General features: G+C 34.7%; 1 pseudogene; it reads left to right on the forward strand.

Moving 5' to 3' along the window:
• Positions 1 to 12916: 12916 nt before the first annotated feature.
• LOC104853283 lies at positions 12917 to 19729 on the forward strand (annotated as a pseudogene).
• The last annotated feature ends 37277 nt before the right edge of the window (positions 19730 to 57006 follow it).

Here is a 57006-nt window from a genome sequence, read left to right on the forward strand (position 1 = left end):
AGACTAATAATAGTATGTTATGCATCGATAGCAGCAACAGCTTTTCCAGGTTCTGCAGTCATCTGAACAAAATTATAGACATTCAGCACATTCCATTAAAAACAAAACAAAACAAAGAAAACAATAATATCCAGACAACAGCAAAGTTCTGCTGCTGTTGTAGTACCTGGCATCATCTTTTCTATTAGCCTCTTAATCATCATCTGGAAAGAGAACCTTCTAGAGTAATATCATTAAATGTAGCTCTGATAAAGCACGGTCCTTACTATGTATCATACAGCAGGTATAAGATATTTTACATTCATAGAGGTATGATACAGTACCGTGCTACATCACTTTAATCATCATCTGGAAAGAGAACCTTCTAGAGTAATATCATTAAATGTAGCTCTGATAAAGCACGGTCCCTACTATGTATCATAAAGCAGGTACTAGATATTTTACATTCATAGAGGTATGATACAGTACTGTCCTACATCAATAATACTAGATGCAGTTTTGGTTTGAAATTTACTTTGTCTGCAAATAAGATTGCTACCCCTGTTTTTTTCTGGGCTCCTGTCACATGGAGAATTTTTTTCTATCTCTTCACTTTCAGTCTATGGGCTTCTTTTTGCACTAGGTGTGTTTCTTCTATACAACATATTGTACAGTGTATTTCTTTTGATTGGTGAATTGAGACCATTAACATCAATGGTTATAACTGATATATATATATATATATATTGACTTATCCTTGTCATAACATTTTGTTTTTGTTGGAGTTTCCCTCTTTTCATTTAATTTCTTGACATCCCTGGTGCATTCATTCTGCTGGGCTTCCTGGGGTTGTTATCCTTTTTCAAATTTCCTAGGGTATTTTTACAAATGATGGTTTGGTATTCATGAAGTTCCTGGAGTGGTCTTTGTTATGAAAGTATCTCATTTATCCATTTTTTTTGAAAGATAATTTTGTAGCGTACATCAATCTGAGCTTGAAGCTGTTTGCTTTTAGGGTTTAAAATCCATCACTTCAAGCTCTTCTTGCCTTCATCCTTTGTACTGAGAAGTCTGCTGTAATTCTGATAGGATTTCCTTTGTATGTGATTTGTTTCTTTTCTATGACTGCTTATAGAATTTCTTCTTCTGTTGGGTTTCTGGAATCTTATCTATTATATGCCTATGTGTATATCTTTTCTGATTATGGCTAGTTGGAGCCCTATATACCCCATTTACCTGTATTTCAAATTGTTTTCTCCTACCTGGCTAGTTTTCTGACATTACTTCTGTGAACAGTTTTTTTAATGCTATCTGCACACTCATCTGTTTCTTCATTGACTCTGATCAGTCTTATTCTTCTTTGCATCATCTAGCAGCTGTTGAATTGATTTCTTATCGTCTCTTATATTTTAGAAATTTCTCCTTTTCTGTGCACTGATTGCAATACTGTCTTCTTCCTTTTTTAAATTGAGTTTGTTGGTACTTTTAAAGTATACAGTAAAGTTACATTTATCACTGGAATCTTGTACCTTTACATGACAGATCTTGGTTCTCATTTTTTCCCTATACCCCTCCCCTCCCTTCATCCCTCCACCTTCCCTATTTACTTTGTTTCCATTTTTTCCTTTTCTCATATTTTTTCTTTTTCCTTATTTCTTTTCTCCTACCTTTCCCACTTCCTCTACACCTTTAGCCCCTTTCTTCCTATTTCACATTGTCAGTTGTACAATTTGATCTTACTTACACTTTTAGTTTTCACCCAGATAAGCTATTCAGTATTTACATGTTTGTTTTATTGATTTCATACTATTTTTATGAGTATGGCCTCAATATTGAGGCATCAATTTTCCTATGAATGACTCTAGTTTCTCATTCTTTCCGGCTGAGTAATACTCCATTTTATAGAAAAACCATATCTTCTTTAAGCAGTCTCCAACTCACGGGCAATTGGGCTCCTTCCAAGTTTCAGCTATTACAAACTATGCTGCTATAAACATGGGTGTGCATATATTACTTTGGTGTGATTCTTTTAATTCTTTTAGAAAGATACCCAGCAGAGGGATAGCTGGTTCAAATGGAATCTCTAGACCTAGTTCTCTGAGGTGTCTCCATATTGATATCCACAGTGGTTGCACCTGTGTGCACTCCCACCAACAATGGAGAAGGGTTCTTTTCTCCCCAGAATCCTGCCAACATTTGTTATTGATTAGTTTCTTGACAACACCATTTTTTCTGGGGTAAGGTGAAATATCAGTGTTGTTTTCATCTGCATCTCTTGTATGACCAGTGATGTTGAACATTTTTTCATATGTCTGAAATTTTATCTTTGCCTTGCCTCATTCTGCTGTGTAAACTTTCAGTGGAGCTTTTAACCTCCTGGAAATCTGTTTACATCTATTTTATAGGTTCCTATGTTGTAATTCCATCTTGTTTCTCAGTTCCTCTGTTTTCTTTTTTTTAATCTGTCTGCTTCAGATTTATTAATCATGTCTTGTACTATGGGCACAATCTCTGTTGCTATCTGAAAATTTTTTTCTAACTTCATTTTTTCCAGATCCTCTTTGTTGCCAGTTCAATGAGTCAACATAGTTGAGAATCAGATTGTTCCATCTGTTTCCCGTTGAGGTTACCTTAGGTGATCTGGAAGTCTGTCTTGGGAACTTGTTTACATGTCTTCTCATTTTAACAGATGCAGTCTGCTGTGCTTTTATTGAGACAACATTTTGCTCACCCAGTGGTCTTCAATTCTCATCATACCACCAAGAGGACTTTTCTCTGCTGCTCATCAGTATACCAATTCCTGTGTTCAAACCTCCAGTGCTATAGGGTGGGCCTCTGACTGAAGCTTGTGCACCTCTGCAGCTTTTTCCTAAGTGTGCCTTGGCTGGAAAGTTTTGCACTAGCCTCTGGGGTCATGCTGGTTCGGTTCCCTGGGTGGGATCTGCATGCAGCTGCACTGGTCTGGACCACACCGCTGCTCCCCAGGATTTGCACACACTCACTGTTGCTATGAGGCAGACTTTTGAGTGAAGCTTTTGCCCCTGTGCGGCTCTTTGCTGGGTGGGCCTTGGCTGGGGGGATGTGCCCCAGCCTCTGGGGTCCAATCAAATCTCTAGCTGAGATCTGCCTGAAGTATTTGTGATCTGGACCACACCACTGCTCATTAGTATCTGCACACACACACCTATGCTACGGGGAGAGCCTCTGACTCTCCACTGGTTGTTCACATGGGTTGTTTGTATGCTTATGAAGCCTTTGGGTTTTTTTTTTGTTGTTATTGATTTCCAATTTTATTAAACTATCACCTGATAGATCTGATAATATTTATGGGAAAATTTCAATTTCTGACCATTTACTTAAGCATGTTCTATGAGGTAGTATGTGGTCCATTTTGGAGAATGTCCTGTGTGCAGCTTAGAAGGATGTGTATTCTGATGTTGTGTGGTGGAACAATCTATATAGATCTACCAATTTATTTAGCATTTAGTTTCACTTATTATATTTCTTTGAAAATTTGATCTATTTGTGACAGTGGGTTATTGAGGTCCTCCATTACAGTTGTGTCAGTGTTCCTTTGATTTTTCATTTTTGTTAATGTTTGTTTTATATAGTTGTCTGTTCTGGTCTTTGGTGCACATACATTTACTAATATTATTTCTTGAATTTTTCACTTTACAAGAATGTAATGACTTTGGTTTTCTCTCTTAATCAGGCTTAGCTTGAAATTCATTTTGTCTGTGCCCAAAATTGCTATGCCTGCTTATTTTCTGTGTTTCTGTCACATGGAGTATTGTTTTCCATCCTTTGACTTTCAGCTTATGAATTTCATTTTGAATTAAATGTGCTGCAATATATGGTGAGTTCTTGCTTCTTGATCCACTCTGCAGTTTGTCTTTTGATTTGTGAATTGAAACCATTTATATGGATAGTTATAACTGATATGTGTTGACTTATTCTTATTATGTTATTTTCCTATTATTGGTTGCCAATCACCTGCTTTCTCTGTTTAATTACTTGATTTACCTGGTGTTTGGGTTCATGATGTTTCAATCCACAATATCTCCTTCTAGAATGTCCTTCACAACATTTTCAAGTGCTATGTTAGTGGTTATGAATTTTTCAATTATCCTTTATAATGGAAGTATCATATTTCTTCAGCAAATTTGAAAGATAGTTTTGCAGGGTACATCAATTTGGGCTGAAATCTGTTTCCTTTTAGGGGTGGAAATACTTCACTATAAATTCTCCTTGACTAGAAGGTTTGTGCTAGAAGTCTGCTGTAATTCTGATGGGCATTCCATTTTAGCTAATTTGTTTATTTCTTAAATAGCTTTTAATACTCTGTTCTTGCGTTGATTTTCTAGAATCTTGACTATTATATGTTTTGGCATAGATATTTCTGATCATGGATAATTTGAATTCAATATGCCTCACTGATTTGAATGTAAAATTCTTTTTCCATGCTTAGGAAATTCCCTGCCATTATTTTTGTGAACAGAATTATGTGATGTGTTTTGTCTTCTGCTTTTTCATCAACTCTGATCAATCACGTTATTCTTTTTATTTTTTGTATTCTTCTTTGTTCACAATGATTTCATATATGTTGCAAGAGTTAGGAGAGAATTAGATAAATTTTTAAACAAATATAACAAATCAGTTCACAAATCCTTCAGTAATGCATACAAAATTAGTGTTTATGGCCAAGGAAACCATCAGGAGCATAAGAACATTACATGAAAATCAGGGAGGAGTCTTAATATAAGATGTTAGTAAATAACACTTTTAATCCATCTAATCCCTTCATGGCCCTATTTTCATTTCAAATCCCTTGATGACTCTAAGTGAATTCTGAGCCTCTGATGTCTCAGTTGGAATTTTGAGTACTTTGATGACTGTATTTAATGAGAATAGATTCAATTAGGAAAACTATCTCCTCCATTAACTCGTTTGAGATTTTGATGCCCATTGACTCATAGTAAACAGGTTAAGAGAAGGGATAGCTCTACTCTTGTATAATCTGTGTCTTAAAGTTTCAAATGCTGTTGATGTTTTCTGCTCAGTTCATCAGGCATAGGATTTTAAATTATCTACACTTAAATCAGGAAGAAATACAATCCCCAAGTGGAATTCAAGACAGAGAAGTATGGAGTCAACTTAATACTGCCTGCACAGGCCCTTCTGGCTATTGTCCCTTTGCAGAATATGCCTCAGTCTTTTCAAAATTTTGGAGCTTTGGTTATTCTATTACTCATAACCAGCTCAGTTCTTTTTGAATCTTTTTTTTTTTCAGTTCCAGAGATCCAAATAAGGACCTTGTGCTTATGAGGCAGGCAGCAGAGCCACTGAGCTAAATCCCTGGCAGGAATCTGTTTTTTTTTTTGAGCCCCCTTTTACCCATAAAGCATCAATTGTACGTGTAGACTCCCACCAAAATAGTACTGGTGTAGAAAGATATGTGGTGTCTCACCTATGATGGAGGGTTATTTGGCTCAAAACAAAGTGTATGTAAAAGTAATGTTGTATTCCATTTTATAGAAAAACCACATCTTCTTTATCCAGTCTCCAACTGATTTGCAAATAGGCTGTTTCCAAGTTTTAGCTATTACAAACTGTGCCGCTATAAACATGGGTGCACATATATCACTGTGGTATGATTATTTTAATTCTTTTTGGAAAGATAGCCAGCAGAGGGATGACTGGGTAAAATAGAACCTCTAATCCTAGTTCTTTGAGGTATCTCCATACAGATTTCCACAGTAGTTACACCAGTCTGCACTCCCATCAACAATGGAGAAGGGTTCCTATTTTCCCACATCCCCGCCAAGTAAATGTTTTGAATCCATTCAGGACATCAAGGCAGTTGTGATAGTGTAAATAAAGAAACACAAAAAAGTACTTCCAGAACTGCTTCAGAAATTGGCAAGCATGGTGGGTAAGTGAATGTGAAGCTAGTGGGAGTACTGTGAGGGGGATCGAAGACAATGTGTCTTACTCTAATACATTTTTTTCTATAAAACATTCACCATTTGATTACACTGCATATATAGCTCACTTTCACATTGTATTCCAAGCATAAACACAAAATAAATATACCAACAGAGAGGAGACAGGTGGAGAAGCAATGAGAGCAATTTTTGGTCATTTCATTAATTCATTGAGAGGTATTGGCTTACGCCAGGGCTATGGCAGCAAGGGATTAGCCAGTAGTGCTATTCTAGAGGTTTCCTGTAGACAGAGCTGAGAGGATTTACTCATGGATTAAGTGTGGGGCAATGAGAGAGACTATTGTTCTCCTAACTCTTCTCTCTGCTTCTGCCCTTGCCTGATTCTGAATAGCCAGATCTGGCATGTTAAAATTTAGGTCATAGCATGTTAGTCCTATTCTCAGAAACTCAAATGCCTTCTTATCATCTGTCATAAAACCCAAGTCATATGGTTCCTTATGTTTTTATCTCCTTCTCCCCCAAAGACACTATGCTCTACCATTACCACCTGCTTTATATTCTTTTAACATTTTTTTCTTTTTGTTTTTATTAAGTTTATTGATACATATTAGTTATACAATAGAGTTACATTCATCATTGGGATCACGTACCTTTACACGACTTATCAGGTTCTTATTTTTCCTGATTCTCCCCCACCATTATCCCCTCCACCCTTCCCTGTTTACAAAGACTTTGTGCCTATGTTTTTCCTTTTCTCATATTTTTTCTTTTCCCTTTTCCCTTTCCCCTACTCCTCCCACTTCCTCTACTCTTTTAGAATTTTCTTCCTATTACAAATTATCAATTATGTATTTTAATTCTTATTTATACTTTTACTTTTTCACACCAGAGAAACTATTCAGTATTTGCACATGTGTAACTTGTTAATTTCACTTAAGAGTATGGCCTCAATGTGTATCCATTTAGCTACAAATATCTCTAGTTTCTCATTCTTTATGACTTAAGTAGCATCCAATTTTATAAAAGAAAAAAACACACACACACATCTTTATCCAGTCTCCAGTTGATAGACAATTGTGCTACTTCCAAGTTTTAACTGTTACAAACTGTGCTGCTATAAACATAGGTGCACATATATCACTGTGATATGATTCTTTTAATTCTTTTGGAAAGATACTACTCAGCCACAAATAATGAGAAATTAGTCATTCATAGAAAAATGGATACATATTGAGGATATACTCCTAAGTGAAATAAATAAGTCACACATGTAAATACTGAATAGTTTCCCTGGTGTGAAAAACTATAATAGTACATAAGATCCTAATGAAATAATTGACAATGTGCAATAGGAAGAAAAGGGCTAAAGATGTAGGGAAAGTGGGAAGGGTGGGGAAAGGAAATAAGGGAAAAGAAAAAAAACATGAGAAAATGAAAAACTGGAAATAAAGTATTTGTAAATAGGGAAGGGAGGAGGGGGTTAAGGGAGGGCAGGGATAAGAGGAAAATATGAGAACCAAGATCCATAAAGGTACAAGATCCCAATGATCAATGTAACTGTACTGTATACCTAAATGTACCAATAAACTCAATGATAAAAAAATAAAAGTATTGCTGTTTCAATTGGCCAATCCCAATTTTTTGATCTCACTACCCATCACTGAAAATTATGATTCATTTAACTTTTCTTTTTATATATTGCAAAGCTTGTGGAGGAACCAGTGAGATTAATTGCCAGCCCATTTGTAATTCTTTATCTGCTAAATGTATGTTCATTTCAGATGCCCATTTTTTGGATTGGATCTTTAAATTTTGAAGGTCTTATTTTTCAGTTCTTTATATATTCTAAATATTGGACTTTGTCTGAGGTCTAAATTTGGGAGGTCTTGTGTTTTAAAAAGTGATTGGTATATTTTAGATATTAGACATTTGTCTGAGGAACAACTGTTAAACATACTTTCCTCACACTGTGGGTGATAACTTCTCACAATTGGGGGCTTCTCTTGCTGTAAAGAAGCTTTCTAATAGGATGAAATCTCAGTTATTGATTCTCTGTGATAGTTCACATGAGACTAATTTTTGTTTTATGAAATCTTCCCCTATGACAGTGTCCTGAAGAGTTGTCCCTAATCACCCTTCCAGCCTGTTTATTGTTTTTGTTCATTCACAAAACTTTTTCTACATCTATGTCTTCAAGAGTTCTACCTAAACTCTTCCAGCTGGTTTAGTGTTTTAGGTTTAGTATTTAAATCTTTAATCCATTTTGATTTTAGCTTACTGCATAATGCAAGACAGAGATCTAGTTTTACTCTTTGGTAAGTTGAAACCCAATTTTTCCAGGACCATTTATTAAAAAGTCTATCTGTCCTCCAGTGAGGATGTTTTGCTCCTTTGTCAAAGATAAAGTGGCTGAGTGTGTCTAGAGTTGTTTCTGCATCTTATAATCAGTTCCATGCATACTTGTGGCTGTTTCTGTGCCAGTACCATGCTGTTTTTTTTTTTTTTTTATCACGGTAGATTTGTACTATAGTTTCAAGTTGGAGATTGTGATACCCCAAAACTTGTGTTTGTGGCCTAGAATTGCTGTTGCTATTCAAGGTCTCTTCTTGTTCCAAATGAAGTTTTGATTTATTTTCTCAAGTTCTATGAAGCATGCTTCTGGAATTTCAACTTGCATCGCTTCTAGTCTATATAGCAGTTTGGAAGTGTGGTCATTTTCACTATATTGGTTCTTCCTACGCAGGAGCAGAGGTCTTTGTTTTATTTCATTAGGTTTATTCCTAGGTATTTCATTTTTTGGATGCTATTGTGTAGGGAGTTATTTCTCCAGTTCATTTTTCAGTGGGCCTGTTGTTTTTGTACATGAAAGTTATTGAATATTGTGTGCTGATCTTGTATCCAGCTACTCTACTGAATTGGGTTAAGTCAAGCAGAGTGATGGTAGAGTTCTTAATTTCTTCTATATAGAGTATTTTGTTGACTGCAAATAATGACAATTTGACTTTTTAGTTTTCTATCTTTATTCCTTTTATTTCTTTCTCTTCTCTAATTGCTAATGCTTCCAGAACTATATTAAACAGGAGTGGGACAGTAGACATATCTTATTCCTCCTACTTTTTTTTGTAGTACTGGGATTGAACTCAGGCTCTGGTGCTCACACAGAAGGCAGCAGAACCTCTGAGCCAAATCCCCCACCTTTCTCTTATTCCTAATTTTAGAGTGAAGAATTTCAGGGTTTTTGCTTGTTTGTTTGTTTGATTTTTTTTGAGACAGGATCTTATTATGTAGTCAAGACTGACCTGGAACTCACTATGTAGCCCAGGCTTGTCTTGAACTCAGTGATCTTCCTGCCTCAGTCACTCAAGTGCTGGGATTACAGGCATATGCCACCACACTCAGCTAAGACTTTCAGTTTTTGACCATTTAGTATGACATTAGCTATTGGTTTTTCATAAATGGCTTTTATCAGATTGAGGTAGAGACCATCCATTTCAGTTTTTGTGCATTTTTTATCATGAATGGGTGCTAGATTTTGTAGAATGCTTTTTCTGCATCCATTGAGATGATCATATAGTTTTTGTCTTTGGCTGTTTTAATAATGTATTATGTATAATGGTTTATGTCATGTTGAATTATCCCTCTGGGATGAATCCCACTTGGTCAGTGTGTATGATCTTGATGATCTTAATGCCAACACATATTAAGAATTTTTGCATCTAACTGGATAAAGAAGAAGTGCATCTAACTGGATAAAGAAGTGGTTTTTCTATAAAATGGAATATTACTCAGCCATAAAGAATGAGGAATTTAGGGGGCGAGTGGAGGGCAGGGACAAGGGGAAAAATGAGATCCAAGACTTGTTATGTAGAGGTACAAGATCCCAACAATGAATGTAACTGTATTGTATCCATAAAATGTACCAATAAACTCAATTAAAGCTGGAAAAAAAATGAGGAATTAGATTCATTCATAGGAAAATGGATACATATTGAGGATATACTCCTAAGTGAAATAAATAAGTCACACATTTGTAAATACAGAATAGTTTCTCTGGTGTGAATGAACCATAGTAGTACATGAGATCCTAATGATATAATGGACATTGTGAAATAGGAAGGAAGAGACAAAAGGTGTAGGGAAAGTGGGAAGGTAGGGAAAAGCTAATAAGGGAAAAGAAAAAATATGAGAAAATGAAAAAATGGAAATGAAGTGTTTGTAAAGGAGGAGTGGAGGAGGGGTGAAGGGAGGTCAGGGACAAGGGGAAAAAATGAGAATCAAGACATGACATGTAAAGGTACAAGATCCCAATAATGAATATAACTGTACTGTATCCCTAAAATGTACCAATAAAGTCAATGAGGAAAAAGAAGAATTTTTTCATCTATGTTCATTACTGAGATTAGCATATAGTTTTCTTTTTTGGTTGGGTCTTTCTCTGCTTTGGAGATTGAGGTGATGCTTGCTTCCCGGAATGAATTTGGAGTGTTTGGGAGTAGCGGCAATTGTTCTTCTCCAAATATCTTGTAGAATTCAGTAGTGAAGCTATCAGGGTCCGAGCATATCTTAGTTGGTGAGTTTTAAATTATATTTTCAATTTCCTTGGTTGACATTGTGTTGTTTAGAATTTTTAGGTCTTTTTGTTTCAAATTTGGTAATTCATATGTAACTAGGAATCTTTCCATTTCCTCTGTGATTTCCATATTATTCATGTAGAGGTTCTCGAAGTAGGAATTGATGGTCCTCTGGATTTCTGCTGGGTTCATTGTAATTTCAGCCTTTTTATTTATTTATTTTTTTTGGTACCAGGATTGAACTCGGGTCCTTGCGCTTGCAAAGCAGGCCACCAAACCACTGAGCTAAATCCCCAGCCCCAGGCTTTTGATTCTTAATTGTATGGATTTGGGTCTTTTCTTTCCTTTTTTTTGGATAAGGTTGGTTAAGTATTTGTCAATTTTGTTTATGCTGTCCAAGAAACAACTCTTCATTAATTGTTTTGTATCATTCTCCTACTCTCCATTGCATTGATTTCTACTCTGTTCTTTATAATTTCTTCCCTTTTATGAGGTTAGTGTTTGTCCTGTTTTTTTGTAGAAGCTTGAGGTTCAGCATCAGGTTGTTTATTTGAGCTCATTCTGTTTTCCTAGTATGGGCATTCACTGCTATGAATTTCCTTTATAAGACTGCTTTCATTATGTCCTGTAGATTCAGATATGTTGTATTGACATTGTCATTTAATTTTAGGAACTGTCTGATTTCATATTTAATTTCCTCTGTGATCTGTTGATTATTCAGAATTGTGTTGTTCAGTTTCCCTGTGTTTATGAAATTCTTGCAGTTTCTTTTGATGTTGATCTCTAATTTGACTGCACTGTGGTCTGATAACATACGGGGGACAACTTCAATTCCTTTTTAGTTACTTAAACGTGTTCTATGAGCTAATAAATGGTCTATTTTGGAGAACAGTCCATGTGCAAATGAAAAGAATATGTATTCAAATTTTGTGTAATGGAACATTCTGTACACATTTATTAAGTCCATCTTTACAAGAATTTGACTGAGTTCTAGTATTTTATTTTTTGTCTAGTTGATCTATCTGTTTGTGAAGTGGGGTACTGAGATCTCCCTTAAGTATAGAGATACCTCAGAGAAGTAGGATTACAATTCTTATTTGACCCAGTTATTTCCCAACTAGGTATCGTCCCAAAAGAATTAAAAGTCTCATACCACTGCAATATATGTGCACCATGTTCACAGTGGAACAGTTTGTAACAGCTAAAACTTGGAAACAGCCCAAATGCCCATCAACTGGAGATTGGATAAAGAAAATGTGTGTTTTTTAATGGGTTACTACTCAGCCATAAAAAAAGAGAAATTAGAGAGATTTATAGCTAAATGGATGAGCATTGAGACAATATACTTAAGTGAAATAAACAGGACACACATGTGTAAACACCAAATAGTTTATCTCATGTGAGAAGCTGAAAGTGTAAATAAGGACTAAAAGGCATAATAGATCTTGTGAAATAGGAAGAAAATGTTCAAAATGGAAGGGGAAGTGGAAGGGATTGGGGAAAGAAAAGAAGAGAGTGGAATTAATATGAGAAAAAAAAGGAATCAAAATTTTGTAAATAGGTAGGAATGGATGGGTTGAAGGAAAGGCAGGGGAATGGGGAAAATAAAAACTTATATAGAGTATGTAAAGGTACAAATTAACAATGATGAATGTCATTATATTGTATATGTATAAAGTACCTATATAATTAATTTTCAAAAAAGTTAAATAAATTAATCTGATACAGAAAAATTAAAAAGGAGATTGAGGGCATGAAAAAAGAATAGAATTTAAGCATGTTATGTACATGTACTGATCCTTTACAGTGAATGTAGTCATCATTACTGCAAAAATGTATCAATTACAGAAAAAATAAAATTGTCATGTAATTAGAAAAACTGGAAGCTAGAGTGTTACATACCTGTAAAAAATGTTACCAAACAATGAATTACACTTTATTGAATTGTACAAATGTGAATTGTACTTCATCAAAATTCTTACAAAACTTTTCTGTCATAACTTTCAATATTCCCTTTAGTTTCTGTATCTACTGTATCACTACCTATGTGTCACAAAACAGTCACCTTGCACTTGCCTATGTACTTACATTTTAAAATATTGCTTACATAATACAGGTGCCTGAAATATTCTGGTCATTGAGTACAAGCTAGCTGAAATCACTTAACCCTAACAGAGAAATTAAATGCTCTTATAAAATCATGTCGTCACTTATATTTGCTTTTTCTATCTGTTATCATTCCTCATACTTTATCCATTTGACATATGTATTCTGGTCAGTCCAATTTATCTTTTAACTTTTGGTTAATTTGTCCCTGAAAATAAGCATGAGTAATGACAAAAGGTAGCACGATTTGAAAAGAAATACTTCATCTTACCAAGATGTCCGTGAGATGGATCTCTCAGCTCTGCTGTTGCGATAATGGGGTTATTTCAGCTTTCTAAGCTGTGGAAAGGTGTTGATGTGGCCAATGGAATTCAGCCCCTGGATGAGTAAAAAGAATATGATAGAGGAACTTATCCAGAGGGGGCATGTGGTGACAGTTCTGAGACCATAGAATTTTATTTTTGTCAATGTAAATTCATAATCTGAAATTAAATTTGAAACATTTATTACATCCAGCAATAGCAAACAACTGGAAGACCTTTACATTCAATGGATCACTAAATGGATGAATATTGGATCAATAGATACATGTTTGGCATATTATCCAGTGCTGGAATACATTCTTATGGAATCTTCCATTATTTGGAAGAATATTTGTAAGGACGTAGTTTCAAACAAGAAACTTTTAACAAAATTTTAAGAATCAAGATTTGATGTCCTTCTTGAAGATACCTGTGGTGAGCTGGTGGCTGAGGTACTAAATACACTTTTTGTGTACAGTCTCTTAGTCTCTCCTAACTTTCAACTGAAAAAAGATGGAGGAGTATAGTTCATCCTTCTTATGTGCCTGTTATTCTGTCAACACTATGAGGTCAAATGGCTTTCATAGAAAGGGTAAAAAACATGATATGCTTGCTTTATTTTGACTTTTGGTTTGAAATATTTAATGAAAAAAAGTGGAATGAGCTTTACAGTGAAATTTTAGGTAAGTCATACTTTTAAGTAGTAGAGTGAGGTCATTAGTGTCTTGTGCCTTTGTAACTGAGCTTGGATGAATGTAAAATAAAAGGAATTTATCTTTTATATGTATGTGATGAAGTAGAAAGTAAAATTATTTGTCAATCAGAGATATAAAATAAATGTTTACATTATGTGGTCACATTACAATCACTTGCCTTTAACAGATATAGATTATTCCAGAAGGTCACATAATTCCACAGTGAAACATTCAGGCTTTAAACTTGCAATTTCATATCAATTTTACCTTTTTTTTTTCATTTTTCAATAAAAGTCATTAGGCAACTCCCTAATGTCTTTTTCGGTGAAGACAAGTCATTTGGAGAATTATGTTTCTAGAAAAAATCTAAAATAAAATACCTATTAGCACAGTATTCTCATGATTAGATCATTTTTTTTACATAAAATAGAATTTTTTTCTTTACTGCCTAAAAGATACCTTCACTCTTGTGAAATACAATATTGTATCCCATACTAAAAAATTACAACTTGGGCTGGAGATTTAGCTCAGTAGTTGCATGGCTTGACTCACAAGCACAAGGACCCGAGTTTGACCCCTGGTACCAAAATAAAACAAAACCAAAAATTAAAACTTGAATATTCTCATGATGCAATATCCTGTGGTTGCTTTTACCAGTTAAAATATGTAGAAATGTGAACATACAGGTAGTGGCTTTTTTAAATCATGTCTTTCATTTGAAAAAACAATTACCCACAATCAAGTATAAGCATTAATCTCTGTTTCTGCAATTTCCTCAAATTTTTTGAGATGCTTGCAAATGCTTGTAACTTGCAAATGCTTGTAAATGAGAAATACATACTATTTCATTCTCTATATGAACTCAAAGCAATGGTAGTTACAAAAGCTTCAGCCATAATCCTATAGAAGTGACAGTTCAATTGGATCAGTTATTAACTCAGCAAGTGTAAGATATTATGGAATTCCTAAAAACGCTGTTCCATGGTTGTAGTGCAATTCACTGCTCCAGTGGTGCAATCATTTAGCATGTGGTACTTATAATGCTATAGTATGATTACTTGACTCTGAAGCTAGAATATTGGTCTATATTTGTGTCTATTACTTTGGAGAAAAAGGAATGCATGCTTAATTATATGATATGTATTTTAATGGTTATGACACAGTTGCTTTTCATTTTGTGTTGCTGAGATATGAACCATACACAAAATGTCAAAATTTTATTATTCAGTTATAAATATATTTTTGTCAATGAAGTTTTTACATTATTCCCACACCTTTCAAAAAAAAAAACAAAACAGCAAATGCACTCAACAATTCTGTAATTCTCCAAACTTAAATCAAATATTTGATTTAAGAAACTTGCTCTTCTTACTTGCAGGCTTATAGAAGTCACTGTATACATTAGTAATGTTTTCATAAAGACTTAATTTTTACTTATTAATGTACTATTATAATAACATTAGACAGGTATTGAAAAGGGTTTGGAATAATTGTTTAGGTTAGGATTTCCATGATATCTTAACCTCTTTTTTTAAATGCTACTTTTGGAGTAGACTTTTTGGGTGTACATTTGAGGGGGATATTCAGAGCAGAGAAAAGCAATGGAGACCAGTTCAGGTCCTAGGCACCCACGCAGCCATGTTAATGAAACACTGAGAAAATGTACTCTGAGAGGACTCCATTCATATCTGATGCAAGAAGTTGTAAAAATGGAATGTAGTTGGTGTCTTCTCTTACAGTGAACCCCATGTACTGTAAAATATGCTTCACAAGGACTCTACTTTTGTCCCATCAGTTTAATATCCTCCTGATCAAGAAAGCAAAAGGGAAATAAGAGTCAAAGAGAAAGAAGCCTGTCTTGGGAAGATGTTCAGATGCATCTCTATAACAAACAAACAAAATATAGGGATTAATTTTATAATGTATCTATTTATCTTCAATCTTTGAATAGTTTGAATTATTTTGTATTCTCCTATGCTGATTTTTAGCTTAGAAGCTTCAGTTACTTTCAACACTCTGATAGTAAATAGGGCTTAAATATTTGGAAGTGATGCTCCAGTTTAAGAGAACAGCACTGTATTTGAGCCCAGTCCTCATTTTAGAATAGGGCAATGAAGTGATAGGGCAATGGAAGACCATGTTAATCTCTGCTGTCAATACTTTGTACTGAATTGTGAAAGAATAAAGAATTACTGGAAGCAAATATAATTATTTAAAAAGATGAATTTCTATTTAAAAGCTACATTACTTATGAACTGCCAACCAAATCTTTTCCCCAAGTGTTATGTCCAATCCTAACAGTAGTAATAATACTATGGATTCTTTTCTTTTTTTTTTTTTTGGTCAACTTAAATTATTGCAATTATTTTCTTTTTTTTCTCATTGAGTTTATTGGTACATTTTAGGTATACAGTACAGTTACATTCATCATTGGGATCTTGTACCTTTACATGACAAGTCTTGGTTCTCATTTTTTCCCCATACCCTTGCCTTCCCCTCACACCCTCCTTTCCTCCCCATTTACAAACACTTTATTTCCATTTTTTTCATTTTCTCATGTTTTTTTCTTTCCCCTTATTTCCTTTCCCCTACCCATCCCGCACCTTCAGCCCTCTTCTTCCTATTTCACATTGCCAATTATACCATTAAGATCTTATGTACCATTATAGTTTATGGGTTCTTGAGAATGCCAGTTGAAACTTTTCCTATAATTAGGGATTAATAATTTTAATACAACATAAAATACATGTACTTTCTAAATCAATTAAATGATTTCTGGCAAAAAGCTAATTATGTGGATGAGATAGTTTATACCTCAAAAATTATATTTTATGCATCCAACTCTAGTAATATAGCATCAGAAACAAGATATTATGAGTAAACTATAAGGATGATTTTTAAAAACTGCTTCATATTAGTATTAGAATGAGTTTGTGTCATAAACATGTTTATTAATGATGCAAAGCAGTACAAAGTTTTATTATTTGTAAAAATTTATGATTGTAAAGCATTTTCTTATATATTTTAATAGCACAGAATATCTAATTTTTCTAACTCACTATGTGCAAATTATGATTGCATTGAAAATAATTAAACGTAAATAAGTATAGAAAATATTTGAATTCTGTTTGTCTCAGTCTTTTTGTAGTTCTTGATATTTAGTCTCCTAGTTCTCATTTTAAAAATCTATTCTATGAGACAAAGAAGTAAAAACAGCAAATAAATGTATGAAAAATGTACATCACTGGTCATTTGAGAGATGCAGACAAAAACAATATTGAGCTTCCAATCACCCCACAAAGAATGGCTGCTATCAAGAAATAAACCAACCACAAATGTTGGCAGGGTTGTGGGGAGAAAGGAACCCTTCTCCATTGTTGGTGGGAGGGCAACCACTGTGGAAATCAATATGGAGAAACTAGGACTAGAGGCTCCATTTGGCCCAGGTATCTCTCTGCTGGATAATTTTCCAAAAGAATTAAAAGAATCATGCCACAGTGATATATCTGCACCCATGTTTATAGTGGCACAGTTTGTAATAGCTAAAACTTGGAAACAGCCCAGCCCAATTAATTGCCCATCAGTTGGAGATTGGATAAAAAGTTTTTCTGTAAAATGGAATATTACTCAACCATAAAGAATGAGAAGATAGAGTCATTCCTAGGAAAATGGATGAATATTGAGTACATATTCTTAAGTGAAATGAATAAGAAAATCATGTGTAAATACTGAATAGTTTCTCTGGTGTGAAAAACTAAAAGCATAAATAAGATCCAAATTTTATAACTGATAATGTGAAACTGGAAGAAAAGGGCTAAAGGTGTAGGGGAATTAGGAAGGGCAGGGGAAATAAGGGAAAATAAAAAAGTATGAGAAAAGGAAAAAATGGAAATATAGTCTTTGTAAATATGGAAGTGAGATGGGGTGAAGGTAGGGGAGGAGTATGGGGAAAAATGAGAACCAAGTTCTGTCAGGTAAGGGAACAAGATTCCAATGATAAATGTAACTCTACTGTATACTTAAAAAGTACCAATACCTCAATGAAAATAGTCTATTCTATGAAAGACAAAACTTGGTGGTCTCTAAATTTTATAATTCAACATATGTAATAATGCTGTCTTTACCTAACTGATTCTTTGTAGATTTGATGGAAAGAAATCAGATGCTTTAGGACCCAACACTCGGTTGTAGAAGTGGCTTCCTCAGAATGACCTACTTGGTAAGATACTGGACAATAAATACTGAAAACCTAAATCAGTAAGCATGGTGGTAGCTCAAGATGGAACAGACCAGGGAGCATTTGTTGCTCGAAAATAAAAACTAAAATCGAACTTAGTTATATATTTGCAGTTTTAGGGGAAGCAAAATGAATTGCAATAGTTGATTTTTGTTATTCACAGAAACAATATTGTTTGCAGTTCTAATCTATTTCTCAGCAAACATGTTGTAATAATTTCCAGGGTTGTCTTGCACCAATCTTTCCACAGAAATGGGGATTACAAATATTACTCAAATTATTACTCAGTTGATCTTCAGTAATGTTGTATTTTTAATGTGAAAAATGCACATTATTATCGTGACTTAATATCACATTTTTTGTGCCAATATCACTTCTTCCTGATTTGCAAAAGTTCTGTATCAGATGTAGTGAATGAGTTACTATTTAAGAAAATGAGTTCTAATACAAACATGTCCCTTCTATAGCACTTGGTTTATTTTATCACATTATATAAACTTTTCCTGGCAATCAGGTATTCATTGCTGCAGTCAGATGCCATATCTGCCATGTCGCATGCACTTTCTTTTCCCATTGAGTAGGTGCATCTTTCTCTGATATGAAAGCAATATCATTGCAGTTTCATTGATACACAATCTTTATCGACAAAACACCACCACTTTCAGTGACTCATATTGTTGATTTCTTTTATAACTAATTATTCCACTGACACCCATCTAATCTTAGGTTATCAAAAAAAGAGAGCTTTTTGTCATTCATGGTGGAGCCAATGGTGTTTATGAGGCGATCTACCATGGGATCCCTATGGTGGGCATTCCTTTGTTTGCGGAACAGCATGATAACGTTGCTCACATGATGGCTAAAGGAGCAGCTGTTAAAGTGGAATTCATGACAATATCAAGTACAGAACTGCTAAACACACCAAAGACGGTCCTTAACAGCCCTTCGTGAGTAATAACTTCTTTTAAAAAATCTTCATAGTACTTATAATTAAATTTTTAAATGAAAGTCACAGAAACAGCAGTGAGTCTCAAATAAAAATAATGGAATACAAATTTGTTTAATGCTGAAGTCATCATTTGTAACAAAGTGAGAATGCAGCAATACATTTTTTGAGTGTTGCTACTTGAAAAATTTATTCAAGGTTACGCAAAGTGCAAAATTTTGATATAGCCTGTAAGTTAATGAGAAAAATCAGTGAGGAAGGTCATAGAGGAATTTCAAGAAATATGAAGTAAGCAATAAACAGGAATCTGGATATTATATGGATTCTATACATTCTATTTATCTATTTATTCAAAACTTGAGATATTTATAAAAAGCAACAAATAATAAAAGTCAATACACTATTCAAAAAAGGTAAATTCTTTTACATTTGAAATGATTAATGCATTCATAAAGTTGCAATACTAGTTTTTATTCAGTACTATAAGATTTAAATAAGGTTACTCACACATGAACTATGAACCACGTCTTTAAATTGTGGTACTGATTTTGACCTTGGACCATAGGTTTATTATCAGTTTTTTACATTTTCTGCATTCAGTTTTACAAACTCAAAAAATTTGCATTCTATCATTTCTGAATAAGTCTAAATGCTTTAATTTCCTTCAGCTATAAGGAGAATGCTATGTGGCTGTCAACCATTCACCATGATTAGCCCATGAAGCCCCTGGACTGAGCAGTCTTCTGGATAGAGTTTGCCATGTGCCACAAAAAGACAAAGGATCTGAGGCCACTTGCCCAGAATCTCACCTGGTACCAGTACCACAAACTGGATGTGATTGGGTTCCTACTGGTTGTAGTGGTGACCATTACTCTACTTGTCATAAAATGTTGCTTGTTTTGTTCTCGAAAGTTTGTGTAGATGGGAAAGCAGCAAAAGAGGGAGTAGAGCTCCTTCTGATGCAATGCACTACAAATGAGACCACCTCATTTTACTTATCTACCATGGATGAAAACATCACAAACTGAACCTCCATGTTTGCAACACCATTGCCTTCTTAGTTTACTGATATATTGTAATCCTGGGTAAGAAATGTGCAATTCTAATTTCAGAGTTCATATAATAATTCTTTTTCAAAGCTGATATGTATTTCATCATAAATTGTAAAATAGTGAGAGTCACTGAAATCTGTTGGTTTGAGAAAAGCAGGAAGCTGAAGACTATGTTACACTTTCAGAAACATTTTATATTTGAATAAAATGTTACCCACTGGACTTTTTGTGTATGTCAGTGAGCATAAGAGGCAGATATTAGTTAATGACAACAAAACAGATCTGATTCAGATGACTAAAGTAGAGAGAAAGACTTCAATATAAACTGAGCTCAACTCTTACTGAGAAAAATATGACTACTACCTTCATGGAAATAATAAGAGACTGGGGAAGTGAAGAAAGGAAGCCAAGAGGAACTAGTGAACTCCTTGGAAGTGGAAAAACTGCAGAGGCAGAAAACAGAAATTTTCTGAAAGTGGCCTGTCAAGTGGCATTGAGCCAAGTACTGCTTAAAGTTTTGGAGAATTGTATTTTCATGAGCAAAGATGCAACAGAAAGGGTAGGAATATCTGTAGGTACATAATCCACAACATAGGGAGGATACAAGGCATGGTAAATTTAGTGAATTTTAAAGGCACATATTTTATCCTGTATGAAAGTTAACAGTGACCATTACTTAAATACCAAATATAGCCTATGCAATTTCTACTCATTTCCCAAATTTTATTTGTTCTCACCAGCTCTGTTCCAAAAACTTGTAACATGAAGATGTATTTGCTTCAAAGGATGAAAGAAAATTTCTACATGTGGCCTTGAATATTTTCTAGTTATTATTTTTATTTTATTGTAATATCCTCTATATCTGGGGTGTAACACAAAAAAATTGAGGAAATATGTTCCTTTAGGTAGAAGTGCTAGCTGAGGCTCTGAGCATTAGCTTTGCACCACTACATTATAATATTACATTCCCCTCCTCCTCCAACGAGATGTCTAATCTCTCACCTTATGTTTTAGTCAGATATTTCTACCAGTTCAAGTCATAAGACACTTTGGACATAAAACCAGGAATTCATATTCCTTTTGCATTTACTCTCCTCTCAAACACAGGAAAAAAATGAAGATGGAACAAAGGGCCAAATATAGCAAGTTTTAAATCCTAAGCTCTAGAATGCAACCTAAATTGCAAAGGTTTCCACATCTTGTCTTTAAATATCTACAGTCATCCTCTATGGATACACAATATACTATACAAAACAACCCACGGAGAGGAAAGAAACTAATCATAGAGCAGTTCTCCTTCCTGAAATAGATGTTTAAATAGCTGGCTGGAATAGACAGTTGATTATTATTTTTGACATAGGGAAAAATTTATAAACACAAGTATATAAGTAAATTGCAACAATTGTCAATGAAGCATATTATGATAATGTCAGCCAGGGGAAATGTTTTCTTTTATGAAACTTTGAACATATAAGCACTAAAACATGAAGAAACATCATCTATAAACATTTTTCTGAGCAATAATGAGACTGTCTATGCAATAGCTGAGCCAAATTTCAACCTCTGCTTTATTTCTTAGTAAAACATTCTCTGAAATTAAGTGAATTTGCAGAACTATATCTTCCTCACAATTATTAGATCATGGGGCTAGACACATAACACTGACTCCTCATTTGTGGTCAAAGAACACTTTGATACATTTTAATCTTAATTTTGTTAAAATGACAGCGTCAATAATTAAAATTAGCATATCACACCATTTATAAACCTAATATGTAAAATGCAGTATATTTAAACACATCAACTAATCATAGAACCATTACCTCGATTGAACTTCAATCATGTTTGTTATCAAAGCCAAAAACAGAAAAGACACTCTACTGACTAGCTGCCATCTCCCAGACCATCCTACCAAAAACTAGGCAACCACAGCTTCGCTTTATCTCCACATTTTCTCCTATTATGGTGATTTTCTTTTTTGAAATTCAAAATGGACCATGATCATAACAACAATAAAGACTTTCACATATTCAAAGACAGGGAAATCCTGAAAATTAATCTCTCAAATCATATCAAAGTGAAACTAGAAACTGACAACAAAACCATACTTAGTATACAATAACTTTTTGTCCTGTCTTTTTTTCTGATTCACTTTTTTCATATAAGGTCAATGATGTAATGTTCAACATTGTGTATCTGATTTACTTCTCTTAAAATTATGGTCTCAAGATGCATCATTTTCCTAGAAATACCTTAATTTTTTTCTTTTTAAAAAATTCATCAATTTTATTGGTATATTTTAGTTATATAATATTCTGACATTCATTATTGGGTTTTTAAACCATTATACAATTTATCTTGGTTATTTTTCCCCATTCACCTGCCCTCCTTTCAACTCCTCCACCTACCCCTTTGCCCTACTTGTCATACGTACATATTACACCTTGACTACCAATTTTCTGCAACTATTTTAAAATGTAGTATTAAAATACCTGATTTGCATGTGCATAAATCATTCCTGGTTGGATGACAGTGCTAATAAAAAGGAATAAACAACCTTTTTCAACCCTAAAATTATCTAGCGTTTGTTTGTTCATCTTCTATCCAGAGAAAGAGACTGTTCATAGTATATATTTCCTTGAAAGTAGGAGTTATAGTTTAACTTCTCTGCTGATTTATGTTTGGATGCAACTATGACAAAATGGAGAATGAACAGAAACTGGGATAGAAGCATTATAGTGCATCTTGCTATCTATGAATTGGTATTTATTTCTTCTCCTGACATGACAAGTGTGGTACTTTAGAGAAGTTGTGCAAAAGTACTGGTGTAGCTCACAAAATAAAACCACTGGATGCTTATTTACACTTTTAATTTACCAGCCAGATAAACTATTTGGTACTTACACATGTGTGTCCTATTAATTTCATTTAAGAGGATGTCCTCAATGTGTATCCACTCAGCACTAAATGTCTGTACTAGTTGATCCTAATGAATCAACAATGTGAGGTTTACTATGTTTCTTTGATTAAAGATGATTTTGAACATTTTTTTGATACAGTGGGTCAGTCATTACATATATGACCTTTCAAAGGAAATATTTTGGCACATTATTTTCTAATGCAAAAATATCTTTCAGAAATCATCTGGTTACCTTGAAAAGATCTTCAGAGATGCATTTTTCAACAAAAACATCTTATGAAAACACTACTAGAATCAAGGTTTCATAATGTTCTTAGGGATGCCATTTGTCCCTGTGGTGAGCAGTTGGCTGAACTTCTCATAGTGACCTCACTGTTTAGTCTCCACTTCACTACTGGCTGCACATATGAAAGTATGGAGGAAGACAGCCATTCCCTTTTTCCCATGTGCCTGTTGTTCTTTGAGAATTATATAACCAAATAACATTCTTGCAGAGGGTTGAAAATATCATTCACGTGCTGTAATTTATATATATAATGAGAGTAAGTGGAATCAACTTTACAGCAAAATTTTAGTTCTAAAATATATTGTGCTATTGTGAACTTCAAACTTATTCTTTTAAAGATGTGATTCTATAAACATAAAAGCAATATAATTTTATGTTTTGTAAGTAAATTAATGAAAACAAAAAATGATAAAATAATCACATAAATGTCTGAAAAGTCTTATAAAGCTCCTTTAAACTCAGTAGATATATTTTTTTCAGAGCACTCCAGGATGTAATAAGTGAAAATATAATCTCTAAGATATTTTAAACAATTACATATACAGTCTAATGTAATTTTTTTTCTTTTAAGTGTACAAATTATGACACTAACTAACCGACTTTATGACCAAAGATACTAACCCTAAGGATCTATAAATGTATTATTGAAAAAATCATTTACCCTGATACACTTCAGTTTTTTTTCATTTAGAAATAAAAATGTTTGTAGATACTACCGTGGATGTTTTTACATAATAAGGAAATTCTTCATTTCACAAACAGAAAGCTGTAAATTAATTTTTTTCATTGTTCAAAAACATACATAAAAACTTTCAAGGCTGAAATCTTGTTGAAGTATGGATGTACAATTGAATAATATATGTATATTGTAATTGTGTTTCAATAGAGAGTACAAATCTTTCTTTATTGAACTAAGATTTAAAAATTTTCTGTATATATGTAACAGAAAGTTAACATTATTAATCTTTTACTAGGAACTGAAGGCAGAAATAGTCCATGAGAATATATAATATCAAGAACTTCATAGTTCACTTGACACATCAAGGATCATCGAATTGCTTGTTCATCACCACAGAACATCATCTTTATAAGTATGGTAGTATTAATTTTTTGTAGATCTCAGAAGGCCTAAAAACATTTTTTAAAAGGCCTAAAATTTATGTTATTATACATATTTAGAGAGAAAATAAATGCAGGTTCATTTCTATAGTGGTTAATTCAATACTTATTTATGTTTATGAACATATTCATGGACATATGAAAGTCTACCCACACAATTTATTTAACTATATGCACAATATCTAGAAAACATATCTATTATAGTATGCATAAATAGACACATAAATGTCTCTTTTGTTGACATACAGACATACAGACACTTAAAACATCTTATCTACCTCATAACCAGTCATTTAAGGAAATTTATATAATACACTCATCTACTTATAAAGACTTTATCCACAGGTAAAAGGGGAACATGAATGTTTAAAAATCATAATACTTAGGTGTCTTCATAGTTAATGCAGTTTATCATATCCTAACCACATTGCATATGTAAACATATGATGTTTAAATTTGAAGAATGGAAACTCACAAAGTTATTGAAAAAGTTGTCATTGATTTTCTCTTATTAAAGTAGCCAGTACAGGGCTATTTTGGTAGGTCCATGTATTTCTAATAATGTTAATTAGCTCATGTGCAAAACACATCTTAATCTCCCATTTTGCAAGAAGAGACTTTTCTTCAGATCAGTCTAATAGTCTAAAGCAGTGTTCCAGACAGCTGATATCCTGTAGATTGATTTAAAAGTAAATATATCAGATCTGGTGATGAAGTGAACAAGTAGAAATTGTAAAATTTTACTGTAAGAAATAAATATAAAATAATCATTCTTACCTACACTGCTATCATATTTCTCACAAGCTGCTTTCTACATTATAACAGGCATTAAAATAAAACAAATACCATTCAAACATATAACATAATTTCCACTTAAAATGTATTTATTTAACTGTCTAAAGTAACTTTCACAAAGGAGAGGAACTGAAAAAACTGGGTGAATAATCCCAGTACAATATCACTGTACTTGAGAAATTTTTCCCAAATATTGTTAAAGAAAGTGACATTGGGCCAGGGATTTAGCTCAGTGGTTCTGCTGACTTCCTTGCAAGAAAAAGGTTTCATAATTCAACAGGAAGAGATGACAATCATAAACATATATGCACCAAATATTAACGTCCCCAACTATATAAAATAAATATTAAGTAACATGAAACAACAAATAAGCACTAACACAATTGTAGTGGGGGATCTAAATACCCCACTATCACAAGTAGACAGATCATCTAGGCAGAAAATCAACAACAAAACACTAGAACACAACCAAGCTTTTGAACACACAGACTTAACAGACATCTATAGAGTGTTCAACCCCATGAAACCAGAATATACATTCTTTACAGCTGCACATGGGTCATTCTCCAAGATAGACTACATAGTAGGTCAGAGAACAGGTCTGAATAAATGCAAAAGAAGCAAAGTTATACCCTGTATATTACCAGATCATAGTGCAGTCAAGCTGGAGATCAATAGCATAAGAAAATGTAGGAATGTCACAAACAAATGGACATTGAACAACACTTTCCTGAACAATCGATGGATCACAGAGGAAATTAAAGAAGAAATTACACAGTTTTTACAAATAAATGAAAATGCCAATACAACATATAGGAATCTATGGGACACAATGAAAGCAGTTCTATGTGGAAAATGCATATCACTGAATGCCCACACTAGGAATACAGAGTGAGCTCAAGTAAACAATCTAATAATGAATCTTAGACTCCTAGAAAAACAAGAGAAAGAAAAACCCAAGAAAAACAAGAGAGGAAATTATAAAAATTAGAGCAGAAATCAATGCAATGGAAACTAAGAAAATGATACAAAACATAAATGAATCAAAGAGTTGTTTTTTTGAAAGAATAAATAAAATTGACAAACCCTCAGCTAATCTTATCAAAACAAAAATGAAAGAAAAGGCTCAGATCCATGCAATTAGGACTGAAAATGATGAAGTCACAACAAATCCAACAGAAATCCAGAGGATCATTAATACCTACTTTGAGAACCTCTACTCTAATAAAATGGAAAACAGAGAAGAAATGGACAGATTTCTAGATACTTATGAATCACCCAAGTTGAACAAAGAGGATAAAAACATTTTAAACACCTCAATTACAATCAATGAAATTGAAAATGTAATTAAAAATTTACCAACAAAGAAAAGCCCATGTCCTGATGGATTCACTGCTGAATTTTACAAGACATTTAGAGAAGAAATGCGGCCTTTACTCTTCAAACTTTTCAATAAAATTGAAAGGGAAACTATACTTCCAAATTCATTCCTGGAAGCAAGTATCACTTTAATTCCCAACCAGGGAAAGACGCTACTAAAAAAGAGAACTACAGGCCAATCTCCTTAATGAATATAGATGCTAAATTCCTTAGGAAGATACTGGCAAACAGAATACATAGGATCATCAAGAAGATCACACATCCTGACCAAGTCGCATTTATTGCAGGGATGCAAGGGTGGTTCAACATATGTAAATCAATAAATGTAATACATTATATTAACAAAGTCAAAGACAAAAACCACATGATGCTCTCGATAGATGCAGAAAAAGCATTTGACAAAATTCAACACCTTTTCATGATAAAAACCCTGAAAACTATTGCAATAGATGGTCTATATCTCAATTTAATAAAGGCTATCTAACAAAAACCAACAGCCAACATCACATTAAATGGCCAAAAATTGAAAAGTTTCTCATTAAAATCAGGAAGAAGACAAGGATGCCCACTATCACCACTCCTCTTTGATATAATTCTGGAAACATTAGTTACAGCAATGTGACAGGAGAAAGAAGCTAAAGCAATAAAGATAGGAAAGGAAGAAGTTAAACTCTCATTATTTGTTGACGATATGATACTCTATATTGAAGACCCAAAATATTTCACCAATAGACTTCTAGACTTAATTGACACTTTTAGCAGAGTAGCTGGATACAAGGTCAACACTCAAAAATCAATAGCATTCTTGTACACAAATAGCTTCATGGAGAGAGAAATTAGTGAAATAATTCCTTTCATAATAGCATCCCCCAAAAATGAAGTATGTTTGAATCAATCTAACAAAAGAAGGAAAAGACATCTACACTGAATACTACAGCACTCTGAACAAAGAGATCAAAGGGGATATAAGAAAAGGGAAATATCCCTGCTTCTGGGTAAGAAGAATCAACATAGTGAAAATGGCCGTACTACCAAAACTGCTCTACAGATTCAATGCAATGTCAATTGAAATTCCAAAACTATATTTCACAGAACTAGAAAAAGAAACCAAAAATTCATTTGGAATAAGAAGAGACCTAGAACAGCATAAGCTATCCTAGGCAATAGACACATGGTAGTGGGTATAACAATTCCCAATTTGAAACTATACTACAAAGCCACAGTGATAAAAACAGTACTGTGCTGGCAAAGCAATAGACCTGAGGATCTTTGTAACAAATTGGAAAACACAAAAGCAACTCCAGATGTACTCAGCTACCTCATGTTTGACAAAGGAGCTGACTATCCCCACAGGAGGAAAGATAGCCTCTTTAATAAATGGTGTTGGAAAAACTGAATCTCAACCTGCAAAAGATTAAAACTAGACGCTTATCTGTCACCATGCACTAAATTAAAATCCAAGTGAATTAAACAGCTAAATATTAAAACAGAAACACTACATTTTCTGGAAGTTAAGTTAGGCAGAACTCTTGAGGACATTGGCATAGGAAAAGATTTTATGAACAAATCCTCAGTAGCATGGGAACTAGCAGAAAGAATCAACAACTGGGATCTCATCTTATTAAAAAGCTTCTGCACTGCAAAAGAAACCATCAACAGAACTAAGAGACAACCTACAGTGTGCCAAAAAATTTTTACCAGCTGCTTCTCAGACAAAGGACTATTATCTAGAATATATAAAGAACTCAAAATAATCAGCCCTCCCAAATATAAAGACCTGATTCAAAAATAGGCATTGGAAATGAACAGACATTTCTCAAACAAAGAATTAATAAAATATGTGAAACAATGTTCCACATCGCTGGTCATTCAAGATATGAAGATGAAAACAACACTGAGATTCCACCTCACCCCACAAAGAATGGCTGCTGTGAAGAAATCAATCAATAACAAATGTTGGTGGGGTTGAAAGGAACCCTTCTCCATTGTTGGTGGGAGTAAAGACTGGTGCAACCACTATGGATATCAATATGGAGATACCTCAAAGAACTAGGACAAGAGCTTCCATTTGACCCAGCCATCCCTCTTCTGGGTATCTTTCCAAAAGAATTAGAAGAATCATATTACAGTGATATATGTGCAACTATGTTTATAGGGGCACAGTTTGTAATAGCTAACATTTGGAAACAGACCATTTGCCCATCAGAAGGAAACTGGATAAAGAAGATATGATTTTTCTATAAAATGTAATATTACTCAGCCATTAAGAATGACAAATTAGATTCATTCATAGGAAAATGGATACATTTTTAGGATGTATTCCTAAGTGAAATAAATAAGTCACACATGTGTAAATACTGAATAGATTCTCTGGTGTGAATAAACTATAATGCTACATAAGATCCTAAAGATATAATGGACAAGTGAAATAGGAAGAAAGGGGCTAAAGGTGTAGGGAAAGTGGGAAGCATAGGGGAAAGCTAATAAGGGAAAAGAAAAAAATATGAGAAAATGAAAAAATGTTAAAGATGTGTTTGTAAAGGCGGAGGGGAGGAAGGGGTGAAGCGAGGGCAGGAATAGGGGAAAAAGTGACAACCAAGACCTGTCATGTATAGGTACAAGATCCCAATAATGAATGTAACTGTACTGTACACCTAAAATGTACCAAGAAACTCAATGAGGAAAAAATTAAAAAAAAAAAAGAAGGAAATGGCTCCAAGTTTGATCCTGGTACCAAAAAACCAAATAAAAAACACAAACAAAAATCAGAAAGTGACATCAAGTTGTATGTAGGTAGGGGAGAAACACCAGAATTGAAGAATGAGGATAGGAAATAATTTGAATGGCAGTGCAATCATGATCCATATTAATAGTTGCTGGTGTTACTTAGTTGTATATATAGGAGTGCCATCCAAGTCAATATTATGAGGCCCATCCTCTTGTTATCTATTACATAAAAAGTCACCAATATCGCTTGCTTTTCTTTTATTATTAAATCTCAGATAATTTCTGCATTATGTGAACAGAAATAAAATATTTGGGAATAAGCAAAAATGCCAAATACATCAGTGTTCTTAAAAAAAAAGAACAGCTATTTGCTTAAAGTTGTGTTCAAATAAAGAAATACAGAGAAAAAATTCTGTAAGTATAAGCAATGTCTATGTTACTTTCTCCTAAAAGATATTAGCAAACACTGAAATATATTGGGCAGTGATGTAAAATCATGCAATGTGAGTATACCACACCACATTAATTAATGCTTAACCCCAGTAAGCCATAAAATGCTTTAATTTAGAAACTAGTATGCAAGATCACATATACTGTAATGTGACTGTTTGTTGGAGAAAATGTACATGTGAAAGAATGACAATTTTCTATGAACAGTAAAACCTTGGATTGTTATTTATTCTACAAATATTTGACAAGATGAGCAAACATTTCTAATAAAATTTAACTGGATAAAAGATCAATGTTTCGCAATATGGGTATTACATGATGCCAAGTGACACAGGAACACAAATGCAACAATGCTTGTTCTTTTGCTGCAGGATTATTGTAGAACTTACCTCAAAAGAAAGAGATTATGGAGGAGATCTTGTCTGCAGTAGAGGAGGAGAAAAAAAGGCAGAGGAATGCCTCACTTAAAATTATATTAATGGGGTGTGGAAAATATGGGAACCAGTGCAAACTGTAGGAAAGCCCAACCAAGGTTGCTTGAGTGTAGCAAAAGATGTAGCCATGTAAGTCAAATATCTGTTTAATGGCAATGTCACATTTCTGTGAAATCCTAATAAAAGAGGCACAAGCCAGTGTAACTGAATAGCTTCCTTGTTAAATTTCATGAAAAGTAAAAGATTACACTGAGGCAATAGAAACCAGTGATCCCTTTAGTGATAATGAAAGGCATCCTACATAATGACAGTCTCTTTTCTCTATCATACCAGCTCTGGATGTTTTCATAGGTAATTGAAGGTTAATTCATACATTTTCTTTATATTCTGTATTATATTGAAGTATTTTATTTATTTGCATATGAATTTCCTGGTTGCGGAATAAGTCTTCTGAATTTCTATTATTTCTAAAGGGGAAAATCACTTTGATATATAAGTGCTTTGAGGTACAGTCAATTCTCCATAAAGAATTATGTTCCTGAATTAAAGTTTGACAGTGTATGGTTTTGATGTAGTGTCAATGAAATGATTGCCTACATCATATCTTTTTCCCTTCGGAAGTATGGAGGAATCCTATAGCTTTGTTCTTGGATATCCTCCAAAACCGCACACATTCATAGCTTAGCCCCTTGCCCATGTCACCATCTGGAGGCTGTAGAACATTTAGTTGGTAGGGTCAAGTGGAAGGAGGTTTTCATTCAATGTTCCCAATGTGGGGAAGTTCTTCCACTTTTTTTTTCCTCAGCCATAAGATAAAGGGCTTCTTTTGCTACCCTCCCACACGTTTATGAACATACTGTCTCACCTGAGGCCCAAGAACAATGGCATCACATGACTATTGAAAACTCCAATGTTTTCAGTGATAAGTAAGACTTTCTGACTTGGAATTCTATTCTCTCATGTATTTTGAAACAATAAAATGAAGCTGACTGACATGGAGAGGATAAACTTAACAATAAGAGATCATTGCTTTTAATCATAATAATATAGTTTTTCAAAATTGGCAGGAACTAGGTATAAGATGAATAACAAACAATTAGAAGCCAACCACTCTTCACCAGGTTGAAGTGATTTAATTGAGATACTGATGAGTTATCCAGTGGGGAAAGTCTTGGAGACTCTCTTACAAGGGTCTCTGTGGAGCACAGCAAGTTGATGATGAAAGTCTTCCATAGCCAGTTATGCACAGTTTATTCTACAAAACTTTTGAGTTTCAAGCCACCAGAAAGTTATGTAAAATAAACTTTGGATTAAAATGTTCTGTGTCACAAGTATTTTGTTATAGGAACATAAAGCAAATTCAAACAAGAGAAAAATTGGTTTGACTGCATACAAAATAGGATTGCATGATACAGTGGATAAACTATTAAATATTGAATTATACATTCCAAAATCATAAATTTTATGCTGTACATAGTTTACAATCAAAACTTGTTTTAAAATGCCTCTGACTCCCAGCATTTAAGAGATTCTGATTTGGCTATGTTATCATTATTCTTGATAGTATCACAAAATCTATGTGCGAAACAGGTGACCTGAAATGCCATATCAGTCCTAAGTGGAAAATGTCAGGTATTAACCTAAGGGAACAAACAAACTTTTATTGACCCAGAGGTCTTCCAGATTCTGTTTGTTCACCTGCAATCCACATGAACAGGGAGTTCATAGTATTACTTTGAAGTAGTAGTTATACTTTAACTTCTGGATGGACTTGTCTTTGGATATAAGCATGAGACAATGGAGAATAAACGCTAACTCTAGAAGACTTACAGTGTGACAAGACACCTATAAAGTGGACTTAGTTCCTTCTGCTGAAGAACATGCACTTCTTTGTCTCTGGAAGGTGTAGAACAGTGTTGATGTGGCTCACAGAATGCATCCACATGATCAGCATAAAGACAATCATGAATGCACTTGGCCACAAATATCAGGTGCTGACTATCCTGACATCAACAGCTTTCATTGTTTTTGATCCCAATAAATTACCTGATATCAAATTTGATATTTACTCTACATCATTGAGCAAAGATGATTTTGAGAACATTGTAGAAATATTGTTGACCAGTGCAAAAAGCCTTTGAGGAATGCCTTTTGCTAACCTCAAAAATCCCAGTAGAGATACATTTTTTAATAAGAAACATACAAAAATAGCTACAAGAATCAAAGTTCAATGTCCTGCTTGATGTTGCCATTTTCCCCTATTTTGTGTTTCTACCTCATTCACTGTAGCTACCCTTCATGTAAAATCTCCATGTCATTTCTGGCTACACTTATGGAAAGCTCAATGAAGACTCTATTGCCTTCTTCCTCTGTGCCTGTTCTGTCAGAATTAGGTGAACAACTGTCATTCTTGGAGAGCATAACAAATACAGTCATTTTGCTTTATTTTGACTTTTAATTGGTGGCATCAGTTTTTTTTCTCATTAAGCTTATTAGTCCTTTTTAGGTGTACAGTACAGTTACATTCATCATTGGGATCTTGTACTTTACATGTTGTTTCTTGGTTCTTATTTTTCCCTATACTCCTATACTCATTTTATCCTCCCACCCTTCCCTATTTTTTAAATTTTAATTGAGTTTATTGGTACATTTTAGGTATACAGTACAGTTACATTCATTATTGGGATCTTGTACCTTTATGACAGGTATTGGTTCTCATTTTTTCCCCTTGTCCTTGCCCTCCCTTCACCTCTCCTCCCCTCCCTGTTTACAAACACTTGGAAAATAGATGCATATTGAGGCCATAGTCTTAAGTGAAATAAACAGGACACACATGTGTAAATACTGCATAGTTTCTCTGCCAAGAAAAGCTGAAAGTGTAAATAAGTTACAAGTGTATAACTGCTAATGTGAAATAGGAAAAAAGGGCTAAAGTTGTACAGGAAGTGGGAAGGGTAGTGGAAAGGAAATAAGAGAAAAGAAAAAATGTGAGAAAATAAAAAAATGTGTAGTGGGTGAAGGTATGGCAGGGTTATGGGGAAAAATGAGAACCAAGATCTGTGATGTAAATGTACAAGATTGCAATGATGAATGTAATTGTAATGCATAACTAAAAAGTACTAATAAACTCAATGAAAAAGAAATAATATGATAGGGAAAGCTGATATGTACCTTAGGTAAAGCTATGGCATTTGGAGTCTCCTTGCTTTTCTTACCATTTTTTTCCCCAGAGGACTTCACAGTAAACCTTCTAAAGTCTTGCCTAATTTGAACTCATAGCTGTTTGCTCAGCTTGGTCATTGAGCATTTTTGTTGAAGAAGGCTCTGCATTCCTCAAAGTTTGCCACAATGTGAGAGGTATGAGAGTGGGGTAAAATGTACCCCATTTACAGCCTCATAGTTCTATACTATCACAAATATCTTTATTTCATTATTTTCACAGAAAAATAAAACATCCAGAATCTTTTGTGAATGCAGAGAGATTAATTAGGCTTTCACTGTATAAATCTTAAGAATCAATCACTCTATCAAAAAATATTTATCAAGTGAATACCATGTACTGGAGGTTAGTGCAGGACATAAAGCAACGCTAAGTGGACAGCTTCTGCAACAGAAATTTGTGTGAGAGAGAGAGAGAGTGTGAGAGGGACAGAGAGAATAAAAGATATAGTATTTGATAACAGAATATTTTCTACAGCATTGGTGACAAAATAGGGTACTTCAGATGTATCAGAAACAATTTTATGGAAAAAAAGAATGAAAGATGGTACTGTCATGTCATCCACTAACCTCACCTATGAGCATTTCTCAAAAAAGTTGAGGTCAAGCACTTTGACATATTTCTGTTCTTGTGTTCCTTGCTGTATTATGCACAATATCTAAGATGTGAAAACAATCTAATTGCATGAGTAGATTTAAAGATAGCAAATACATAGAATAAGTTATCATTCTGCCTTTAAGAGGAAAGAATATTTTCTATATGTAACAGCATGGATGAGTGGTGGGGACATTTGGTGAGTGAAATAAGTAAGTATGAGGAACAAATAAGACATGACTTTACTTATATGAGGCACATAAACTTGCTTGTCTTAGTAAAATAGAATACAGTAGTGGTTTCTAGAGAATGTGAAGACAGGAAAATGTGAAGCTACACCGCAGCCAGTACTAAATTTTAAACAAAATGAATTATCTTTAAATATCATGAACATATCATTGTGCCTGCAGGTAACACTGCTCTATTATATGCAAAGTTTGAAATATTAAAATATCCTTAATACACACATTCTATGTTATACACATATGTGTGGTCGGAGTCACTTATCCAATCATAGCTTTCTGGCTGTGGCCTCCAGACTCACATGTTAAAGGCTTGCTCACCCATCTTGTTACTCTGGGGAGTTAGTGAAACTTTAAAGTTGTGGGGCCTATGTAGAGGAAGTTATGCCACTAAGGTCATTCACTTGAAAGTAATGTGAGCCAAAGCACTTCTTGCTCACATTGCTCAATGGCAAACATGAAATGAGCTTTTTCATCTGCTAGTGTTCCCTGCTGTGCTCTACAGCAGTGCCGCAATGTCCAGGCAATGGAGTGTGGCCATCATAAAGTGAAACGTAAAACTCTGAGACAAAATAAACCTGTTCCCCTAGCAGTTCACTTCACTAAGTCATTTGTTACAGCGATATGAAACTAAGTTATATGGAAAACAGGTACTAAGAGTGGTGTCCTTGCTATGGTTATACAGGACAGCATGACTCAAAAGATTTTGGAACTGGCATTTTGGAGGAATCTGGAAAGATTTGGTGAATTAGGGAGACAAAAATCAAGAATATCATAAGAACTCACTGAGTGATTCAAAATTCATCACTGAAACCAGAATATTGGCAACAATGTGGACATTAAATATACAGTTAGATTTCAAAGAAAATAAGGATTCTTATGAGATCTGTACTAGAGGACACTTGAAAGAAAAACTTGAAAGGAAATTTCAAGGGAAAGAGCACTCAGGCTGCAGCACGGGTATTGATGATGGATTTTAGCCAAATTGATGGTGAGAGTTTGGAAAAAAATTCAGATAAAAAGATTTAGAGAATTTTCTATTCTTGGAGAAAAGAAGCATATTTTTGTTACCAGTGAAGGTGCAGACATTAACTATTAAAAAACAGTCCAAACTGTTCACAAGGGGACAAAGGGAAAGACACATTGAAAACATCTTATTAGTCTGCAAGACCCTACTTATTAGAAGTTAAAAGATGCAAATCTATAAACCTTACAGCACATTACCTAGTATATCGCATATGAGTGTTTAATTTGGTGCCATTTGGCAAAGAGGTTAATTAAGAGTGAGTCACAGAACAACTCCAATACAGGGTTTCTAGTATTACACGCTCACAGTGATTGGGGAAAACAGCCATGGAAGAGAACCATGAGGTGGATGCAGCCTAAATTTATACTATGGCAAGTTTGAGTTGAGGCTGGGAGGGACATGGACCCCACCACCCTTAGTGAACAAGCAAGACCAGTGAATTCAGGTTTAGAGCCATCTGGACTAAGAGTGCTGGTATAGAGTCCAGCAATCTGATTAACACTTGCCTTGTGTCCTCCTCCAACAGAGACCGTTGATCTGTTTGCTTTCCCTGCCCACCAATTTGAGCAACAGTACACCTTGGTTTGGATAGTTGCACAGTCTTGGATGCATGGATAGAAAGTAGTCAGAGCAAAGGGTACCTCACTGAAAAAACAGGTCAGAAAGCCATCTGGAGAATACTGTGGATTGATGGCTTCCAAGACTTTAGATTCTGGAAGAAAACCATTCAGTAAAAAATATAGAGAAAACTTTTACTCATTTTTTTTTCTTTTTTCCTTTATTTTATTGGGGAGTGTATGAAACTTTCTGTCCTTTTCTTCTTCTCTCCTTTTAACTTGATTTACTTCCTACCTATTTTTTACCCTCAATTTGGATCATTTTCTTTTCTCTTACCATCATCTAATATGAATAACTTTTCTATTATTCCTCAGAAAGATCCTCTAAATCTTAAGTGAAATAAATAGGACATGCATGTGTAAATACTGAATAACTTCTCTGAGCAGGGAGATTGTTGGACACTGAAGCAACAACTGTGGTTTCCAAAAGAATGTCAACTGGAGAAAAAATATCTCCCATGATTTCACAGAAAGCCACTTTGTTAAGCAAGGCCAGGATGCATCCTGTTGGCAGCCACTCAATGGAGTTGAGAGGCTCTATACATGGTTTCAAGATATTGCCTGAAGAGACCTAATTGACCTTGTTAGATTGCAAGGGTTTAATTTTATTTAATATATATCTTGCTGAAACTTGATCTTAAATACCCAGTAGAAAAGTAGAACTAAAGATATGTAAAATCAAGAACACAGTTATATAGCTAGACTGAAAAGTGGCTCCAGTTGCTGGCCCCTTCTGATTGTTACCAGATACACTGGTGAGTGGCCACTATTATGCATCATTGGATAGAGCTATGGTAGAATTTGTAAGAATTCAATAAGAATTTAAAGCTTTTTTAATTCAAATTGTTTTTTGAAGTCATTAAATTTTTGTCATTTTAAAGCTACAATGAAAAGAAATTATGACATAATATCAGACTTATAAATAATCTCCACTACAAGTCACCAGGTTGTATTCACTATTTTAGTCCCCTAAGAACAGTTTCTGAATGTGACTCTTTCCCAAAATCACTTTTTTTATTTTAGTGTTTATATCTTGAGTATACATACTCTAATTTCTTTAAATAATTTGTTTATTTTTGCCTATAGACTGCCAAACTCAAAGTGATCACACAGATAATATTAACAACAAATGTGCTACACTTTTTAAAAAATCAAAATCCACCAGATTAAAAGAGAAAAGGCAACGATGTAAGATTAAAATAATCCTTAATTCTGAAGATGAAAATTATCCCTTAACATATTTAAATTGCTTCTTGCTCTTGTAGTCTTATCTTATTCTCTTTTTTCATTGTTTACAGAATAGTTTATTAGTTTCTGTAATCAAAACCACACAGATATGACCTTACATATGTAATACAGTGTGTTACCCCTGTATAAATGGAAAAAAATAAAAAATAAAAATAAAAGAATTAACATTTCTAGATCAATATCATTGTCCATTTCTGTACAATGCCAACTCAACACAGTAAATTGGGATAACTTTTTCCAAAGTTGACAGCACCATTAAAGTTTCAAATTATATATGTATGTATATTTATATTTATATAAAAAGAACAATAATAGCAGTATGTTATGCATCAATAGCAGCAACAGCTTTTTCAGGTTCTGCAGTCATCTGAACAAAATTCTAGACATTCAGCACATTGCATTAAAAAAACAAAAAAAAGAAAAGAATACTATCCATAAAACAGAAAAGTTCTGTTGCTGTTGTGATACCTGGCACCATTTTTTTTATTAGCATCTTAATCATCATCTGGAAAGAGAACATTCTAGAGTACTATCATTAAATATAGCTCTGATAAAGCACGGTCACTATTATGTATCATGAAGCAAGTACAAGATAATTTACATTCACAGAGGTATGATACAGTACTGTACTACATCAATAATACTAGAATCAGTTTTGGTTTGAAATTTGCTTTGTCTGCAAATAAGATTGTATACCTGCTTTTTTCTGGGTTCCTGTCACATGAAGAATTGTTTTTCATCCTTTCACTTTCAGTCTATGGGCTTCTTTTTGCAGTAGGTGTGTTTCTGGTATACAACATATTGTTGGGTTTTGCTTCTTATTCCATGTTGCCAGTCTATTCCTCTTGATTGGTAAGTTGAGCCCATTGACATTGACGGTTATAACTGATATGTACTGACTTATTATTGACATGTTATTGACCTTTTGTTGACTCTTTTTACTTTTACACCTTCTCCTGTTAGTTTCTTGCCTTGTGTATTTGATTTGCTCTGTTGAGCCTCATGGTGTTGTTACCTTCATTGTCTTTTGCTAGGATCTTGTTTAGAATTCCTTGAGTGCTGGTTTGGTATTCATGTAGTTTCCCAGGTTTTCTTTGTCATGGAAGTGTCTTATTTCCCCAGTAATTTTCAAAGAGAGTTTTGTAGGATACATAAGTATAGGTTGGAGGTTGTTCTCTTTTAGTACTTGAAATATCTTATTCCAAGCTCTCCTGGCCCTAAGGGTTTGTGTTGAAAAGTCTGCTGTGATTCTCTTGGGCTTTCCTTTGCATGTGATTTGTTTCTTTTCTCTTACTGCTTGTAGTATTTTATTCTTCTGTTGGGTTTCTGGAATCTTGATTATTATATATCTAGGTGTAAATTTTTTTTGATTGTGGCTAGTTGGGGTCCTATGTGCCTCAGTTATCTGAATATCAAATTCTTCCCCTCTGTTTTGGAAGTTTTCTTTCATTAATTCTGTGAAAAACTTTTTGAAGTCATTTGCATTTTCTCCTGCTACTTCATGGATTCCTGTCAGTCTTATGTCTTTCTTCTTTGCATCATCTAGGCCTTCATAGCTTCTATCGTGGTCCTGAGATCATCTATGTTTTTGTCAGTTTCTGCTCGACAGTCTCAAATCATGACTTCCATTTTGCTCACTATCTCTATGGTTATCTGGAAAATTAATTCTATTTTGAATTTTTCTAGAGCCTGATTGATCTGTTTCATGACTTCCTGTGCTTTGAGTTCAGGGTGTCCAAGTGGTTCACTATTGGCCTTTTCATCCTCATTTGCACTACTGTTTGCCCTTGGTGAACTGGAAGACTGTCTTTGTGTCTTGCTTAAGTGTTTTCTCATTTTTATTTTTGTTGTCATATTCTCCTTGGTTTAATCTCTGGGTTAATACCCAAATCTTCCTGATATAGTTGTGCCCTAGCTTCTGGGTCTCTAACAACCCACAGAAATTCTCATCTTCATAACATCAGAGAAAACAGCTCATCAAATCAACCACAATCCTTTGTCCCAACTTATACCATTAGCAACACATTATGATCAAGCATAACTTGAAAACTGACCACCTGTGGTAGTCACTAGTCTACCACCCTTAAACCATGTGAATTATATTGAAATCAAGAAGCAGTGCAAAATATGTCTGCAGTGAACAAACTTTTCAATATAGTATATTTACCATTTAATGGCTCAGACAGAGCTCAGATGCAAGACCCCTGATCTCATTTAGCTGATGGCTGAACCCCATGACACAGACTGACATCGGGCTGCAAGGTCCAGATTTAGTTCCCCAACCTTCTGAATGGTTGGACCCACACCATTCTACTACAGGTTTCCCACACCCTTTCTTTAAAGCTGTTCAAAGTTGGGAACTCAGAAAAATACACTTTATGACCACCTCTGCCTCTGCCGAGTGGGTCCAAAGACTGGCACAATCAGGAGGTCTGAGAATGCACGTGGTGGGGGAGAGTTATGGGGGTTCAGGGGTGCCCCTGCAGCTACCTTCCTTCTGCTGGAGAGATGGTGGCTCCAGGCGGGAGAGGGTGTGGCTCTCCTTCCTGCGGTGGATTGGGTCTCTCCAAGCATTTAGATGGAAACTGTGCCCCCCCCCGCACTGCATTTGGGGATAGCCCTGTAAAAAAGTGCTTATTATAGACAACTAATCCAGCTAAAACCTTTGTATGCTCTTATAACCCATAGAGACAAGCCACTGTTGGATGTACTCCCTTTTCCCCAAAAGCACACTTACATGAACAAGAAAAGGGGAGTACAGATACCTCTACAAGCTCATTTAGATTTTGTCACCTTCCCTAATTCCCTTAATTTAAATTTGTTTAAATCAATTTCCATGAAAGGTTATGTAGATTATCTATGGAGGTAGGATTGAAGTTATTAATTAGCACTAATTCATCTTGATCTGTGCCTGATGCCTTAGGACCATTCCTGCTCCCTCTCATCTTACCATAATGTCACTCATTATGTTCCTCTATGCAGGTATGAACCTTGGGAAGACTGTTGCACCTATGAAGTAAATAAAATGGGTAGACAAAATACAATTTTCCATAATTGGTCTCACGCAAGGTACAATGTCGCCATCTATCTTCCAGGATTGGTGCTACATATATTATCGAAATTGTTCCAAAGAGATCTTTGGTGATTGGCTGCCAGTTTACAAGAGATGACTCTCTCTTGTAGCTTAAAGGACAGGAGTCACACAGGTGCCAATAAGATCTGTACACATGCTTGTGTACAAACCCTTATGCTCTCCTAGTTGGATAGATAAAAAGTACTCTAGAAGGAGAGTATTTTAATATCAGCTGCCAAAATTGTAATCTCACTGCCTGCATTATGAAGATTAATAACGATAAACATATGTTATTAGTACATAGGCCATCCTTTGTCATGATACCCCTTAATGGTTCTGGCCCTTGGAATCATGACTGTGGAATGCAAGGACTGGAATAAATGCACAGATGGCTCATTTGCTCCCAATGTATGGTAGGACTTATCCTAGGAATTATTACTAGTTCCTGTACTTGCCACCATTGCGGCTGCATCCATGGCCTTAGCGCAAAATGTAAAGAATGCAGTTTGTCAATTTTCTAGCCAAAAAAATATCTATTATGCCATTGAAACCTAGGAAAATTGTGATGTTACGTTGGAAGTACAAGTTAATAATGCCTTAGAAGCTACAGTGCTAGAGATTAGTAATCAAGTTAAAACCCTACAGTACCATCAAGGATTGCAATGCCATGTTAAATGCCCTCACATTTTCAACACTGCTCTTCCTTACAGTGAGTTACAATGGGATTGAGAAAAGGTCGTTGCACATTTAATGGATATCTTTCATCATACCTATCACACCCAAGATCTCCAAAAGTTTTGTCTACAGGTCTTGTCCATTCAGCATGCTCACATTAGTTTCCTCACACCTGAGGATGTAACAAAATCAATTTTTAAATTGTTAAATGGAGTCAATCCTTTCAAACTGACCAAATATTACACTGCTATGACCCTGGGAATTCTGATTTTTCTGTTGCTACAGGTGATTTGTTTACTAGTCCTTTGCAGATTCTTCCTAGAATAACTCACCAAACTTGTCTTGAGACAACATCATCACAAGTTCCAGCTACAAAACAGAACAGGGGGAGATGCTGGGAGTGCTGTGCTATAGACATGTCTTCTTCCTCATCCATTCCCAATAAAACCATCAAAGCATTATGTCCTGCACATCTTAGCTACTGTCTTGGTTCTGGTTACAGACCATGCCCTGCACTTCCCTTACCATTACCAATATAAATAATCATGCTGCAGGTCCCAGGAAGTCATTTCTTCCCATCAAGAAGAAGACTCTGGGCAGGGAATTTAGCTCAGTGGTTCCAGCGCCTTCCACACAAATGTAAGGGCCCGAGTTGGATCCCCAGTACAAAAAAAAAAAAAAAAAAAAAAAAAGGCTCCGCTTGCCTCCAGATTTTGTGTCTATTTGTCTATTTCTTCATTCACCACTGTTCTCCCTCTGTGATCCCTTCCATTGTGCAGACTACAGAAAACTACAGTTGTCATTATATTGCCCTAATCATATTCTTTATTACTAGCATCCAAGTATTTCTTTTTGGGGTATAATTATCTTGAAGAAATTGTTTAGTCACTTCCTGGATTGTCTTTCTTTCTTCTATTTACACAGCTTTCACATTCTTTCCCATACTACAGGAATATTGTAAATGCCACTAAATATAATGACACCTTTTCATTATGAGTAACACTGTATTTTCTGTGAAAATTAATCCTCACAGTTTATCACGCAACTAACACCATTCTACTTCCAATGCTATACTTGGATATGCTATATATCACACTCTGCGAAATCACTATAACTTTATGAAAAAATGTTACAAAATGCAACGCCCAGAACTGTGCTCATTTGTTATATGTTGATTTAATTTTTTTTTCTATTTCCCTTGAACCTGCCACACTTGATTTCATTTTTTTCTAATCTAAAATCACACACCAACACCTTCATTTAATCTTCGCTTACCTTTCCAGTGGCCTTAGGTTTTTCTTGCTCTGATGATTGAAAGAAAATTCAATGTAGTTTTGGGATTATAATAATTGGATATCTAAAAATAAATATCCCTCTTGATGCTTAGGTTGTGCACTTCTCATTTCACTTGTAATTCTCAATTATTTGGGTGAAATTAACCAAATAATAAGATATTTACAAAAAAAGCATTTATACTTCAAGGTGGAATTAAGAGCATCTATGACTCAGTTTACCGTGGAATCTCTGTAGTGGGCATTTATCTTAGGGGGGTGCTCAACATGACAACATTGCTCACCTGAAGGTAAAGGGAGCTGCTGTTGTATTGAACTTCCACAAGTTTTCAAGTGCAGACCTCAATGCATTGGAAACAGTTATTTATACCCTTCATGAGTATAATGACTTTTCTTTGAAGGTTGTATTCACAGAAGGGTTCTGCTGTCATCAGTGAGTAAGAATTTCATTCAATTTCAAAGATTCCCATTTTGAAAGAAGTTAAGCTATTTAACCCTTCTAAAATTTGTTTCATTCTTAGCTAGAGAGTTATTTCAAAGTTGCATCTTATTTCTGCATTAAATGGATGTAGTTAGTGCAACAAATTATAAAAAAAATGTTGCATGTACATAGCTATTTGTAATAAGGATACTATATTTTGTGTGTGTGTGTGGGTGTGTGTGTGTGTGTGTGTTACTGGGACTCAAACTCAGGACTTTCAGTTTGCCAGGCATATGTAGCACCATTGAGCTAAATCCCCAGCCCCCTATATCATATTGAAATTATGACAGATTCTACAAAAGAAAAAAAACGATGAACTTAAAGATATATCTCAAGGTGTTTCAAATCTATATTTGTGATTTCTAAAACTATGGAATATTTTACTCAAAATATATTATTTTCACAGTTATTAATGAATATATATATATATATATATATATATAATTTACTAGTTTAAGGTTGAAAATATAAAGAAATCTTACATGTATTCAAGTTATGAAAGAAGTATGACAATACAATTTGAGTACATTTATAACACCAAAAACAAATGTTACAAGGCACTGAAATCATTCTTTTATTTTCTCATTGAGTTTACTGGAACATTTTAGGGATACAGTACAATTACATTCATCACCAGGATCTTGTACTTTACATGACTGGTCTTGGTTCTCATTTTTTTCCTTTACCCCCTGCCGGCCCTTAAACCCCTCCTCTCTTCCCTATTTATAGATACTTTATTTCCATTTTTTCATTTTCTCTCTTTTTAAAAATTTTCCCTTATTTTGTTTCGCCTACCCTTCCCACATCCTCTACAACTTTAGCTATTTTCTTCCTATTTCACATTGTCAAATATACCATTAGGATCTTACAGACCATTACAGTTTTACACACCAGAAAAATTATTCCGTATTTATATATGTGTGACTTATATATTTCACATAGGAATATATTCTCAATATGTAATCATTTCCCTATGAATGAATCTAATTTATCATTCTTTATGGCTGAGTAATATTCCATTTTATAGAAAAACCACATCTTTTTTCTTTAAATTTTAAATTGAATTTATTGGTACATTCTAGGTAGAAAGTACAGTTGCATTCATTACAGGGACCTTGTACCTTTACATGCTAGGTTTTGGTTCTCATTTTTACCCCTTGTCCCCACCCTCCTTTCACCCCCTCCTCCACTCCCCAGTTTCAAACACTTTAATTCCATTTTTACATTTTCTCATATTTTTTTCCTTTTCCCTTATTCCCGTTTCCTTATCATTCTCACTGTTCCTACACAGTGGTTCTTTTTTCTTCCTATTTCACATTGCTAATTGTCCTATTAGGATCTTGAGTACTATTTTAGTTTTTCACATCAGAGAAATTAGTCAGTATTTGCATATGTGTGACTTATTTATTTCACTTAGGAGTATTTCTTCAAAATATACTCATTTACCTATGAATGAATCTACTTTCTCATTCTTTATGGCTGAGTAGTATTCCATTTTATAGAAAAACCACATCTGCTTTATCCAGTTTACAACTGATGGGCAGATGAGCTTTTTCCAAGTTTTAGGTATTGCAAACTGTGTTGATATAAACATGGGCATGCATGTATCACTGTGGTCTGATTCTTTTAATTCTTTTGGAAAGATACCCAACAGAGGGATGGCTGGATCAAATGGAACCACTAATCCTAGTTCTTTGAGGTATCTCCACATTGACTTCCATAGTGGTTGCAACAGTCTGCACTCCCACCAACAATGGAGAAGGGTTCCTTTCTCCCCACAACCACACCAACATTTGTTGTTGTGTGATTTCTTGATAGCAGCCATTGTTTGTGAGGTGAGGTGGAATCTCAGTGTTGTTTTCATCTGCATTTCTCAAATGTGGAGCATTTTTTCATATATTTACTTGCTCTTATTTCTTTGTCTGATAATTGGCTGTTCATTTCAGATGCCCATTTTAGAACTGGGTCTTTATATTGGGGGGGCTGATTGTTTTGAGTTCTTTATATATTTTAGTTAATAGTCCTTTGTCTGAGGAGCAGCTGTTAAAATGTTTTCCCCACATTGTAGGTTGTCTCTTAGTTCTGTTGATGGTTTCTTTTGCAGTACAGAAGCTTTTTAATAAGATTATATCCCAGTTGTTGATTCTATCTGCTAGTTCCTGTGCTACTGAGGATTTGTTCATAAAGTCTTTTCCTATGCCAAATGCCTTTCAGAGTTCTGCCTAACTTATCTTCCAGCAAGTTTAGTGTTTCCTTTTATATTTATATCTTTAATTCACTTGGATTTTAATTTAGTGCATGGTGACAGATAAGGGTCTAGTTTTAATCTTTTGCAGATTGAGATCCAGTTTTTCCAACACAATTTATTAAAGAGGCTATCTTTCCTCCAGTGGGGACTGTCAGCTCCTTTGTCAAAGATGAGGTAGCTGAGTATATCTGGACTTGTTTTTGTGTCTTCCAATCTGTTCCACGGATCCTTAGGTCTGTTTCTTTGGACAGTACCATGCTGTTTTTATCACAGTGGCTTTGTAGTATAGTTTCAAATGTGGAATTGTTATACCCACTGCCATGTGACTGTTGCCTAGGATGGCTTTTGCTATTCTAGGTCTCTTATGGTTCCAAATGAATTTTTGGATTCTTCTTTCTTGTTCTTTGAAGCATTGTGTTGGGATTTCAATTGGTATTGCATTGAATCTGTGTAGCAGTTTTGGTAGTATGGCCATTTTCACTATGTTGATTCTTCCTACCCAGGAGCAGGGGAGATCTTTCCATTTTTTGATAGCCTCCTTGATCTCTTTTTTCAGAGTGCTGTTCTTTTCAGTGTAGAGGACGTTTGATTCTTTTGTTAGATTGATTCCCAGATACTTCATTTTTTTTGGTGCTATTGTGAAAGGAATTATTTTCCTAATTTCTTTCTGAGTGAGTCTGTTGTTTCTGTACAAGAAGGCTATTGATTTTTTGGTGTTGATCTTGTATCCAGCTACTCTGCTAAAAGTGTCAATTAAGTCAAGAATTCTTTTGGTGGAGTTTTTTGGGTCTTCAATGTAGAGTATCATATTATCAGCAAATAATGACAGTTTAACTTCTTCCCTTCCTATCTTTATTGCTTTAATTTCTTTCTTATGTGTAATTGCTATGGCTAATGTTTCCAGAACTATTTCGAAGAGGATTGGTGGTAGTGGGCATCCCTGCCTTATTCCTGATCTTATCATGAAGGTTTTCAGTTTTTGGCCATTTAATATGATGTTGGCTGTTAGTTTTTCATAGATAGCCTTTATTAAGTTGAGATATAGACCATCTATTCCAATTTTTTGCAGAGTTTTTATCATGAAAGGGTATTGAACTTTGTCAAATGTTTTTTCTGCATCTATCAAAAGGATCATGTGGTTCTTGTCCTTGACTTTGCTCATATAGTGTATTACATTTATTGATTTTTGTATGTTGAACCATCCTTGCATCCCTGGAATAAATCTGACTTGGTCAGGATGTGTGATCTTCTTGATGATCCTCTGTATTCTGTTTGCTAGTATCTTATTGAGGATTTTTGCATCTATATTCATTAAGGAGATTGGCCTGTATTTCTCTTTTTTAGCTGCATCTTTCCCAGATTTGGGAATCAAAGTGATATTTGCTTCTAGGAATGAATTTGAAAGTACTGCTTCTCTTTCAATTTCATTGAAAAGTCTGAAGAGTAATGGCAGTAGATCTTCTCTAAATGTCTTGTAAAATTCAGCAGTGAATCCATCAGGACCTGGGCTTTTTTTTGTTGGTAAGTTTTTAATTACATTTTCCATTTCACTGATTGTGATTGGGGTGTTTAATTTTGGTAATGCATAAGTATCTAGAAATCTGTCCATTTTTTCTGTGTTTTCTGTTTCATTGAGTACAAGTTCTCATAGTATGCATTAATGATCCTCTGGATTTTTGTGGGATCTGTTGTGACTTAACCTTTTTTCATTTCTTATTGCATGGACCTGAGCCTTTTCTTTCCTTTTTTTGAGAAGGTTTGCTAAGGGTTTATCAATTTTATTTATTCGTTCAAAAAACCCAACTCTTCAATTCATTTATTTTTTTTGTATAGTTTTCTTAGTTTCCATTGCATTGATTTCTGCTCTAATCTTTATAATTTCCTCTCTTGTTCGAGCATTGGGTTTTTCTAGGAGTCTAAGAGTCATCATTGGGTTGTTTATTTGAGCTTGCTGTTTTCCTAATGTGGGCATTCAGTGCCATGAATTTTCCACATAGAACTGCTTTCATTGTGTCCCATAGATTCCTGTATGTTGTATTGGCATTTTCATTTATTTGTAAAAACTGTCTGATTTCTTCTTTAATTTCCTCTGTGATGCATTGATTGTTCTGGAGAGTGTTGTTCTATTTCCTTGTGTTTGTGAAGTTCCTATGGTTTCTCATAGTATTGATCTCCAGCTTTACTGCACTGTGATCTGATAATATACAGGATATAACTTCAATTCTTTTGCATTTATTCAAACCTGTTCTGTGAGCTAGTATGTGATCTATCTTGGAGAATGACCCAGGTGCAGCTGAAATGAATGTATATTCTGATTTTGTGGGGTGAAACATTATAGATATTCAAGAAGTCCATACATTCAAAATCTTGGTTCAGTTCTAGTATTTCATTGTTGTTTTTTTCCTACATGATCTGTGTATTTGTGATAGTGGGTTTTTCAGATCCCCCACTACAATTGTATTAGTGGTTATTTGGTTTTTCATGTTAATTAATATGTTTTATATAGTTGGGGGCATTTATATTTGGTGCATATATGTTTATGATTGTCATTTCTTCCTCTTGGATTGTTCCCTTTACAAGGATGTAGTGGCCTTCTTTGTGTCTCTTAATCAGTTTTGGTTTGAAGTTTGCTTTGTCTGTGAATAAGATTGCTACCCCTGGATTTTTCTGGGCTTCTGTCTCATGGAAAATTGTTTTCCATCCTTTAACTTTCAGTCTATGGTCTCTTTTTGCACTAGATGTGTTTCTTGTATACAACATATTGTTGGATTTTGCTTCTTAATCCTTTCTGCCAATCCATTTCTCTTGATTGGTGAATTGAGGCCATTGACATTGATAGTTATAACTGATATGTACTGATATATTATTGTCATGTTATTGACCTTTTGTTGACTCTTTTTATTTTTTGTCCTCTCATTTTAGTTTCTTGTCTTGGCTATTTGATTTGCTCTGTTGGGCCTCCTGGTGTTTTGATCTTCATTGTCTTTTTCTAGGATGTTGTTTAAAATTCTTTGTAGTGCTGGTTTAGTATTCATGTAGTTTCTCAAGTGTTCTTTGTCATGGAAGTATCTTATTTCTCCGTCCATTTTGAAAGAGAGTTTTGCAGGATACATGGGTCTTGGTTGGAGGTTGTTCTCTTTTAGTACTTGAAATACCTCACTCCAGGCTCTCCTTGACCTGAGGCTTTATGTTGAAAAGTCTGCTGTGATTCTAATGGGCTTTCCTTTGCATGCGATTTGTTTCTTTTCTCTTACTGCTTGTAGTATTTTGTTCTTCTGTTGGGTTTCTGGGATCTTGATTATTGTATGTCTAGGTGTAGATTTTTTTTATTGTGGCTAGTTGGTGTCCTATATGGATCACTTATCTCTATGTGTAATTCTTCCCCTCTCTTTGTGAAGTTTTCTGTCATTAATTCTTTGAACAGCTTTTTTAAGTCATTTGTATTTTCTCCTGCTACTTCATGGATACCTATGAGTCTTATGTTATTCTTCTTTGCATCATCTAGAAGTTGTTGGATTGATTTCTCATGCTCCCTTACTGTTTTTAAGAGACTTCTCTTTTCATGGTCACTGCGAATCCTGCCTTCTACATCTGAGAGTCTATCTTGGCAATATTTCATTCTGTTTTGTATCCTTTCAATAGAGTTTTTAATCTCCTGGATATCTATTTGAATCTGTTTAATGGATTCCATTTCTTTCCTATATTGGGTGTTCATTGTTTCCATTTCTTTCTTGTGCTGGGCCTTCATGGCTTCTATTATGATACTAAGCTCATCCACTTTTTTTTGTCAGTTTCTGTTCTATAGACTCGAATCATGTCTTTCATTTTTGCTCACTATCTCTATGGTTCTCTGGGAAATAATTTCTGTTTTGAATTTTTCTAAAGCTTGATCAGTTTTTTTTTACTTCTTGTGCTGTGAGTTCTGAGTGTCCTGGAGATTCCCTATCTGATTTTTCATCCTCCTTTGCCCTACTGTTTGCCATTGGTGGACTGGAAGTCTGTTTTTGTGGCTTGCTAAAGTGTTTTCTCATCTTTATTTTTGCTGTTGGGTTGCACTTGATTCAATGTATGTGTCATTAAATCTTCCTGATATTGTTGCATCCCAGTCTTTGATTCTCTAATGACTTATAGACATTGTCATTTTCATAATTGAGAAAACAACTCATCAAATCAATCCCTATCCTTTATCCCTATTAATACAATCAGGAATATAATAGGATCAATCACCACCCTTTATAGCCTGCCATGCCTCTGCAGAGTACATCCAAGGACTGGCTCAATCAGGGGATCTAATAGCGGTTGGGGGGGTGCTCAGTGGCACCTATGAAGCTACGCCCCTGTGTTCTGTGAGAGCCAATCAGTTTCACCTGCTGGAAATGGCATGGCTCCAAAGGAGGTCCATAGTTCAGGCTGGGCTGTGCAGCAAAGGTGGCTCTGAGTCCAAGCAAGGGGTTGACACAAAGCTCACCTGCCTGAAGCTGTGTCAGAGCCAATCACTGGCATCTGATGGAAATGGTGCGGATCCAGAGGAGGCCTGTAGTTCAGGCTGTCACATCTTTATCCAGTCTCCATCTGATGGGCAAATGGGCTGTTTCCAAGTTTTCGATATTATAAACTATGCCACTATAAACATAGGTGTGCATATGTCACTGTGATATGATTCTTTTAATTCTTTTGGAAAGATACCCAGCAGAGGGATGGCTGGGTCAAATAGAACTGCTAATCCCTGCTCTTTGAGGTATCTCCACATTAATTTCCATAGTGGTTGCACCAGTCTGCACTCCCATCAACAATGGAGAAGGGTTCCTTTCTCCCCACAACCCTGCCAATACGTGTTATTGGTTGATTTCTTGATAGCAGCCATTCTTTGTGGGGTGAGGTGGAATCTCAGTGTTGTTTTCATATGCATCTCTCAAATGACCTGTGATGAGTAACATTTTTCCATATATTTGCTTGATGCTTTTACTTCATTGTCTGACAAATATCTGTTCATTTCATATGCCCATTTTTGATTTGGGTCTTTATATTTGGGGGGGTGATTCTTTTTCTGTTCTTTATACATTCTAGATAATAGTCCTATGTCTGAGGAGCAGCTGGTAAATTTTTTTCCTGCATTGTAGGGTGTGTTTTAGTTCTGTTGATGATTTCTTTGGCAGTTCAGAAGTTTTTAATAAGATGAGATCCCAGTTGTTGATCCTTTCTGCTAGTTCCCATGCTACTGAGGATTTGTTCATAAAGTCTTTTCCTATGAAAATATCTTCAAGAGTTTAGCCTAACTTTTCTTCCAGCAAATTTAGTGACTCTTTTAATATTTAGATCTTTAATTCACTTGGATTTTAATTTAGTGCATGGTGAAAGATAAGTGTCTTTGACAGGTTGAAATTCAGGTTTTGCAACACCATTTATTAAAGAGGCTATCTTTCCTCCAGTGAAGATGGCTGGCTCCTTTGTCAAAGATGAGGTATCTGAGTACATCAGGAGTTGTTTTTGTATCTTCCAATCTATTCCACTGATCCTCAGGTCTTTTTCTTTGCCAGTACCATACTGTTTTTACACAGTGCCTTTGTAGTATAGCTTCAAATTGGGAATTGTGATACCCACTGCCCTGTCTCTGTTGCCTTGGAAGGCTTTTGCTATTCTAGCTCTCTTAGGATTCCAAACGAATTTTTGGATTATTTTTCTAGTTCTGTGAAACACAGTGTTGAAATTTCAATTGGCATTGCATTGAATCTGTATAACAGTTTTGGTAGTATGGCCATTTTCACTATATTGGTTCTTCCTACCCAGGAGCAGGGGATATCTTTCCATTTTCTTAATCCTCTTTGATCTCTTTTTTCAGAGTGCTGTAGTGTTCAGTGTAGAGGCCTTTTGCTTCTTTTGTTAGATTGATTCCTAGCTACTTCATTTTTTGGATGCTACTGTGAAAAGAATTGATTCCCTAATTTCTCTCTCAGTGAGTCTGTTATTTGTGTATAAGAAGGCTATGGATTTTTGAGTGTTGACTTTGTGTCTAGCTACTCTGATAAAAGTGTCAATTAAGTCTAGAAGTCTTTTGGTAGAGTTTTTTGGGTCTTCAATGTACAGTATCATATCATCAGTAAATAATGTCAGATTAAGTTCTTCCTTTCCTATCTTTGTTGCTTTAATTTCTTTGTTTTGTCTGATTGCTATGGCTAATGTTTCTATAACTATATTGAAGATGAGTGGTAATAGTGGGCATCCTTGTCTTGTTCCTGATTTTAACATGACAGTTTTCAGCTTTTGCCTATTTAATATGGTCTTGTCTGTTGTTTTTTCATAGATACCCTTTATTCAGTCAAGATATAGACAATCTATTCCAATATTTTGCAGGATTTCTTTTATCATGAATGGATGTTGAATTTTGTCAAATGCTTTTTCTGCATATATTGAGAGCATCATATTGGTTTTTTCCTTGACTCTATTAATATAGTGTATTACATTTATTGAGTTATGTATGTTGAACCATCCTTGCATCCCTGGAATAAATTGGATTTGTTCAGGATATGTGATTTTTATTGATGATCCTCTGTATTTTGTTTGTAAGTATCTTATTAAGGATTTTTGCATCTATGTTCATTAATGAGATTGGCCTGTAGTTGTATTTTCTAGTTGGGTCTTTCCCTCATTTTGGAATCAAAGTAACACTTGCTTCCAGAAATGAATTTGGAAGTATTGCTTCCCTTACAATTTCAATGAAAATTTTAAAGAGCAATGGCAATAGTTCTCTAAATGTCTTGTAAAATTCAGCAGTGAATCCATCAGGACCTGGGCTTTTCTTCATTGGTAGACTTTTAATTACATTTTCAATTTCACTGATTGTAGTTGGGATATTTAGAATTTTTGGTCTTCTTCATTCAACTTTGGTAATTCATAAATATCTAGAAATCTGTCCAATTCTTCTCTGTTTTTCATTTTATTAGGGTACAGGTTCTCAAAGTAGGTACTGATGATCCTGTGGATTTCTGCTGGCTCTCTTGAGACTTCACCTTTTTCATTTGAAATTTCATGGATCTGAGCCTCTACTTTCTTTTTTATGACAAGTTTATCTAAGAGTTTATTGATTTTATTTTTCCTTTAAGAAAACCAATTATTCAATTCATTAATTTTTTGTATCATTTTCTTAGTTTCCATCGCATTGATTTCTGCTCTAATCTTTATAATTTCCTCTCTTGTGCATGCTTTGAGTTTTTCTTGCTCTTTTTTTTCTAGGAGTCTACCATTCACCATTAGGTTGTTTTTTTGAGCTCACTCTGTTTTCCTAGTGTGGGCACTTAGTGCTATGAATTTTCCTCATAGAACCACTTTCATTGTGTCCCATAGATTCCTGTATGTTGTATTGGCATTTTCATTTATTTGTAAAAACTGTCTAATTTCTTCTTTAATTTCCTCTGTGACCCACTGATTGTTCAGGAAAGTGTTGCTCAATTTCCATGTGTTTGTGAAGTTCCTATGGTTTCTTGTGCTATTGATCTCCAGCTGGATCACACTATGATCTGATAACACACAAGGGATAACTTTGATTCATTTGCAGTTATTCAAATGTCTTCTATTACCTAGTATGTGGTCTATCTTGCAGAATGACCCATGTGCACCAGAAAGAAAAGTAGAGTCAATTTTGTGGGGTGGAACACTCTATAAATGTCTATTAAGACCCTATGTTCAAAAGCTTGGTTCAGTTCTAGTATTTCATTGTTGACTTTTTGACTAGATAATCTGTCTACTCTTGATAGTGGGGTATTTATGTTCTCCACTAAAATTGTATTAGGGCTTATTTGGTGTTTCATGTCCCTTAATATTTGTTTTGTATAGTTGGGGGAAATAATGTTGGCTGCATATATATTTATGATTGTCATCTCTTTCTCTTGAATTGCTCCTTTTACAAGGATGTAGTTGCCTTCTTCGTCTCTCTTAATCAGCTTTGGTTTGAAATTTACTTTGTCTACAAGTAAGATTGCTACCCCTGGTTTTTTCTGGGCTCCTGTCACATGGAGAACTGTTTGCCATCCTTTTACTTTCAGTCTATGGGCTTCTTTTTAGGTGTGTTTCTTGCATACATCATATTGTTGGATTTTGCTTCTTATTCAATTCTGCCAGTCTATTTCTCTTGATTGGTGAATTGAGGCCATTGACATTGATAGTTATAACTGATATATATTGACTTCTTATTGTCATGTTATTTTCCTTAAGTTGACTCCTTTTATTTTTTACCCCTCTTCTTTAGTTTCTTGCCTTGCCTATTTGATTTGCTTTGTTAGGCCTCATGGTGTTGTGATCTTCATTGTCTTTTCCCAGGATATTGTTTAGGATTCCTTGTAGTGCTGGTTTGGTGTTCATGAAGTTTCTTAGGTGTTCTTTGTCATGGAAGTATCTTATTTCCCCATCCATTTTGAAAGAGAGTTTTGCAGGATACATCAGTCTAGGTTGTAGGTTGTTTTCTTTTAGGACTTGAAATACCTCACTCCAGGCTCTCCTTGACCTGAGGTTTTGGTTGAAATGTCTGCTGTGATTCTGATGCGCTTTCCTTTGCGTGTGATTTGTTTATTTTCTCTTACTTTTTGTAGTGTTTTGTTCTTCTGGGATCTTGATTATTATATGTCTAGGTGAAGATTATTTTTGATCATGGCTATTTGGAGTTCTGTATGCCTCACTTATCTATATGCCAAATTCTTCCCCTTTTTAGTCTCTAATGACTCATAGACATTTCTATTTTCATAGTATTGGAAAGGAAAACTCATTAAATCAATCATAACCCTTTAGTGTAATTGATACAATCAGCAACACAATAGGATAAAGCACAGCTTACAAATTAACCATTGTGATACTCATTAATCTATCACCTGTAAATCATGTGAATTAAATCAAAATCAAGAAGCAGCCCAAAATATGTTTGCAGCTAATGAACTCTTCAATATAGCAACTTTACATTTTAGGATGGGGGCTTAGACTGAGCTAGGATGTGAGGAGTAGATAGGTAGAAGAATTGGAGAATGTTTCAAGTGAAGCCAGAGGACACTAGATGACCACAAAAACTTTGGGAAACTGTTGAAGACAAGAGTGAAAGACAGAGTGTAAGTATAAGGGAAGGGATATAACACTTAATAGTAATAGGGGCTCACTTTCCTTTGAAACTATTGACCCTTGGGTGAAGAAAAATGAGAGAAGAAAAGGAAATAGAGAAAAGGAAATAAAGGGAGTATAAAAAACAATAAAACAATAAAAGACATAATCTTAGTTAAGGTAGGAACAGGAACAGAAAGGGAGTTGAAGCATAATATGGGGGAGCAGGAGACTGAGTTAGAAAAAGAAGACAGAAAGGAGAATTTGTAGAGTGGAATGAGGAAAGGAAAGAAGAAAAAGAATTTTAAAGGCTTCTTTCAGACTATATCTCTGCTGTCATAATAGACAATGTGTACAGCCATGTGCAGAACTAAGTCATTTAGTCTTAGCTAGCCAATGGTGACCCATGAGATTCAGGCTGAATTCAGGCTGCAAGGCCCAAATTGAGCTTCCTGACCTCCTGGAGTTTTGCACTCTGCAAGGTTCCCTCTGCCCCTTCTCTGAAGATACTCAAAGGTGGTGATCTCTCCAACTTACCAACTATGGAGATCTGATGTGCCTTTATTGCAATTGTTCACTTCTCTTCTATCTCTGGAGCCTAGTAAAATGACCTTTATGATCCCCTGTGCCTCTGCAGAGAAGATCCAAAAACTGGCATAATCAGGAGGCCTGAGAGCATGGTGTGTATATGAATGTGTGTGTGTGTGTGTGTGTGTGTGTGTGTGTGTGTGTATTTTGCAGAGGTGCCCATGTGGCCAACCAGTCCTCACCTGTTGGCTTGATGCAGGCTGTGATGAGGATGGGATCTCTGCATGGCTAACTTGGACCTCCTCCTTCCACCAGTTGCAGGTGTGGTGAAGGTGGCACTAGAGCAGGCCAACTGTGGCTAACCAGTCCTCACTGCTTGGCTTGACACAGCCGAGTGACAAAATGATCTCTGCATGGCTGACCTGGACCTCCTCCTCCCACTGGAACAAAACTGAACTGTTTTTAAAATACTTGGTTTTTAGAAGCTCATCTTCTGCTCTTCTTATCCCTTTACAAAGATTTGCCCAAGTATTCACAGACTCATTTCAGCCTTTGGGAATTGGTCTAAAGTTTCAATTGCTCAATTATAACTGTACATCCATGTACTTGTATATGTCTACATATTCCAAAATGTGGCACAGCTGTAATTGGCTGCCTTATAGTTGTAACTTTAAAAGAATTTCTATTAGAGTTTGACATGATTGTCCTATACATTCTACTTTAGGCAACAAGTCTTTCTTTATTTCTTCCACAGTACCTTTTACCCTTGACACTTAGCAAGAAAATATTAAGTCATTAGCCATGACTGAAAAAAAAAATCATTCTTTTCAGCCTAACTTCAGAAAGACTGGCTATCATAAGTAACAAAGTAAATAGTACAAAAATTAGATAAATTCATGTGAAAATAGGGAAGTCAAAATACAAATATTCTCAACTCCCCATTATTGAGGCATTTTATGAATAAAGTGGTCTGAACTGAGAAGTATCTAGTTATTTTACACAGTATGAAGACCATCATCCACATACTACAGGACAAATTCTTCATCCTAAAGATAAACATGCAGAAGACATATACTAAAACTATTTTAGTTCAAACACAGCACCTATAGTTTATAAAATAATTTTTTATGTGACTCATGTGATAATTGACACATTGGAAAAAAGAACCAATTCAGTCAACGAGAGGCAATACTGCAAAATTGCACATAAGCTTGAAATAATTTATATCAAGTCTATCATGTAACACATATAATAATAAGGATTCACATTTATTGTATATTGAGAAATAGAAGAAATCATCAAAGTAAAAATTCCAGCATACGCAAGGTTGAAAATTATGAATAAACAATGAACAAAAATAAAAATGTCAAGTAACAAGTGAATTATAACAAAATTCACTGAATATTAAGAAAAGATAAATAAAAGCAATCAATTTTTTCCCATTAGAGATTTTTAACCTCTGATACTCTAAAAAAAAAACTATTCTTAAAAGAGTACAATATAGAATATCTCTTTCAAATAAAAAGGGCACACAACTTTTCACCTTATAATTTTACATTTAGGATTTAGTCAGGCAATAATATTTTCAACTAACAAACTTACATATAGAAAAACCCATTAATAACTTGAATATTTATCAGTAATGAACACATTTTTAATAAAAATGTTCAAGTATGGAACCACACAGAGAAAGGGTGCCTTGTAGGCAAAAATCATTTAATATTCTATTATCAACTTGTTAAATAAAGATTTACAGAACATGTTAAGATGACCCAGAAACAAACTATGACAATTATAGTTATCTCTAGAGAGATCTGACCCCACCAAGGTATCCCTGCTACCAGCAGACCAATGTGCACAGGAGCCACAGGACACTTCCATCAAACCAACCCAACCCAAACCAACCCAACCACACTATTCACCCACCCCTGGCTTTCTGGCTACACCTGTTCCTCATCTACACTGAAAAGGCACACAGAATCTTAATGGCCATTGGCCTGAGCTAAAGCAGAAGTGAATAATAGTAGGCTGGCCTTTGCCCATCTAAGTCCCCATCTTCAAGGCTAAAGTTACTATATTGATCAGTTTATTCAATATAAACATATTTTGGCCTAGTCTTCAATTTCACATGTTTAAAATTGATAGATAATAATTACCACAAATTCTCATTTTCTAAGCTATGCTTGATTCTATTGTTGTTGATTGTACCACTTGGGCTAGTGTTGTGATTGATCTAATCAGTTATCTTTCCTGGTATAATGAAAACAAGATTGCCCCAGTCATTAAAGACTCAAATCCTAAACACCAGCTATATCTGTAAAACACTTCTGGGAAGAAATCATTCTTTAAGGTTTCTACATATAAGCAACAAAAATACTCACAAGAAGTAATATAGAAGTATCAACCCAGGAATTAACCCAAGGACTAGACCAACAACAATAATAGAAATGAAAAGATATTTAAACAAGACACAGTCTTCCAGCTTACCAAAGGCAAATTCTGGAGGAAACAGATGTAAAATTCTGAAAATCAACCACCTGGACAACCTGAACTGATATCACAGGAAGTAACAAAACAGATGAATGGGGCTCTAGAAAAATTCAAAAATAGAAATAATTTCTATTTAACAGATAACTACCGCTAGGGGGGAAATAATGAAAGACATGATTAGAGACTCAAGAACAAATACAGATGAAAAACAAAAGACATGAGCTCAGGACCAGGATAGAATCCAAGAAT

This window comes from Fukomys damarensis, unplaced genomic scaffold (genome assembly GCF_012274545.1).
Source record: "Fukomys damarensis isolate Sample0158 unplaced genomic scaffold, DMR_v1.0_HiC HiC_scaffold_35, whole genome shotgun sequence".
Lineage (NCBI taxonomy): Eukaryota > Metazoa > Chordata > Mammalia > Rodentia > Bathyergidae > Fukomys > Fukomys damarensis.